This window comes from Sander lucioperca, chromosome 4 (genome assembly GCF_008315115.2).
Source record: "Sander lucioperca isolate FBNREF2018 chromosome 4, SLUC_FBN_1.2, whole genome shotgun sequence".
Classification (NCBI taxonomy): Eukaryota; Metazoa; Chordata; class Actinopteri; order Perciformes; family Percidae; genus Sander; species Sander lucioperca.
Window position 1 is genome coordinate 18,557,443 of NC_050176.1, and position 60,948 is coordinate 18,618,390.

Genomic DNA, 60,948 nt, shown 5'->3' on the forward strand with positions numbered 1-60,948 from the left:
ACCCTGAAGTGTCCTTTATAATTGGAGCGGTCTCAGATCTGAGCTCAGCGTCTGGGATGGGAAACCTTGCTTGCTTTCCTGACTTACTGTGAAAGTTCTTGCATCAGGGAAAAAAAGCAAATCTGAATTTTCAAACCAACCATCTACCATGGTTAAATGGTTAACCATCTAAGGATCTTCTGATGTTGATGTGTAGCTAATATGTACATACCTGTATACAGTTAACCATTACATTTATATTTGTTTTAACGTCTTATAATTTCTGTGGCTTTAGTGTTTATGCTTATGTGTATGTATGGTCTTAATTATTTTATAACGATTCATACGGTTTTATACATAGAAATAAAATGGATAGAAAGGCCATTCCATTCAAATCATGGTAACTTATAAAATAGTAGTTGTTTTGCAGTAACGGACTAACGAGCAGCGGAGTAGTAACGTTACGAGGCAGAGAGCCAGCCGCTAAATGAGTCAAATTAACTTCATGCTTCATCCACAAAAAGCACATTGCTATCGCCACAAGTGACAGCTTTTGGCTTGTTTCCTGTGAACAATAGATAGATAGATAGATAGATAGATAGATAGATTTTTTATTGATCCCAAAAAAATGGGAAATAACATTGTTGCAGCAGCAAAATTTCAGACACACAGCACACGTACAGAGTAAACATTAAATAATAGGAAAAAATATACATGAAATAATAATAGAATAATACACTAGCAATATTTAAAAATATATACAATTTGGAAATAAAATGTACAACTGTTTCGATATATAGATAAACTTAATGTTCAAGTTGGGGAGTAAAAATGTACAACTGTTTCACTGGTAATGATTGTGCAAGGCTGTGCAAGGTGCATTCAGTGTAGTTGTGATGTATATGAGTCTTATCTAACACTCAGAGATGAAGTGTTAAAAAGTTGTATTGCCTGTGGTAGGAGTGATTTCCTGTAGCGGTCCATGCGACATCGAAGCTGTCGGAGCCTCTTGGAGAAGGTGCTCCGCTGGTGGACCAGTGTAGGGTGGAGAGGGTGGTCGGGGTTATCCATGATGGATAACAGTTTGTTCAGTGGCCTCCTCTCTACCACAGCTTCAAATGTCTCCTGTTTGCAGCCAATAACGGAGCCCAGCCTTCCTGATCAGTTTGTTCAGTCTGTTTGTGTCGCTGGCTCCGATGCTGCTGCCCCAGCAGATGGCGGAGGAGAGCAGAGCACTGGCCACAACAGACTGGTAGAACATCTCCAGCATCTTGCTGCACACGTTGAAGGATCTCAGCTTCCTCAGGAAATAGTCTGCTCATCCCCTTCTTGTAAACAGCAGTGCTGTTGACTTTCCAGTTCAGCCTGCTGTCGATGTTGACACCCAGGTATCTGTACTCCTCAACCATGTCCACATTTCCACCCAGAATGCAAAGGGGCTGCGGAGCCGTTCCCTTCCTCCTGAAGTCAATCACCATCTCTCTGGTCTTATCCACATTCAGCAGCAGGTGATTCTTACCAGTCCACTCCACAAAGTTGTCCACCAGCGCTCTGTACTTTCCCTCCTGTCCATCCCTTATACACCCAACAACTGCAGAGTCATCAGAGAACTTCTGTAGGTGACATGACTCTGAGTTGTACTGGAAGTCTGTGGTGTATAAGGTGAACAGAAAAGGAGACAGCACAGTCCCCTGTGGAGCCCCCGTACCACTCACCACCACATCAGACAGAACACGGTCCAGACGGACAAACTGTGGTCTGTCTGTCAGGTAGTCAGTGATCCAGGAGACTGTGGACGCACCAACACCCATCATCTGCAGCTTCTCACCTAGTAGCAGTGGCTGGATGGTGTTGAATGCACTGGAGAAATCAAAAAATGTGATTCTCACAGTGCTGCCACCGCCATCCAGGTGCAAATGAGCTTGCTGCAGAAGATAGATGACAGCATCGTCCACTCCCAGACGAGGCTGGTAGGCAAACTGTAGAGGGTCCAGAGAAGATCTCACCTGTGGCCTCAGGCGGGTCAAGACCAGCCTCTCCAGCACCTTCATCACATGGGATGTGAGAGCCACTGGGCGGTAGTCCTTGAGGCCAGATGGAGTCGACTTCTTGGGGACCGGGACCAGGCAGGACATCTTCCACAGCAGCGGCACCCTCTGCATGCTCAGGCTCAGGTTGAAGACATACTGGAGAACACCAGACAGCTGACTGGCGCAGGTCTTCAGGACCCTGGGGCTGATGCCATCTGGCCTCCAGCTTCCTCCTGTAGGAGTTTTTACATTCCCTCAGTTTATCCCGTAAATGTGGTGAGGGGTTAACGTTAAGGCGGAGTTAGCAAGCTAACGTTAGCCAACTAACACCGGCTGGCTAGCTTGCTGGTTCCGCCGTGCTTTTATGCTGCATCGGTTACAGACAATGAGCTGAACAGCGGGCTGGGTCTAACGTTAGCGTTCCGCTGACCCACTGCCGCTGGGTCTAAGGGCTCCTGCACACTGCCTGCGTGGCGTGTCAGCTGCGTGACGTGTCCGTTTATATTTCGGCTCCCATGTTAACAGGTTAGAGCTTGCACATTGCCTGCATGACATGCACGTCTCAGTGGCTCGAGCCGCGCCAAGAACGCGTGCATGCTAGAAATAGGACCAATGCCTATTTTTCACATGACACGCAAGCGTGTTGGAAGCGTTTCCAGGCAAAATAGAATACAAAAAGATGTTTATATGTCTTTTTGACACAAGTACATTTAATAAATGACATTTTGATGTTTGAAAGTCTCTAGGTTTTGACATAAATGCAAATATAAATGTAATTTAAAAAAAAAAATAAACAATTATCGATTTTCAAATATTGCACCTGTCAATACAGAACAAAATATTCTGTAGCCTATTTTACCATCAATACTGCAGACGTTGTCTTCACTGTAATCAAATCAGTATATATTTATGTTTAACATGAAGTATGCTACTGCTTGAGTGCAGTTTATCAATGGGAAACATGCATGTGTACAGACAAGGCTAGCAGCAGCAGCGCCACGTCAGACACGTTTCTGGTATGCGAAGACAGAAAACGCCACGCAGCCGCCACGCAACTGACACGCAACAGAAACGCCACACAGGCAGTGTGCAGGAGGCCTAACTGTCCCTCCCGAGCTGCATCGGGCGGCTCTCCTCCCAGCGACCAACAATCGCCATTTTGTTGTGCACCAATCAAATGACCACGGGAAACAGTTCAATGGCCTTTATATCCATTTTATTTCCATGGTTTAATGTTATGATTGATGTTGTTTTAAACATTTCACTGTTTTTTACAATATATTTTATTCATTTTTATTCATCTATTGTGCATTGGTCTCTAAATCAATTTTTATTTTCATGTCTTATTATCCCTTTTTCTTGTCTGATATTTTACAATCACTGTTCAGCATTTTGTTATGTTTAAAGGTGCTTTATAAATAAAGATTGATTGATTGATTGATTGATTGATTGATTGATTGATTGATTGATTGATTGATTGTCTGTGTCATTGTGAAATAAATATAATACATACTTTACGGCCTCTGCCATTATTGTATGGAAGCCTGAGTGAACTTGTGTACCTCAGTGCTCATCTATTTGCTCCATTTAATCCGGCTTTAGAGCTTTGTTATTGTTGTTACACATTCTTCCATTGTTAAAATTGCTGTTCTGCTTTTGTCATGCTGCTCGCAGCACCCTACCAGCCTTGGAAGTAAGTCCCCTTTCGTTGTATTTCTTGCTTTATTACAGTTTTTTTTAATATTATATTGTTCCATTACTACCTACAATATTTTAAAAAAATCACCCGCTTTCACAAAGTGTAGAAAATTACCTTGTTATTGTTTTGTAGATGCATTTTTTTTAATTTGCTGTCAGCACTACACTTAGTGACAAATACTTTCGCGTTTCCTGCGTCTGCTTTATAATGTGTAGCAGCAGTAGCAGGAAATGTTCAATTCATAAGCGATAACTTAATACAGCTCTGATACTGATGAGAGAAAGTAAGCACTGGATTACATACATGCTCATCTCTGGAAAATCCCTTCTACATAGCTGGGGACCTTTAGTAATTTTTTATAATTGTAGAGGAATCGTCTGTGATCTTAATTCCATGCAAATCTGCAATGTCTGTTATTTGTCAAGTAAAAATTCCACAGCAAATGACCTACCATGTTTCACCAAACACAGAGGTTGTGTGATAATATTAGCCACGTGCGAATCGGCATATCTGTGATTCGACGTAGTATTGGCTGCGTTGACAATTATAAATGAAAGTTTTGACAAAGCCTTGACATCATATGTGGAGGATAATGTCAGTAAATCTAAGTTAAAAACTGACTTTGCTTATCCTGTGCGAACACGAAACAGAGATGTGGGGGGGGGGGGGTAATTTCTAAATCGTGAGGTCCCCTGGTAATAGTTGCATCATCACAGCCTACACATTCTTAAGATCATGGAGTAACTGATGTAATTTAGTCCGAGCCAATGATACTGTACATCAAGTTTCAAAAGTTTAACTGTTATTGGGAGGTCCCTCTGTTTACATACTTACATGATCAAAGTTGCGTAAATTATTCATTAAAATCATTTTGTTTGAGAAGTTGTTTGTTTTAATTGGCTCTATTACCTGAACATTTACGGATACCATGTGGAATCAGCAAATTTGTAGCATATGAACTGACAGCCTAACTGGAACGACTCCAATCAAAAATGTGTTTCAGTACTGAGAATTAATATTCTCTTACCAACCCTGCAATTACTTGCAAGAAATCACTTAATCCACTTAACCACTGTTTAGAAAACTAAACTATAATACAGGACTGTACTGTCCTAATACAGTGGAATACGTCACTGTACTAAAAACAGATTTCAAACCAGTGCACTCAAAGTTATAATTAATAAGTTCTTGTTCACCAGCATCCTTCACCTGCACACTGTCAGCTCCTTTCTGTTGTTGTTTCTAAATCCTTTTAGCATTGTGTTTTCAGCTCAGAGTGCCACATTCTATAAAACAAGAGTGTATTCAGTCAAATGAACTTTTGCAAAAGTTGAGTAGCAAAGAGCAGACCCATGAGGACAATAATGATGTGATGTTTTTACTGCAGTAGTCTCGCTTTGCCACACCATTCTATGTGGATGAGCCAGACCCTCCACCGCTGCGGAGGAGGGTCTGGCTCATCCACATAGAATTCCAGGATGGGAGAAAAACATGTTCTGGTTTATTGGCATTTCTTTAAACCAATCACAATCGTCATGGATGGCGCTAAGATGGCGCTAAGATCCGCACGGAGCCACTGCAAAATAGCCTCGGGAAGGAACTTGTTTTGGTGGAACGTGTACGTTCAAAAGTTGTTTTAGTCGTGCAACAGAAAACTCAGATTGGACAGATAGTCTAGCTAGCTGTCTCGATTTACCCAGCAGAGATCTGAGGAGCAGTTAACCATAATCCTCATAAATCCACTGGAGTTTAAAATTCCAACACAAAGAAAGCGGAAGGAAACGGACATCGGCGAAAAGACGTGCATCCGGCGGAATTTCCTGCGGCACCGGAGCAATCCCAGAAGTGGAACGTCGAGGATATAGACTACTACTGCAGTAAATCAATTGAACAACAGTTCACACAATAATTAAACGAAAACTATAAAACAGTTAAGGTGATATCAAGCAAGACTGAATTGGAGCTGCCACTAAGTCAGACTTGTGGTTGTATTAACTTTATGAATGTGAAACCATGTTTCTGGAAAAGATCTGTTGGTATCAGAAATGCTTATTGTGTTGAAATTGTACAAACCTTTCAATAAAGATATAGTCAGGACTCCAATGTTTCCAATACTAAAAATATCAAATCAGATAATGTGTATATTTTGAGTTGAATCCAATTTTTAAGTGTTGTAATGCTGCAATGCATTCTTTTGAATGGGTACCGGTCACCTGACAGTTTACAGTCAGTTTAGTAATCGTTAAGGTTAAGTTAACGTAAGTTTAGCTGGCAAAAGGTGACTGTGAGTCGGGTACCGGTCACCGTCAGGTGACGGGCATGACAGTGGCCGTCTCAGTTAAGTTTAGGCACCAAAAGGTAACTGTCATGCGGGGACGTGACAGTAAAGTTTAGGCATCAAAACTAGGGTTAGGGTTAGGATAGGGTTAATAGGGTTAGGGTTATGTTTTTCTTTTAATACAACTTATATATTCTGGGTTAGGGTTAGGGTTAAAGCTATCTACAGTGATATGTTCAAGCTTTCCAAAAGGGAGATACAGAATATAAAGTATTTTTGATGTCAATATGTGGACATAATGATCTCAAAGCTAAGCTAATTAAATATTAATAATATCTAACATCCTTTGTTTACAATTAGGGACTGCTGGCAACTTCACTGGCAACAACAGTTGAAAGCTTATAGTAAGTGGAAACATTTTTACAGTCAACAAAGATAATATATATAGGCTATATATATATATAGAATATATAGTATTCTTTTTTAAATTCACAAAGATAAAGACATGTTTTCCCATCTCATGTTGAGTGAGAGCAGTTGCCAGCATTACACTGTAACTGTAGCTCTCCCAGTCGAGCACTCAGGTAGAAGCAGCCGGAGCAAATCACCAGCGGAGAGGCTAATCCTTAAAAATGCAGCAGGATGTGAGTGTTTTGTATAGACTCTCCTGCTCGTGGATTAATTTGAGCTGAAATGGAAACTGAAATTGGCTTGGTTGAATACTCTGCTGGCCTCTCAATGCTAAATGGGGCAAGGAGAGGACACATATTGTACTGTGTGAACACACACACACAATCACAGCTTCACCCGTCTTCTCCAGTTGTTTTCTATAAGAGAGAGGCCAGATTGGCATGACATGTAAACAGTAATTGTAGGAAAGAAACAGACACCTACTCTGAAATTGAAGATACTTGAAACCAATTTGGACAAACAAGATGGTTGGAGGGCTGAGATGGTAGAAAGTCCTTTATTTTTTTGTCTTGTATTTCTGTGTTCATATCTTTCTGTTTTGTCTATGTACTGTCTTTCTCTCCTTTCTCTTTGCTCACATCATGTTTTCATCTTTTTCCACCCTTTGCTCTTTTCCTGCCTCCCTCTTTACCTCTGTTTCCAGCCTTATGATTTTTTACCCTTGTGTTAATTTTCCCATTTTTCTGCATGACTCTGTTTCTGTCACTCTTCACCTTGTTGTCTCCCCTCCCTGCCCTCATTTTCCACCAGAGCCGCTGGCGAAACCTCTAGAAAGCCACTGCTTCCATTTCCAAGCCGTCACTCGTGATCAGTTTCTGAATCTATCCAATCCATGTATCACACAGAAACCCACCGTGAATGCTTGGTAATGCAGATGAGGCCATACCACTCCCATCTACATTCCCTGTGCCTCTGATTCAAGCTGTTCCATTCATTAGTGGGTGTTTGTTGGCAGGCTGCTGCCTCTTGGTGGCTGCTGGGGGTACGCTTGGTGCCGTTTACACCTGGAGTTTCCAGCTTTGTGGTGTTTTCATAATGGGTGGGATAATTCTCCCTGCGCCCCTCGCCATCTGTCTCAGGGACTCCATTTCCCAACTGAACCCTCCTTCCCTGCTTCCACCTTCACCCCCCCCATCTTTTCCTTCTCTCTTTTCAACCTTCTTACAGGTGTTGCTTGCCATCTTATCAATAATTACTGCATTGTGAAAGGCCTCAAAAAGCTGTTCCATTTGCAAGCCAAGGCACAGCACCAAGGTTTTACTTCATATCCCTGTTAATTAGCGGTTAACACTGCTTGTGTCGTCCAAGGCAAATGAAGGCTGCATTTCTTGGCCGCATTTATTGGATCCTTTCAAATAGGACAAGCCTTGTTGACCCATTATGACATATCTGATCTAGAAATTTCTTCAAAGGATCCAGGGAAGGGACACAGCAACTATCTGCCTTTTGATCTCTCTCCTCCTTCATCACTCCATATTCCCTTTTTTGTTCTTGCCAAAGCAGCATCTTCATGTATTGATCATTCCAACTGAGAACTGAGTTTTTATTTGGTCCTTGTTACATTGTGCAGAGTGGTGGGCTGTAGGCTGCTGTTTTTTCTGCCTGCTGCATCTATTCTTCAATTCAGTTGTACTGGGAGATTTCCATGTCCATCCTTTTTACACTTATCTAAAATTCAACAGAATTGAAAGAATTGAACAGAAATCTCTTTTACTTTTAAATCTCCCAAATAGACAGTGTTGCGCAAGTTTACACTTAACAAAACAAGCTCAAAGTTCAGTTGGTTCACACAGATTAAAATGAACTAGTTTACGTTCATAGTTCACAGTCCCAAAAAAGAGAATTAGTTCACAAATAAGCTGCTTCGAGATTGGTCGGATGCTTCAACTCGATGTGTCGTTTCAAATTTGTTGCCGATGTGGAGGACGTTTGGTCCAGTTCAGCCGGTCAATGCTATAGTGCATAGTTTCTGTCGCCCCGCCATGAGGAATTCTAAGTAATGACTGACAACACCACTGTTGTGGCATCCACATGACACAAACGTTCCATCGTGCACCGCGCCCACACCCCTCCTCCACACAGTTGCTTGTAACCAAGGTGGCCACGGAGGATTAAAAAAACACAATGGACTCTTCAGAAGAGGTAATAATCTTCACACGAGTTTCTGCACGCGAAAGTCGTTGGACGACACCATGTTCTAAACAAAGCCATGGTGAGAAATACAGAGAGAGTTGTGTGGAGCTGATAGTCTTAATTAGCTTTGTATCAACTCATTTGGCAATGGCTTGAATGTAAAAGGAGTTCATTAATATAAAAAAGTTACACACTAAAGCTTTAACTGACACAAGAGTGAACAACGCTCACGTTCCCATTCCTATTCATTAGTTGCAAACTGATACGCTCAGTTTACCTTTCATCAAAAAACATGAGCTAGGTGTTATTAGCTAATTAAGCTAAGTTTAAGCTGCAACCGTCATAACTCATGGCCCAGACTACAGGAGAGTTCAAATCTCGACCGATTCCAAAAATCATATCGCATCACAAAGATAGCTGAGAATGCTGACACTCGCTAGACATACGTTTTAAATTAATTTTATATTTTTTTTAATGTTTTTTGTCATATATTTGTCAATGTTATGTTACTTATTTTGTGTTGCTTTGCATTAATAAAAAATAAATGCAGACAAACAAAAATTAAAGTGTGACATTTTTTGAAGCATTGTTGTTTTCAAGGTGGTTATGTGCCTGGCAACCTCACTGTGATGACCAGAACCTCCATTATCAAACTGGGTCGACTTTTGCTGTGTATATAAGCAGTAACTTTGGTCATTATTTTATTCAATTGAATCCATAACATGTAGACCTAAAGATGTTACCAGTTGGAAAGTGACAACGTGAGGGCGTTTTCACACCGACAGCCTTTAGTTCGGTTGAATCGAACTAGAGTTTGTTTGTCCCACTGGTGCGGTTCGTTTGGGCAGGTGAGAATGCGACTATCGAACTCTGGTGCGCACTAAAAGCGGACCAAACAAGCGTACCGAGACCTGCTTGAAGAGGTGGTCTCGGTACGCTTTCAATTGAACTCTGGAGCGGTTTGTTTGTGGTGAGAACGTGATCCGTACTCGAACCGCACCAACTGTACTCCGCAAGTCTGAGCTAATGTCTCCTTTAGTCAGGTGTGTTTAGCAATCTGCGATGCATTAGAGCAGCAAACTGTAGCAGCTTGCAGTGTTTCTATCACAGAAATAGACTGCGGTCAAGCTTGCCGTCCGTCACTCGTATCTCCGTGGTCAAATTGGAGACAGACGCCGGGCAGAGCAAAGCGAAGTCTCGGTGACCAGAGCAGACATAGTAACGTCTCTTGCGAAACAATGTCTGATCATTTTAATGAAATGAGCTGGTTTGACCACTAGACCAGAACACAGGACCTCCCCCTGTATTTACTTTCTTGCTCCCGCCCCCAGACATATCCGACAAATAAGAGGGCTGGACGTTCTTGCCTGATTTGTAATGATGCATTTTGGTACGCTTGGATTTTTCCAGGTGTGAAACCAAACCAAACCAAACCGACCGAGGGCAAATCGCTCCAAGTTTACAAACTCGCCAACTGATTCGGACCAAAGAAAACGAACTACAGGTGTGAAAACACCCTGAGTGTAGCAGTAAGCGCATTTTCACTTCTCTTCCTACATCTACACATCTGCCCTTTCTCACAGACACATCACACACACACAGACACACACACACAGACACACACACACACACACACACACACACACACACACACACACACACACACACACACACACAAACACACAAGAAATCATGGCTGGCAGCCCTGACGTCTTTCTAATACGTTCAGCACATGCAGAAGAGGAGAAATACTTAAGCAGAGATGTGGAGAGAAAGAGGCAGCAATGGTGAGTGATGAAACATCTGAGGTTGAAAACAAAAGATGAAAATAAGAAACTAAACTTGAAGGAGTAGAAATGATGGGATAAGAGTGGGGGAGAGATATTGCGAAATAAAGAGACTGATGTTGAGAAATCACAAGACAATTTAATAGCAGAAGGCTGAGATTAGAAGATGGAAATAAACAAAAGAGAAATTAGATAGGCAGAGACAGACGTGCAGGCAGTAGAAAGGCAGATACAGTACACAAACAAAACATTTATTTGCAATATTGCTCGTATTTGACATTCCTGTCAATCAAGCTTCTTTAAATAAGATGGCAAGCAGAACTGACTGACTGAATAAAACAGCAGGGCAGATGAAGAGCATCTCTCTTTGAGAATCTTTAAATATTTGATGCTTTTGGAAGTTTTGTTTTCAGCTGTCATGTCAAGAAATGACATTAAATTTAGATTTTCTCCATCATCACACATAGGCCTATACTATTATCACAGATATTACTACAGTACATGGTTCAGGCAAAGAGGTCCTGGTGATTTAAGACTATTAATGATTATGTTCTGAACATATTTCATACCGATTTTGTCAGATGTACACAAAACAACCAGGGCCCCCCCCCTTCGATGAACAGTCTTAGACGAGTATTTACCATTAACCCCTTAAACACCATCCAACTATATTACTGTAAAACAAATTGACTATTTTTTTGATTTTCTATCAGTTTGGACACAACATTCTCAAAAATGTATTACATTGTTTGACTGCCAGATGGCTTTGAAGTAGAGCTGGGCGATATGGAGAAAATCAAATATCACAATATGTTTTATCAAATAAATCAATGTCGATATTGTGGCGATATTGTAGGGTTGACTATTGGTGATTTCACAAAATATTAACACCATGAGAGTTTTCATAAATAATCACCAATATCGTTGATACAATGACAAAGTGGGTAAAGGCAAATAAACATCATATTTTTAAGGTTTCAGCTATATGGGCGGAGTTACGAAAAAGCTGCTCTCGTGTATCCTCGCTCATAGCTCCTCGGAGATCCTCGCTCATAGCTCCTCGGAGATCCCTCCTCAATGCTCGCTCCTCGGGGCAGAAAATAAGAGCTTTGAGACGGCCTCTACGAAGGAGGGACAGAGCAACTTCCAGTTCAACCGAGGACCGAGAAGCGAAGAGCTATCAGATATGAGAAGTGAGATGCAACTAATGGCTTCAAAATTTAGCAGATGAACTAGAGATGTTTTCCGATACCGATAACAGTTTCGGAAAAGCCTCCAATACTGCCTAAAATTCTAGTATCTGTATTGGCAAGTACTCAATTCTATGCACCACTCCGAAACCACGTAATTTAGCCTCAGAGGAAATCTACTTTAAAGTTGTTTATTTATGTTATTTTTCTGTTATGACTGATTGTCAAACTGAATAACAAAAGAAAGTTCTGTGGCGTTCATTGTTTGTGTTTGTTCATGTTTCACAAAGAGTTTAACAATGACAGCAATCATATCACATCCATACAGAGATAGTAGGATACAGCTGTTAAAACATAATAAAATATATGTATTTTTAACACACTGGTATCGGATCGGTACTCGATATCGGCCGATACACAAGTTCAGGTATCGGCATCGGTATCGGGAAGGAAGAAATGGTATCGGAACATCTCTAAGATAAACTGACCAATTCACCAATCTATTAAATCGTGGGATATTTCTTTAAAGCTACATTGTGTAAGAATTTCTCCCATCTAGCGGTGAAATTGTATATGACAACCAACTGAATATTACTTTCTAGCCCCCTTTTTTAACTTCCTTGGCGACTCTGTTACATGTCCTAGAGAATAGGTGTGATCTTCCATTTTCAACAGGCTTTCAAATCTGCCGGCAGTCGCGAGTAATCTTCTCCCCCTCCCTGGCATTCGTCATGGTGCCACTGAGTGTAAAAGCGCGAAAGGTGGAGGTATGTCCCTCTTTGGCTAATGTATTTTAAAGATGGAGGTGCAACATAATGACAACAACAGTAATTACACATGAAGGAGCACATATTTATAATAATAATTAATAATTTATACTGTTTATTGATCCCCAGTGGGGAAATTACAATTTACACTCTGTTTGTTAGAAATCACTACACACAGGCCTGAAATACACACACATGCTCAGGACCTATTCATGCACAAATGGAGAGATGTCAGAGTGAGTGGGCTGCCAGTGCTGGACCAGCGCCCTGAGCGGTTGGGGGGGTACGGTGCCTTGCTCAAGAGCACCTGGCAGTGCCCAGGAGTTGAACTGGCATCTCTCCATCTAGCAATCCACACTCTGTACTTTGGTCCGTACTGGGACTTGAACCAGCGACCCTCCCTACGGACTGAGCTACTGCCACCCCCAAATTTTGTTTTTTTTGTGAAAGAACAAAGGGGTTTTTGCTAAGAATTAACTCAAAAAATTACACAAAGTAGGTTTAACAAGTAATTCAGTAAAATTAAATCAGTCGGTCAATCTTATTGCTTGAATTAATGGGAAGTTTCTGCATTCTATACATTTCATTCTTCATTCTGGACTGAAACCTACCTTCCGCTCACTCCTTTGCTCTCCTTGTAGCCTCCCCCATCGTTTTATTCCTCCCTTGCACTCTGGTGCCCGGCCGTCCTTTACAAGGCCCTGTCGATTTAATGTGATGGACAGAGGAGATGAGGGAGAGCGTTCCTCTGACAGCTGTAACACTCTGCCTCCAATTGACCTAGGTCTTCTGCTACCACAGTTAGTCCCGTTTATGGACAGCTGAGGTCATAAATCTACTGTAAAACGGACAAAGACCAACACAGGGGAGGAGGATGTTGGAATATAAATTCCACACACCTGGATAAGACGAGCTCCCTGCCTGTGCACAGGAATATGCGAGATGTACATATGCAGTGTATATCAAAAGGTTCTTCATCATTCTCATCGTCATTAAAAGGTGCAATTTGGAAGATTGCACCTTTTGCTAGATTAATATCCATAAATCATGACCAGGTTCATTATGAGATGTTACCATAGTCGCTGTAAACAGATAAGAGTAGTGCCAAGAACTCTTTTAGCCTATGTCAGCCGTTTACTGTTTTTGCCATTATGTTGACCTTTCAGAAGAAGGTCCAATATGGAATACTGACAGCTAGCATTTAGGATGGTTACTGCAGTTCAAATTCAAAGTACAAGTCGTCTCCCCCAGCCCCTCCTCCCGTGACTAGATTTTTGGTACTACTGCTTTCCAGTACCCGTTATACAGCTTGACTAAACACTGTATTACAAAATTGGTGTCAAAATAGGCAGTTGACAACAACACACAGGCCAAAATAAAAACAGACATTCCGTCCCGGAATGGAAATTTAAGATACTGGCTTTAGCATTGTTGTCAGAGAAAACAGTAGTTCAATTTAGTATGATTTTTTTTTTATTTTCTTAATAGCAGATGAAATATCGTAATGTTTTGATTATATACAGTAAATATATCACATATTGGACCTTTAAGGTTTTTTTACTTTGAAAGAAGCATCCATAATTGTCCCGTTTTCATTGATATTACTAACAGACAGTCAGACAAAAAGCTGAAGGTACAACCTTATTATGCAGAGGTGGTAACAGCCAATATGCTTCACTTCAAGACGCCTGTTTTCCAGCTGCAACACATTTTCCACCAGTCTTCTTACATATTTCACAAGGGCCAACAAATATTAAGTTGGCACATCACATTACAGACAAATAAAATGCAGAAAACAATCAAACAAAGCAAACAAACAAAACAATCTGTTATCTCAGGAAAATAATTTAATTAAGTGCAGATCAGAGGAAATTGGTTTGTTGTCTCAAAATAATGAGCTAATTAACTTGTGATGTCAAGATAAGAGGCCTAAAAAATGATTAGCTACCATGCTTCCCAGAGCCAACATACTTTTATCAGACTTTAAAAACTTTGATATTGATTTCCAAGTCAACCAGCCATAGAAATAAAATGTTGGAGGCTCATAACGCTAATTTTAAGATGTTGATGTTTTAAAGACTATGGTAAATTGCTCCATTGGAATTGACTGTTTTTGTATTGTTTTGTAGGCAACTTGTCTTTTTTCAAGAGGACCCCAACCTTTAAAACACTTGCTTAGATTAAAAAGGGGTTAAACAAAAATGTAATTAAAATTATATCAACCAGCAAAGTCAAAGTAACAGCAAAGAGCCAGTGTTCTGTGAGAGTGTATTAAATGTGGAGAACTAAACCACGTTGGTGCACATATGGGTTCCCTGCTCATTACAGGGAGTTGTAATTGTGTTAACACTCAACTAATTCCATTCCAACACATACACAGATTTAATTGCCATTCAAGTGTATCAACTAAAGTGATTGTAATCAAATCAATTAGAAACAAGACCTCACTTAAAGTTGCAGTGTTCAAAAAGAGGTGAATTGCTTCCACAAGATTCCTTTTTGAAGAGCTCAAACGTTATTAAAAAATAAGAACCATAAACAACCTTCATACATGTTAACTCCAGCCATATGTTTACAAAAACAATTTCACATGTGTGAGTTGCACATTGTGACTTCAGTACACATGGAGGCTTTGATTTGGCAATCAGCCAGAAATACATGCTCTGATAAACTCACAGCACGCTATCTGCCCATCAAAAAAAAGGGCAAACGACAAAGTTTACGACAAGCTGTTGAAGAAAGAACCATCATTTATTAGCAACATTTCTTAAAGATATTTTTCTCAGGAGTTGGAGACCAAAACAAAGCTAAAAAGAGACCTCATATTGAACTTATATTCATTTGGTAGCCAGAAATACTCAAGATTATTGATGATGTCACTTATCTTTTACAGTGGTGCCGCCCTCTAGTGGCTTCTCATAATTATTATCGGGGCAGAGCAGGAAGTAAGGTGATGAAGTGTAAAGGCGGAAGTATTAAGCGTACCTCGTATGGGGAGATTCTGAGGCTAACAAGCCATCACCTTCTGCTAGCATTCTATTGACTCCCATTCATTTTGGCGTCACTTTGACAGCGAATAACTTTACATCTTAAGTGTTTATAGACTGTATTTGTCCATTGTATATTTCTAAAGAAACACGACAATGTATAAAAGGCTCCCTTGCATCTCACGTTGTGGCCCTGTAGCAGACGTTTTTGTAAAAACAGGCTAACGATTGTGTCATCACCACGCAACTTTCTGTCGCACAGTAGAGAAATTACAGAAGCCCATAGAGAGTCCATGAAGGCATCAGGCAACAAAATATTTCAGCAATGTTTTGATGGATTGGAAATACTTCGGTATGTGGCTTGTGAATTCATATGAAGTATGAAGTATAACAATACAGGACTTTCACCCAGGAGACAAACGGAACAAACAGAACTACGTTTTGCGTTACGTGAATAACCAGAAGTTAAGTAACAAAACCAATTATTTTAACCCAAACCACAATCTTTTTCTAACGTAACTAATTGGTTTTGGTGCCTAAACATACCCAAACTGGGAAATTTTGTGGTTTAGATATGAGGATGGACAATGCTCCTATGTGTCATATTAGACAACACATTCTCACTCCTATCGCGTCAAATACGGACGCTTGGTCATGTGCTTTTGGCATTCGTTCTTGTCGCTAAAAGTCTCATTTAGCGTCATATGTAAACACGCTTGGTTGGGACTCTTGGCATCACTTTTGACGCTCTGGGTCGGGACGTACATTTAACTGACACGCGGCACAAGAACGGAACAGTTAGGTTTAGGAAAATATCGTGGGGTTACAAAATGTACGTTTCAGTGACACGCGGGACGAGAACAGGACACAAACCCTGGTCTCCTGTGTGAAAGTGTTGTTTGACCCATCCACCACTCCAGCCAACCTCCCTACGTGGCATTTTGGTCTTTCATACTACTCGCTACTCGTCGTTCTTAATACTACGTCATCTTACAGCGGCGCGGTCGAGCTACTGCTATGCCCGGTGCGTTCCATACAGAAGGGTGATTTTTGCATCATATCTGACGCTGAGAGCCACTCCCAAGCGTCAGTATTTGACGAGTTAGGAGTGAGAACGGGCTGTATCAGAGGGTAGGAATAAATTAACTATATCTTCCTATGGTTCCAACTTTGTCTCTCTTTTTTCAAAAGTCTTATTATATCATTTGGGAATTTATCCATGACACTGGGACTATGGAAACACATCCTCCAAATGTTTTATACAGCATGTGCAACACCACGGTCACACATCTTTAAACACTATCATTAATACTCTCCTCTTTGAAAAGTGTGAATACATAAAAGTCCATTCTGTAACCACTGCAGTAAATTATCAGCTCTCATTCAAGCACTCATGTTACTCTACATGATGGGTCTCAGTATTCCCATGGTGGAGATGTGTCAGGGCCACACAGTCATTCCTGCACATTCTCAACCACTTTCCACCCACTCACATACAACGACAGCCCCAGTAGCATTCAGCAGCGTATCTGTATTCATCACATCTCCATTCACAGCAAACGAGCTATACCAGCGTTCCCGCCGGCAGCGCAGTGTCATCTCTTTGCACATGGCCTCTGCCTCCTATTCCAACACTAACATTTGATTGTGAGCATGTCACTGTGAGATTTGTATTCCTGCGCCAGACCTGCTCTGTCAAGCTCGATGAGATTTTGCCTGCAAATGTGAGCTAGGTAGTTTTTCTCGCCATGGTGAGGAACAGGTTTACAAGTTTTGTGATCTCACAAATATGATACTATGGTACTGATATGTCCCATGTTTGCTTCAAGTTCCACGAGCTCACTCTAAACTGGGAAAAACTGCTTTTAACTTTAGTGCCCCTGACTACAGCACTTTCTTAAAATCAACTCACGTGTGCCTTTTGGACAATTTAGAAATCTGGTTTTAAACATGCAAACTTCTACTTGTACTTGCTTTATATAATTGTACTTTTTTCATATCTGTATTATCCCAATTTATTAATCAAAATTGTATTCATCCATTTTTTTTGTTTTAAAGTTTTAGTGTCTTTTTTCCTTCTTATGATGGTGTATTCTTTTCTGTGTTGCTGTTCTGTTTTTGTCTTTGTAATTACTCGTTATTCCAAATGAGGGCCGCCCCTCAATGATCTCTCGAGTTTAAATAAAGGTTGAATGAAAAAAAATAAAAATAAATTCTCCAAAAAGAAGATCAGGCTCACTCAATGGGTTTCATTTTGTTGTGATCTTCTTCGTGCTGTCAGTGGTTTGTCGTCGTTGTTTGTTTAGTTTCAGGTGAGAAATGAATGAAACTGAGGCGAACAGGATGACGAGGTTGATTTTGCTTTCAGCCATTGCCTTGGAGGAGCCAACGCAGCGACTGTGGACAAGACTGAGTAAACAGAGAGACAGATGGAGGGGTGGAGGAAAGAAGGGAGGAAGAAAAAGGAAGGAGGGAGGGAGGACATGTTTTGAATAAGGAGGGAGATGTGGGTCAGAATGGTCCATTGTGTGCAGACTTCATAGGCACAAGGACACCATCCCCTTCATAACAATACACACACACACACACACACACACACACACACACACATACACAACAGACACACCAACGCTGCTACAGAGCTTCGTGACGCCGGCTACAGACCTCTGTCACAGCTTGTCGTATCAGCGGCAGTTAGTAGATGTGTTTAGCCACTACAGAGCTCTGCGACAGAGCCAGACTGATCTCAATAAGTGGTGTATGTATGACACGCCAATTGGTATGCCATTTTGGCGTGTTATCGAGATGCATAATCGCTTTTTAGCGTGTTTATCAATGCCATTTGGCCTCCATTGACTTGCGATTGCGTGTCAATTTACACCAAGTTCTCCTGAGAAAAGAACTTCTGTTTGGTTTTTTGTCCAGCAAAATTTTGTTGTTTTTTAAACTAATGTATTTCAATGGGAAGCATGTTTCGTGATCACAGCACGATTCTCAATAAGAAGATGACGTAGCATTAAGAACGAGTACAGTAGCGAGTAGTATGAAAGGCCGAAAATCCGCATAGGGAGGTTGGATGGGTCAAACACAGGACTTTCACCCGGGAGCCCGGGGTTCGTGTCCCGCGTGTCACGTTTCCTAAACCCAACCGTCGCTTTCTTCTTTTACTAAACCCAACCATCCCGTTCTTCTTTTACTAAACCCAACCCGTCCGCTGTATACGGCGTAGACATACACGAGGATAGCTCAAAATGCGTACAGATAACACGCCACTTGGCTTTGGAAAGCGGCGTGTATGTTTACACGAAGTCACGATGTCACGTTGACAGAGCTCTGCTCCGCCAGGTCAGCAGTAGTTGGTGGTTCAGTTACCCGAGAATAGGTGACTGTAAGCCAGGTACAGAGCACCACGTGCTGCTGGCCATGGTGCTCAGTCAGGTCAGCGGTAGTTGTTTGTTCAGTTACCCAAGAATAGGTGACTGTGAGCTGGGTACAGAGCACCGCGAGCTGCCGGGTTCATGGTTTGTGTTAAAACACTACCAAGGAACACCTGGGTGAAAGTCTTTTATTTTTCCCGGGAAGCGAACTTCACTCCCTGGCTTGAAAGTCCTGTGTGTTAAAGCCCACCCATCACCCCGACCACCTCCCTACCCGCCCAGACGCGTTCTTATGCAGCAGCAGTCAATAAAAAGAAAACATGGAAATCATACGAATTACAGTGCTTATCTTTTCGTAGATTTTCGAACGTATGGTTCATGAGAACAGGCTGCACACACACACACACACACACAAGAAATCAATACAAATGTCAGCAACTTCAACCTTCTCCTGGTCGCACAACCTGAAGGTAATTCGGTGCAGACTGTGTGTAGTTCAAACCAACTTAAAATGTTGGCAAGTTTGATTGAAATTTAAAATATTAATCAAATCATTATCCATATAAATGTGTGTACATTTTAGAAATATGTACAATTTCATGTTTATTTTTGTAAACAAAACAACTTGATGAAATTCAAGTGAAAAACACAAGTGCTGCTTTGTCCTGAGTGCTTCACACCCATGGATAAAATCCTCCAAACAAACAAAAACATCCATTAGTGAAGACGCAAAAAGTCCCCAATTTTTTGCATGAAACCATCTGTTTGTAGCACACAGGTGAAGAAGAGAAAACCTTTCTCAGTTTGTAGTTAGGATCCTGTTAATATCCTCTTTTCTAAATCCACGAGTGTCCATCTGATCTGTTTTATAAGCAGGTACAGGGAAACCTGTTGAGTTATCTGTCCTCCGAGACTTCACTTCAGCTTTGTGATTCTCCAGTTCTGGTGTCTGCAAATTGTTCCATCAAATTACATCCATCGGTTTTCTCAGCATTTAGCCAATACCCAGGAAAAGTACTTCATCTAGTAGGATTACCAGCCTTATCCCATGTGTGTTTGGAAGTTGTAGTTTTCTATGAAGTGTTCAAGGACACCAGCTGGTGAAAGGATACAGCATGCAGTGGACAGTCTTAAACCTGTAGAGGACAGAAGTGATTAATAGGCATGTTTGATTTTAAAAGCTTCATCACTGTTGATGTTTGAAATACTTTGATCTCCTTTACTTTGATGTTTTATGCCGTTTAACTGTTAATATATTTGTTTGCATATTTCTTTAAAGGAACATGCCAACTTATTGGGACTTATTCACCGTATCCCCCAGAGTTAGATGTCTTCTCATCTCCGTGCGTGTCGTAACTCTGTCTGACGCACCCACCGCTAGCCTCGCTTAGCACAGATCCTGGAGGTAACTGGCTCCATCTAGCCTACTGCTCCCAATAAGTGACAAAATAACGCCAACATGTTCCTATTTACATGTTGTGATTTGTATAGTCACAGCATGTACAAATAACAAGGTCACATGAGACACAGCCATCTTCTAACCGTATACATACTCAGATGTACTGAGAACTATATTCTCAGTCGGTTTTCCGTCATCTTCCGCTTTCTTTGTGTTGGCATTTTAAACTCTCGGTGGATTTGTGAGGACTATGGTTAACTACTCCTCAGATCTCTGCAGGGTAAATCCAGACAGCTAGCTAGACTATCTGTCCAATCTGGGTTTTCTGTTGCACGAATAAAACAACTTTTGAACATGCACATGTTCCACCAAAACAAGTTCCTTCACGAGACTATTTTGAAGAGGCGCCGTTGTTGTGTCCGACGCTTAGCACCGCCCAAGACGGTGATTGGTTTAAAGAAATACCAATAAACTAGAGCACATTTTTCTCCCATCACCATTAAATAATATTATAATGTCAGGGAGGTGTTGTGCAAAGGTTTGCAAGTTTTGGGTTAGTTTTTTAAAGAGTTTTCCTGACATTTTTGCATTGTATTTGGTGACAATGTAGAGGTGACAAGCAATGAGGGGATGAGATGCAACAAAGGTCTCCGGTCTAGGACTAAGGACATTACAGTTACATAGTCAGTGCCTTTAAACCCACTAAACCACCAGGATGTTCTCAAGTGTTTTGTTACACAAATAAGTATGACTTTATTTAAACAGGAAAGTGCCTTACTTAGATACAGTATAAAGGCCAAGATACTGTATGTGTAATAACAAAAACGGAACCCCACAGAAACCTATTTATACACATTGACAGAGCAGCTTTTTAAGTCAGAGTCAGCACTGACCCTCACTGACATACAAAGGTGAAACTAGTTGAATCAGATCCTCAGTAGCCTTGACAACAGGCATTCCAGCAAAACTACTGTTGAGGGTAGATGTAGATGAGAAGTCGTGAGCAGGTGTAAACACTCAGAAGTCGAAGATGAGATTGAAATGATGGGCTTTTTATTGTTTAACCCAATTAAGGCCAATGAGGCAAGATAATAATATAAAAATTAACAAAATTAAGGAAAGCAGAACAAGTACTTTCAAGTAAATAAAATAAATTGACTTGAGAGTCAAAATGATCACATTATACAAACATACAACTGTTTCCTAATTGACCTTTAAACAAGTCACTACTCTGAGGGCATCCAACAGTGGGTAGACAGTAAAGGCTTAAAACAGCCAAAATTCATATAGCTATAAAGCTAGAAATTCACAGAATATCATTTATATGATTCACACTAACATTTCACAAAGCCACAACATACATTGACGGCTAATAAAATAATTACTCAAAATTCCAAGTCACTTCCTGTTACCCCGGAAGTCATAGCGTCATTTAAACCCGCTGATCGTGGCGAACTTTCCTTTATACACAAAGAGAACAGACGCCGGTAAGACACCATGATAATATGTTACCCTCTGTTACCTTTAAAACTCAATAAACAGACACTTAGGGATATAGCTAACAAAGATATATGTGTTGCGTTATTATAAGCTGTCATGTTTGTGAAGTAAATGGAATGGTTTTAAACAATAAGAGATTTATATGCTATAGATGGTTGTAGCTATAGCATATAAATCACCGCAGTATTGGATGTTAAATATGTGCACAAGAAAGCTACGGGATTACTGTGGGTGATTTGATGAATGGCTAGGTTAACAGATGATTTGAAAACAGTGTGATAATTAACAGAACTTATTCTACTTCGTTTAAGAATGCTTGATTCTGATTGGCTGGGAGGAGGGCATTAACCCGGCAGGTTGCCCGCTGACTGAGCACAGCGTCATCAAATAGTAGATCAATACGCCGCTTGTATTTTTTTTCTATCACAGAAATTTCAAACATGAGGTCCACTGTAAAAATGAACCTTGTTTAAAAAAGTTTCTAAAAAATGACCGGAGGGTCAGTCGATACATAGTTTCGCAAGCGAGATACAATGTAGCAACTATGTTATTAAACTAAGGTTAGTGATCAGATGCAGCCTTGTGTGGTTGCTATAGAAACTAATTAACGTTAGCTACAGTTGAGCTAACGTTATTCGCCGTAGTTCTAAACATTACTGTGTTTTAAAAATGGACAAATTCATTGTCAGTTTTAATATATTTGGAGTAGGGAAGACATTTGAGGACTGGTTAAAGAGGACGACGGAATGACAGAAGAAAAAGACAAGGCCCAGGGTACCCGTTTCCGAGATCTGACAGATGAGGAGCTGCGTACAATTGAAGACGAGGCCCTTGAATCAAACATGAAAAAGGCAACTGCCTTTGCTATCAAGGTTTTCACCGAGTGGAAGAGCCACCAGGAGGATAGACTGACAGTGACAACTGACCTGGACACCTGCAGCGCAGAAGAACCTTGTGTGGTTGCTATAGAAACTAATTAGCTACAGCTGAGCTAACGTTATTCACCGTAGTTCTAAAAGGGACTACTTTTTGAGGGAGATGAACTCAAACAGAGTATACATTTAATAAGCATGCAATACGAATAAGAAAAAGCATAATTATTAAAGTATTTGAATTGTTTTATTATGTTGGCAAGCAAGAAGTAGAATAAACAGGATAATCCCCTCAAGGCAGGGCATTAAACAGTTTGATATGCCCGGCTGGTGGACGGCTTACCGCCCTGCCTCTCAGTGATTATCCCTTACATATTGACACGCTAAACAAACATATACAGACAACCTCTTTACTCAGTCTTTGAGATATAAAATAGGTAGCGCATCGCTACCGTGACGGCAGCCACGCGCCCCGTCACAACTACAATTAAAGTAACGGGAAAGAATAGCACTGTTGTTCATTTTTAGCCCATAGTATATTATGGGCTGTAGTATGCACAGTGAACTGTAGGGTCTGTCGGTTTGCAGTGAGTCTGTTAAAAGGGGAAATAAAGTTATCTGTGACTTTGTATTGTCCTCTATTAGCAGCCAGTGGAGACTGCGACAGCACTAATAAACATGATCTGCTACTAAAAGGAGAGAAAGCTTTAGCAGCTAAATATAGTCCGGCAGAAGCGTCTAATGATGATGTCATCAGTGAAATCATAATACTAAAATGTTTATGCTTCTTTGTGATTTTTACCTCCGGCAAGGAGATAGTGTTCCCTCTATTTGGTCTCTGAAATTTTAAAAACTTGTTCAAAGTTTTTAGATGAAAATTGGTGGAAAGTAAGGCATGGACCAGAGAATCATCAGGATTTTTTTTTTAAAGATATAAATAAAACAGAGATTGAGATTTCCTTTTTTTACATCAATTGTTTTGGGCTACACTTGCGTATATTGTTTCAGTCACTGTTTTGATTGGGTTTTACCGGATTTGAGATATATTTTTTCTGATATTATTCTCATATTATATATAATCTAAGGGAAGACACTACAGGCAAAAACATCCTTTTTCAAATTTGAGTTTTCAGACTATTTTGCTTCCACAACATGTCTTCTTTCAGACTAGTCGGAAAAAACATCCAACATACACATTTAGGCGTTTATTTTACTACTCTTTGTCTATTTGTAATTACATTGCTGCTAAATTGACCAACAGTTAACAGAAGATAGTACCTAATTTGCATATTTAAACATAACATTTCAAAAAACTTGTAGTACAAAAAATGAATGTCTTAATAGTAGTCAACTGGGGAAGCTTCATGGTGATATCTATTGGGTAAAGTATTTTTCCTATTCACCTGCAGTGTCTCCCTTTAATATTGCGCTTGAATGTGAAACATCTGGCACATCTGCCATTATTGTGTATCCCTAAGGAACATTTCTAAACATTTTGTATTATCATTTCTATCATTCTTAGTTTTATGGGAAACATTTGCTCACCACTGTGTAGGCCAGACACTTTCATTAACCCCACTTTACACATCTAACATTTTGTCCCTCAAGAATTGCTATATACGTGGTGTCAGTGCACCAGAGTAACAACTGACAATTGGTGATTGAAGTGAACAAGTTTGTCCAAAGAGCCTTATAGAGCCTCAGCCCTGAGGGTGTACCAGACTGTCCACAGAACTTTGTTTGATCTTTTCTTATAATTTATTATTCATTGCATTTTCATATTACAAGATGTGTATTCTTTCTCTGAACACGTTTAGTGATGCTGTTTGCTAATCGTATTTCTCATTCTGCTACATTCTCGACTTGATTTCTTTGGAAAAACAAACTTTATTTCCACAGATATACTTGGCAGTGTTATAGTCATAGAAATCAAATGGATAGAAAGGCCATTTCCATTCAAATCAACGTCAAATCAAATTTGTTACCATAAACCCCCCTCTCCCTGGCCCCTTTATACACACTCCCAGGAAAGTAAAAGCGGGAGACAGGAGAAGAAGCTCTGGCTGTCAAACACAAATCTGGTCTTGGTCTTGACTCGGTCTCGATACACTCTGGTCTTGGTAATGACTTGGTCTCGGTTTAGGTTGTCTTGAGTACAACACTGATACTTTAAAAAAGGATTGTAAGATCTGAAGAAAAAGTTCTGTTTAGAAACCTGACCAACTTTTTTTGTACTGGCAGTCAAATTTTTGACCTGCCCTGTAACTCTGTGTGACACCCGTGGATGGAAACAAAAAGAAAGAGCTCACTGCGGAATGCTTGTGGTGATGTGTTCTTACAGCTGGCAGAGGCGAGGACTGGGAAAGACAAACCCATCTGTTGTGTTACATCAAATTGCTTTTATCTCTGACTGGTACAGAGAACATGATGAACTGGAGCAACAGGGGTGTCACGTCTTCAGGTCGGATCATCTGAGCAGCAAAACAGAGTGCTGGGGATTTCTAAAAGCAAAGTAGCTTGTAGTTAACAAGCATCTTGCCATAAAGATGAACTATTGATGTAATGCACAGGGAAATCAGCCCTAAATATTAATTAATAATATGCACTTGTGCTTTACATTTGATTTCTTGATTACAGGTTTTAAAGGTCCCATATTAAAAAAAAAAATAAGGAATTAGACTTCCATGTCTTTTTTATTATAAAGCAAGTCGAGGTGCTACAGTATATAAATATTGTAAAAGTATCACAGCGGTCAATCGTCAGAGAAATGCACACAGCCGATAAACTGTGCTTTTAAACGAGCTGTCATGGGCCAGTTGTGATGTCACAACTATACAATATATATGTAGAAAGTGTCACTACAGTGTCATTACAGTCATTCCCCGGCTGCAATTAAGGTGAAAAGATGTCACGAGCGCAAATGCGGATGACCTGGAAATGCTGACCAATCAGAGCAGACTGGGCTTTTTTGGGAGCGTTTCAGACGGACAGTATGAGGAAAATAATGTGTTTTTGTAACATTAAAGCATGTAAACATGTTCTAGTAGAAACTCAAAATACAAGTATGAACCTGACATTTAGCACAATATGTCCCCTTTAAGTGTTAATTTCCATATTAGACATTCAAGATTCGGAACATCTATTTTCAGTCCACACAAAAGCTTATGTTTCTTGTCCCACTCCTCATCTATGTGATATGAAATAGAGTATAATCATTGACATATTTTTCGTGAGTCCTGAGGATTTGTGTTGTGCCACCATCACATCAAATGAATCATATAATGTCAAGTTTGTTAATGTTACATTTGTTGTGAATATTCACAGTCCCAACCTTTTTGATTTTGACGATTTTTGATGATATTTACTCTTGCAAACCTCCACAGATGCAGTCACACTAATAGCAGAGGTGTCAAGTAACGAAGTACAAATACTTCGTTACCTTATTTAAGTAGAAATTTTGGGTATCTATACTTTACTGGAGTAATTATTTTACAGCAGACTTTTTACTTCTACTCCTTACATTTTCACGCAATTATCTGTACTTTCTACTTCTTGCATTTTAAAAATAGCCTTGTTACTCCTATTTCAGTTCGGCTTGTTTTCATTCCGGTTTGTCATTGTTCAAAAAAACACAAAAACCCATCCATCAATCACGCCATCCGGATAAAGTGAATTTGATTGTGGTTGGATGAGAAGTATAAACATATACCATTCAATGGGCATAAATGCGGCTGAAACAAGTGCATCCCAAATTGGTCAACATTAACATTTTAATATAACATTATAGTCATTATGGCCTTTAAAAAAATGTTTTTTGTGGAGGTGGGGTAGTGCACTATAGCCCCCTGTGACACAGCCTAAGCTTTTGTCCTTAATGGCATTTTTTTCCCCTTACATTACTTTTACTTTTATACTTTAAGTAGTTTTGAATCTAGTACTTTTACTTGAGTAAAAAGCTTGAGTTGACAGAAGTCTTTTTAAACCCTAGTATCTATACTTCTACCTGAGTAATGAACATGAATACTTTTGACATCTCTGACTAATAGCAAGACTCTAAGTTTCTGTTTTGCAAAGGCCAACAGTTTCGTATTGTGGGGTAGGGTGTACATTGCAGCCTCGAGGGGGAGCAATGTAGGCATTAGACCTTGATTTATTCATTATAAAGTTGGGTAGCTAATTTTAAGTGATGTGACTTTGGCTGAACAGTGGCCACAAGTGGTATTTGCAGGAGAATGGTAAATCTCTGTGGGCAGATATGTTGCTTATATATCCTGATTCATTGGTTTATAGAGTGACAGACAAACCTGGAGGGGTCTTCCTCCTTAGAGAAGCGTCCTTTCACCTCGATGCTGTTCATCTTGTTCTCAAACATCCCATAGCTCAGAGTCACCTGTAGTGGAGAGAAAACACACAGACACACACAGTTGTAAGAAGAAGTCTTACAGCATCTGCATGTGTTTCTCTCTGTGTGTTTGCGTGTGTGTGTGTGTGTGTGTGTGTGTGTGTGTTGGGGGGCGGGGGGGGTACCTGGTGTGGAATGCTTCTGTGGCTGATGAGCAGCAGGTTTTCCAGGTGGGAGTGGAACAAAGGACAGTGGACCATGGAGATGCCCAGCCTCTTCTCCACGATGAAGCCCACCGTACAGTCGTCAGGGAGACGAATCGTAGCCGACGTCTGCTCAAACCTTGAGCCACTAAAGGACACACATACAAACACCCACACAAATATAAATTAATTAAGTTTGACAAAATACCAATGACTAAACACATGCTTTTTTTGTATTTTCACATATGATGCCTTCAAATTATATTATTTTCCTCAGTGGTGGCATGTTACTAAGTACATTTAGTACTGTACGTAAGTACAAATTTGAGGTACTTGTACTTTACTTGAGTCTTTTCATGTCATTTTCTACTTCTACTCCACTACATTTCAGAGAGAAATATTGTACTTTTTACGCCACTACATTAATCTGACATCTTTAGTTACTTTACAAATTAAGAGATTTGCACACAAAACACACACATATATATATATATATAAAATATTATGTTTTGTTATAAATGAAACTACCCAACAATATGACGGCCTACAAGTCCAGCTGAAATGATTAGACGATTAAACCAGTTTCAAGTTTCTAAACTGTCAGGCTTTTTCTGCATTTGATACTTTTACTTTGAATACTTTAAGTACATTTTCCTGATGATACTTACATACTTTTACTTTAGTAACATTTTTAATGCAGGACTTTTACTTCTAACAGTATTAAGTAAGTAAGTAAGAGTATTTTTAGTGTGGTATTAGTACTTTTCCTTAAGTAAAGGATCTGAATACTTCTTCCACCACTGATTTTTCTGGTTATGAGGGCAGACATTTTCCTAAATAAAAGCTATAAAATAAAATAAAAAAACTCTAAAACTGCCTAACTTTAAACCTAAAAGGAAATTGTTGCAGAGCTTGCATGTTTTGGCCCATTAACTATATTGCATGTACTTTACTGCTGACCTTTTCCAAAGAACACCTTAAATTCTTAGATTGATTTCCTACCTTCTGGCCCTGGGCAGCCATTAGTCTCAGCTCTTTGAGAGCAGGATAAATACAAACTTGCAGAGACTTGAAAGTTACTTTAGATTGGTGATTCATCACTCTGAACATTTGGTCATGCTTTACTTTTTTTGGTCAAAGTTATGCTGCTCGGTAATGCAGTTGGGTTAAAGACGCTGTTTTGAAAATGGTGGTGCATTCAAGTGTTTGCAGGAAACTGTGACTTTGACCACAGAAAACCTGCAAGGGGCCATCAAAATCACATTATGTATTGTATGTCTTGTGTATTTTTTTGTCTCTTAAAAGCGCTCAAATCTAAAACAAAAATAATGGAGTCTCACCATCATTACTGAGCATCTATAACATCATTTTGACAAACATAAATACAAATAAGGGCAAAGTTCACTGTGATGAATTACCTCTTGCAAGCAAGCTTCAAGTTGATTTCCATTGTCAACTTGAAGTAAATTAGTTTTGCATTTAATGGACTAATAAGAGCAAACATTAAAATGATCACTAAAATCATTTCTGATAAAACCTGGCTTGAGGGAAATGCTAGAACATGCACCTTTCAAATGAAAAGAATGTGTACACTTGTTTTTTAATTGTGTAGACTCTTGATGTTGACTGATCCGTACATCTGGTCCCAATAGAGACAATGTACACACACATGTACAGGGAGCATCAGTTGGTAAATACCTGGCCCATGGAGCCATCTTCTCCGCCAGCTGCCGACTCAGACAGAATCCTGCTCCTCCTGTAGCGAACCAGAACCGCACTTCCCTCTGAGTGACAAAACACACACACACACAGATTTTTAGTTGCATTATTATGCAGCCACTGTCACAGAAACAGAAATATATATTGTTGTTTTTACACAAAATTCCCATCCCTAGTTTCAACGACCGAATGAGCAAATGGGGAGAAAGAGAAAGCGATCACGCCTGACGCAAAACTCCAAAAATTGCAGACAAGCACACTGAACCATGAAACACAGTTTTCTCTTCATTTTATGGAAAGCTCTGTGTTGCCATAGTGGGGATGCCAACACAAAGGCCAGTGGCCAGCAACACACTATGTAGGTCAATCAAATACAGTATAAGCCAACAGCTTGCGAACAATGACAAAATTATTGCTGCTGTGACAACTTCTCAGAGTTGTAAAACGGCGTTGGGTATAAATGTTATTCAGTATCCTGGCATCTGATAAGCCGCCAAAGTCCTCTTGGATCATATTTCATTTTACCCCCTGAAGCACTTCTCCTACACCAACACAGCCTTAAACCTTTTGATCCAGTGCTATTGTCAGCCTGTACTGCTCTTAAAGACTGAATACTGTAATGCCATTAAGGTGTAAATCACATTCTGCAAATGGAATGACAGTTCTTAGTGTGTGTGAGGCACAAAGGCTGCCTGACATTCAAGTGTAGAGCTTTTTCCTATACTTCTTATGCTTGACAAGAGCTTTGTACCTGCTTATCTTCTTGTGAGTCTTGTTACCTCTCACACACACACATATAGTAACACACATCCGCAGTTACATACACATTTCAATTTCAAAGTTTTATTGTCATATGCGCAGGAAACATGTTTCCCTGTACAATGAAATTCTTCCTTTGCTGTCCATACAATGCCAAGCAATGTAAAATCTACATATACTACAAATATACAAATCATCTGCAGTATCATGAGTAACCACTAGGGCTGGGCAATATATCGATATCGTGATATGAGACTAGATATCGTCTTAGATTTTGGATGCAGGCTGCATTGGAGTAAAGTGATGTAATTTTCTGAACTCAACAGACTGTTCTAGCCGTTCTATTATTTGCCTTTACACACTTTGTCATTAAATCGACATTCCTGATGATTATTTATCAAAAATCTCATTGTGTAAATAATATTTTGTTAAAGCACCAACTGTCAATCCTACAATATCGTCCCATTATCGACATCGAGGTATTTGGTCAAGAATATCGTGATATTTGATTTTCTGCATATCACCCAGCCCTTGTAACCACTTTATTTGGGAATAAAGACACCAATCCTAAGCACGCAATATGAACACAAAATCTGTATGCACAAAAATATTGAGAAAAAAAATACACACAGGAATCTTAGAAATATTTGACAACCTAGAGAGCTTTCACTCTCAGAGAGCTCATCTACAAGATGGCGCCTGTGTTTGGCTATGCGTCGGTCACCTCTCTGCTCTCTCATACATTTGTAATCTTCCTTGTGATTTTCCTTGTGTCAACCCTATCAACTACCAGTTATGTCTCCGCAATCATACAGTATGATCGGGCCGCGTTGCTCCGCATTAAGGCACATATGCAGGACTTTTATATTACCCGGGACAGATTTTCTGAGTTTTTCCCTCCAAAACTGGAATGCCACGCGTCATCGCCGGAATACCTGTTGCTTACCTGGCGCCGCGGCAGGAGAAGGAAGCGGGGATTCAGGGCTGGGGTCCAAGTTTGGAGGAGAAAGTGGCGATTCCGTGGATTTTCATCTGTGCCGAACGGATCCAGAGCTCCTGGGAGTGAGCGGTGCCTGAGGCCGGTTCCGGTCTGCGAGTCAGATCGGGACGCGGTCTGTGCGTCATCGCCTGTGTGGAGCACCTCCGACCGGATCTTCCCCACCCGGCCTGTTTGCCACCGTGCACCCCGCCAGCGTGTCCTGTGCCCGGTTACCTGTCGGACGGATCATGTCATCCAGCATGTCCCAGGCCAGCCCTCGTCACGCACACGCTCTGCTAGGATTGCACTTCTCAATGCGCGCTCCATTGCGAGCAAGGCTTTTACCCTGAACGACCATTTCACTAATGAGAACTTGGACTTTCTGTTCATTACGGAGACGTGGCAGCGGGAGAATGAGCACTTTCATCTTAAAGAACTATGCCCCCCGGACTGCTTTGTGTTTGGGACTCCTCGGCTCGCGCGCCGTGGAGGCGGACTTGCGCTGGTCTTTCGGGATTCTTTCTGCTGCAGTTTGATGGACACCGCTTCGTTCAACTCCTTTGAGCTGCAGATGTGTAAGGTTGGGAAAATACACCCCTTTTACTGTGTTTTAGTTTACCGACCTCCTGGTCCAGCACGTATATTTCTTGATGATTTCTCTGAGTTTTTAACGTCTATCATCAAACTAGATCGCGTTTTAGTCCTTGGGGACTTTAATCTGCATATTGACGATCCCTCTTGTTCGACTGCAGCTGAACTGTTGACTATTATGGATTCTTTCAATTTTGTACAGCATGTTTCTGGCCCCACGCATAAAAAAGGCCATACGTTAGATTTGGTTTTCTCTTGTGGCCTAAACATTGATAAACTGAGTGTTGAAGAATTTCAAATTAGTGACCACTGTTGTATTTCTTTTAATTTGTCACTTACCATGATGCCTACTGTCTGTAATGTTGCAACACAAAAACGCATCATTAGTGAGTCAACACCTAGTGATTTCTCTGCCTCTTTTGACTCTCGCTCCTTTGTTGAATGTGATGATGTTGATTCATTTGTGCAAAGTTTCAACAACCACTGTCTGTCGGTTTTGGATATGGTAGCGCCTGTTAAAATGATTTCAGGGTCACAGAAAAAGGCCCTCCCATGGATAAATGATAACATTTGTAGTCTTAGGAGAAAATGTCGGAAGACAGAGCGTCTGTGGAAAGCCACTAAATTAGAGGTACACAGACTCCATTTAAAAGACATGATGCTGGATCTGAATGAATTGATAAAGCAGGCTCGCTCAGCTTATTTTTCTAATCTTGTGTCAGGAAATAAGAAAAATCCAAAAGTCTTGTTTGACACTACTGAAAATCTTACTACACCTTCGGCTCCTCTTGTGCCTGTGTACACGCATGAGGACTGTAACAACTTTTTGTCGTTTTTTTTGAACAAAGTACATGACATTAGGGCCAGTGTAAATTCTCCATTCATTAGTGTTTGTTCTACTGAGTTTTCACCGGTGTCGTCTTGGTCGTCCTTCACTCCTGTCAGCCTACAGGATGTGAAGACCATAACAGGAAATATGAAACCGTCTTCGAGCCCCACTGACATCGTCCCAACAACTCTATTGTTGAAAATGTTTGATATTGTCGGCCCCTGTGTGGAAAAAATAATTAACCTGTCACTTACATCTGGCTCAGTCCCCAGCTACTTCAAACACGCTGTGGTAAACCCGATCCTTAAAAAGCCCAATCTTGACCCTTCAGAACCTAAAAACTACAGGCCCATATCTAAACTTCCATTTATCTCCAAAATTTTGGAAAAAGTAGTGGCATGCCAGCTGACCACCTTCATGGAGCAGCACAACTTGTTTGATACTTTTCAGTCTGGTTTTCGAAAATTACACTCCACTGAAACAGCCCTTATCAAAGTCTCTAGTGATGTGATGATGGCAGCAGACTCTGGCCGTTACACTGTACTTGTACTTCTTGATTTGACTTCTGCTTTTGACACTGTGGATCACAGTATACTGATCAATCGGCTTCAGAATGAGATGGGACTATCAGGATCTGTCCTTCAGTGGTTCTCTTCCTATATTCATGACCGAACCTTTAATGTTGCTGTAAACAATGTACAGTCTGATGTGACCAATTTGTTCTGCGGAGTGGCACAAGGGTCAGTTTTAGGTCCTATTTTGTTTTTACTGTATATTTTGCCACTTGGTCAAATTATTGGTTGTTTCAAGGATGTATCATATCATTTCTATGCCGACGATGTCCAGTTGTATTGTTCTTTTAATGATGCTGAGTTCCATCGTTTGTCTCTGTTCCTAGAGTGTGTGTCCTCTATCAAAGACTGGCTGGCCACTAACTACCTGCAGATAAATTCAAACAAGACTGAAACGCTGATCTTTGCTCCAGACCATAAGATCCCGCTGATCAAACAGCACCTTGGCTCTCTGGGCCCCTCTGTCAAATCCAGCCTCAGAAACCTGGGGGTTGTGTTTGACCAGGCCATGTCTTTGGAGACACACTCAAAACAGCTTGTCCGAAATTGCTTTTATCATCTTCGGAACATCTCTAAAATTCGCAAAATGTTGTCAAAGAAGGATCTGGAAATGATAATTAACGCTTTCATATCAACAAGACTTGACTACTGCAACTCTGTTTTTACCTGTCTGAATAAGTCTGCACTGAACAAACTGCAAATTGTTCAAAATTGTGCTGCTAGACTTTTAACAGGTGCCCCTCGAAGGTCTCATATCACTCCAGTCTTGTCGGCTCTCCATTGGCTCCCTGTAAAATTCAGGATTGATTTTAAGATTTTAGTGCTGACTTTCAGAGCCTTAAACGGTCAGGCCCCACAGTACATCCTGGACCTTTTGAAGCCGTATTTCTCTGGCCGGACTCTTCGGTCCTCTGGCCAGAACTTGCTTGTAGTCCCTAAGACTCGTTATAAGACCCGAGGGGACCTCTCTTTTCAGTCTGTTGCTCCCAGACTGTGGAACGCCCTGCCCCTGTCCATGCGTCTGGCAGACTCTGTTGTCTCTTTTAAAAAGGATCTGAAAACATGTTTATTTAGGAAAGCCTTTGGTTGATGGGTTTTCACTAGTGTCACTTTAATTTTACATATGTATATACATTTTATATTGTTTGTTTTACCTATTCTTTTGTACAGCACTTTGTGATTTTATCTGTGAAAAGCGCTTTATAAATAAATTTTACTTACTTACTTACTCTGATAAACAAACTATGTCTGTAATAGGTAAGAAATACAGAAGAGTGCTTTTCTCACTGACCCTAAAATAATAAAGTGTAATTATTTTCTTTGCCTCTCCTATCTGGTTTCCCTTCAGACTTGTATTGATTGTTTGTTCTTTTCCAAACCACCTGATATGAATTGCACGTCTTTATCTGCTAACTCTCTGCCATTTCACAAGCTAACGGTTGTTTTATTATCTGCAGTAAAAGTGTTTAGGTGTGTTAAGATGCGGCAGCCAGATTAGGAGTTTAGGGGAGGGCACAAATTACTAGACTGTGCGTGTTTTCTTTCCTTTCCTTTCCTTTTGCTCTGCTGTACGTCTTCTGTCTTAATTTCCTTCCCTTTTATTTTTCCTTATTCTGTTAAAACATTTCCTTCAAATTTAAAGTCTTTCTTTCAACTATGTATCTGTGTTTTTTTCTGTTTTGACTCTTTAATCTACGCCGTCGCTTTGTCCATTCATTTTAATGTCTATGAGTTTAAACATGTTACTGTAGTAATGTGACCGTTCTATTTAATGTGACGGGCACAGTTTCACGGGCACAGTTTTCACAGTTTTCACAGTAGCAAACAGTTGTGAAATAGAATTAGTTAAGTTTAGGCAACAAAAATAGTTAGGGTTGGGAAAACATAAGGGATCGGCTTTAGATAAGTCCCGTAAAACTACTAAAAGGAGGCTGTAACGTGACGTCACGGACATTACTGCGTCACATACTAAGGTTTGTAAAACTTCCGTAGGCTACGTTTTAAAAGTCTTCTGACTGAAAGTCTTGTGTTTTGTTTTTTTTTACCCATCCATTACAGAAAAATACTTCGCACATCTACAAAGTGAGGCAGGTGTGTCAACACATTCTCACTCCCATCACGTAAAACACGGACGCTCGGTCAGGTGCCTTTGGCGTTTTTATTGACGTTAAAGGTCTCCTTTAGCCTCATATCTAAACACACTTGGTCGGGACTATTGGCGTCACTTTTGACTAAGTTAGGTTAAGGAAAAGATCGTGGGTGGGCTTATAAAAGGTACATTTCCATGACAAGTGGGACAAGTTGGGTTTAGGAAAAGAAGAATGGGACAGTTGGGTTTAGGAAAAATGCCAGGCAGGACACGAACCCCGGACTGCGGGGTGAAAGTCGTGTGTTGTTTTTTGTCAGTTATGAGCTGGTTGCATAACCGACCCATATGGTCATTTTCTGGACGAGGACGGGCTGTTTTTATGCCTTACTTACATTTCTTTCCTTTCCAATCTTTTTCTTTCCCTTTCCACATTTCCTGCCTTGTTGTTTGCGCCTCTCTGTCTCCCTTCCCATTCATCCTTTTCCTTTTGATTTCTTTCTGATCCTTTTCCTGCCTGTGGATCTTTATCTTCTACTTCCTTCCTTTTCGGGTTAAAGGCCATTCCTTTCCTTTAATTTCCTTTAATTTCCTTTCCTGCCTGTCTTCCCTCTCTTTTCTTTCCTACCATTTATTATTCTAAAGTTCATTCCTTTCCTACCATTTCCATTTATTCCCTTCCTTTCCTTTCTTTGCCTTCTTCCTTCTCCCATCCACCTCTCCAACCTCACAATAGTGGCAGGAAAATCAGCGAGACATAACAAACTGAGAGGAAGAGACAGAGAGGGAGCTTGATAATTGTTTTTTTGTTTTCTCCATCACCCATCCAACCCCGGCGAAGGATGGAGATGAGGAAAAATAGGAAGGAAAGAGAAAAGTGGAAGAGAGCAGTGGGAACAAAAGGAAGGAGGAAGGGAAGGGAGAGAGAGAGAGAGAGAGAGAGAGACACAGAAAGAGATACTACGGAAGCAAAGATAAATAAAGATCTATTCTTCCAGTGTAAGTGGGTGCAATCGGAGAGGAGAATGTGACACAAGGGAGATGGAGAGTAATTCCAAGAAATGAGTGAGATAGATTGAAAAGAGCAGGGAGAATGCTATTCAGAGAGCTTGCTAGAACCAGGATGCACTTTAACTCAATAGCACAGCATTAATTCTACTGTAAAGCATGTGAACTCAGTGATACACACCTATAAATAGGTCCAAAAACAAACTATTGTTGACCTCCTGCAGTTTGACAGTCTACCTTGTGTGTGTGTGTGCGTGCGTGCGTGCGTGCGTGCGTGCGTGCGTGCGTGCGTTTCACCACCAGTCAATATCTCAAACGAGACACTTATCACTCATTGATCCACTTGGGTCCGAAAACCCTTCCCATGTGAACAAAAGACACGGAGCTACATGTACTTCCATCCATCCGTACATTCATTATCCCCCATTTCATGGCAGCACTGATAAGAGTGAAAATAGAAAGTGTAAGTATGGATTAGGAAAGTATGGATTTTGAATGGCAGTGGTTAACCTGGCTGGGTTGCATTTGGGCACAAGACCAATAAAAAGTGGAACACAGCTTTGTTTTACAGTTCATTAGCATCCTCGGTGGAGCCAAAGAGCATCTAAAGAGAGGATAGAAAAAAAGGAAGGAATAATGGATGTATAGATGGATAGAACAGAGAACAAAGGGACAAAAACAAAAGAGAGACAAATGTTAACGTTTCTCAAGAGAAACAACTGACAAACGTCTAAAAATGCTTCTGGAAATGTGGACTGTAAACTGGCCAACAGGTCATGGTTAAGATTTTATATCTCAAAATGTCCATTAGCCAGGAAGGAAGAATGCAACAGAAGGATTTATGAGAATCACTGAGTGAATAACACAGCAGGTCTGTCTCGGTGGGATGGAAAAAATGAGAAATTGAAAAGTGAAAAGAAAGAAGAAGGTAGGTAATGATGGTAAAGAATCTCGGGAGGCAGGACAGCATGAAAACATAAATTAGTGGAGATACGTTAAAGAAAGTAATGTATCTCAGAGGGGTCTCCCTGTCTTACAGAGTTATCTGCCCCCATAAATTCAATTCAGCATAGGTTTCACAGGAGTTTTAGTGTGCTGTGGTGCAAATGCTGTTTCAGAGGCCTTTTTACAATCCTGGGGAATAAGCTCTGGGGAAACATAGAGGTAAATGATTTGCTATAGCTGGTCTCCTATAGGTCCTGTGACCACACCTAACTGATGAGTTCATGCAAAACACCTTCTGGTTCTTACCACCCTTCCCCTGGGCATTGCTGTTTTGTCTCTAGGCTTATGGCCTTGGGCAGCGTTAAGCACCGGGCAGACCCATGCCGCAGCTGCAAAATAGCCTCGGGAAGAAAATTGTTTTGGTGGAACATGTGTACGTTCAAAAGTTGTTTTAGTCATGCAATAGAAAACTCAGATTGGACAGATAGTCTAGCTAGCTGTCTGGATTTACCCTGCAGAGATCTGAAGAACAGTTAAACATAGTCCTAATAAAATGACCGGAGTTTAAAATTCCAACACAAAGAAAGAGGAAGGTAACGGACATCTGGCCAAAAAGAGTGAAATCCGTCAGAATTTCTAGCAGTAACGGAGCAATCCCGGAAGTGGAATGTCATGGATATAGACTAGGCTTCTGGCAATGTGTTTGTATGCGAACAGCAACATTGTTCAAAATGGATGTGATAGACAGATGGTTCATTCAATCACCTGCAAGGTATTTTTTTAAAGGGCCTGCCCTTTCCTAAACGGTAACCAATGATGGCTTCTTAGATGGTTCTGTGTTAACACACGATCAGGCACATCAGGTTACGTTTTGTCAACTTTGTCAGCACATGCCTAGTCTCGCAATGCAAGACCTTCCTCCACAGCACTGTAGAGGAGGGTCTGGCTAGTCCACACAGCATTCCGAAATGGGAGAAAACCATGCTCTGGTTTATTGGCATTTCATTAAACCAATCACAATCGTCTTGGGCGGGGCTATGTGCTAGACAGATCAACGGTGCCTCTGCAAAATAACCTCAGGAAGGAACTTGTTCTGTTGTTTTAGTCGTGCAACCGAAAACTCAGATTGGACAGATAGTCTAGCTAGCTGTCTGGATTTACCCTGCAGATATTTGAGGAACAGTTAACCACAGTCCTCATAAATCTACCGGAGTTTAAAAGTCCAACACAAAGAAAGCGGAAGATAACGGACATCCAGTCAAAATGAGGGACATTCGGCGGAATTTCCGGCAGCACCTGAACAATCCCGGAAATTAAACATCATTGATATAGACTAGCACATACCAGGCCAAAAATCACATGTAATAGTGTTTTAAGCTACAGTATAAAACCTGTTCAAAGTGTATATGTTTACTATGAGAAAAGATGTGTTCATTTGATGTCATGAAGTGATGACCTCAGCATGTACTCTGTATAGCTCTGCCCAGCTTCAGCCAGCATTATATTATTCCATTACTGTAATTGCGTTACTTTTGTAACCCGTTACTCCCAACACTGTGGGTTACATTGAATCAACACTCTGGTACGGTACCGTTGCATTGCCCTCTAGCAGTTCATGAGCAGTAATGGGCTTGTCCAGACTCGGTTTGCCCACGTAGATGTCGCCGTCCTGGGGAAAGACTGAGAGCAGGGAGAGGAGGGCCTCCGGGTGCAGGTAGTTATCATCGTCCACATGACAAAACCACCTGAGGAGCCGCAGGAGAAGAACAGAACAAAGATGCAGTTAAAATATGTAAACTGGTTTGTCAGTCTGGGTTTCTGTGCTCCTCTCCATTCCTACTGTTGATGTCTGCAGCCAGCAGATCAGATATTCAATACCAATTTTCCTCCTTGTTGGTTTCATTCTTGCATTGAATGAATCCAACTCCGGAAGACGGAGACGAGACAAGACGAGACTAAATATGTTCGTCAACGACCTTTTTTTCCATGACTAAGACGAGACGATGACGAGACTGCACCAATGTCCTAAAACGCTGACTAAGACTAAATTAACATGCATTATTGTTGACGAAAAAAGACAAGACTAAAATGTTTTGCATAAAATAAAAACTAAGATAAAATCTCTCCTCATTTTCGTCAACAATTGTCTCTACTTTTTCATCATGAGATAGAACTAGTCGATTGCCCGTTTGGAACGCGTGCCTCTTCCAAACAGGCCAATTGTTCCCAGTATTTTTTACAGCTTATCTAGAGATTCGGCGTGTCCCTTTTTTTTTGTCTTGTCATGTAGCGATGTGGCCCAGGCGGGGGAGGGAGGGAAGGACGGAGGAAGCCCAGTTCAGCCTGCTGGAGAAGCCGCTACAGCACGTAGCGATGTGCCCCGGTCCCGGGCAAGGGAAGGAGACAGGCTTAGCCTGCTGGTGAAGCCGCTCTTAAACAGCTTGCAGAACGGCCGGAGAAATGTATGCAACCGCTGGCAACAAAACAACGTGCTGTAGAGCCCAGGAGCCCTGGCGCTTATCTAACGTGTCTGTATACGATTGTATTTGCATGAAGGAAAAGGCTCAATATAAAACCAGACGTGTTTAACAAAGTTGCATTCAACAAAAGTGTATTTTGTCAGGTAATTATGACATTTAACCAATATTTGAGATGTGTGAAACACTATTTGACTGAAATGGTTATCAGAAATAATCTCTGAAATAATTTATTTAAAAATAGACTAAAATGTTTTGACTAAAACTTGACTAAGATACCTTGAGTTCTCCTTTTTTGACTAAAACTAGACTAAAATGACGAGACTTTTAGTCGACTAAAACTTGACTAACAAAAAAAGATATGTGAATGATTAAATATGACTAAAACTAACAAGGACATTTGGCACAAGACTAAGACTAAATTAAAAATAGGTGACAAAATGAACACTAGTGCATACATTGAATATGCTCACAGGAGGAAATGTAAGTCTACCACAGGAAATAATTCCTCAAAACCAAAAGTCCAATGTTTACTTACTACCAGGGGCTTGGGGGTTTGGCCAAAAAAAAATCTTGATTTCTTTTTTTTCAAACTTGGGGTAGATTCCAAAATGCAAGAAGACTAAAACATGATTGAAAACTCTAATATAGCCAGCAGCTGGCTACATTAGAGTACATGTCTTGAGTCTCTGTTCAACAAAGGGTTGGGAATACACTGAATTGCAATGCCTTAGGCCTTTCTCTTAAAACCAAGAGCGCCATCTAGTGGGCTCAGACAATAAAGAAAATGGTTCACGAAGCTTCATTTGGCCATCACTAGTAAAGGATACATTTTACACATCGTATAAAAAACATATATTCCAATTAATTTGATGTATTGCCCAGCCTTACATACTTCCTATTTCTGGAACTTTCAACTGTATCACACTGCCTTCTTCAATTAATGAAAGTTGCTACGGTGTCATCACCCAGCAGTGGACATGGAATTTAAGATTACTAATGGTTGTATGGGGACAGCATAACCCTTGGCTATATTCAAGGATCAGAAAAAGTCAGAAAAGGTTCTGACAAAGCTAGTGAGTGAACCTTAGAATAATGTATCACAGATATGTGTTATTAGTCCAAGTTGAAAGCTTTTTTCTTAAGTAAATTTCGAAGAATTCCTTCCAGGAAGAATTGGTAAGTACAGGAAAGAAATACAGGGAAAAACAACGGCACTTCTGTCTTTTTTGGTCGTCTGGATAACCTGTTATCTTCATACATGAATTTCACTGTATTCTGTGAGTAATAAAGCTTTCTTCTGCCACCTTAATGACTGGACACAATGTCAAAGCCTCATTCCAAACCAAACACACTTTTACAGCAAAATCAGAGTCCAAATGACAAAGCTTCTGGTACCAAACTGAAGTGCTGGCTTGTTTCCTTTGTCATCCTTATGGCTGCCCAACAACACGAAAGGCTTCCTTCCAAACCAAACAGCCTCACTTCCCTTTCAGTCCAAATAACAAAGTGGGCCCTGGAACCAAACTGAAACGCTCTTTCATTTTCTCTGCCACGCTAATGACGACAGCAGTCAAAGCCTCAGTCACACACCAAACGCAAGCTGTTGAGCCTCATCGTATTTTCCACAAATCAAAAATATGACCAAATATCAACAACACATTGCAGCCTAAAGCGGTGTCGTGAGTTAAAACCAAGTAAAAAAAAAAATCAAAATTACTCACAGAGTATGATCTAATACACAGTGTGGCCCTCTCCAAATACAACTTTTCTTCTACTGTCATATTATTTTCTTATTATTGCTTTGGAAATGAGTTAAGTTAAACGTGCAATAGCTGATTCCTTTGGTCACTCGGGGGCAGCAGAACCAAGTTATCGACACAACACTGACATATCATCACCATAAATTGATATTGGCAAAACTGCTAGTGAACGGCAGCCTATTCACACATCAGCAGATAAAGAGAAACACTAGCATTGAGGCTAATGTAAGTCTGATATTCACTCTCCTTTTTAAAGGTGCACTATGAGTTCCTGCAAGATGGTTGGGGGAGAGGGTGGGGGGAAGGACAGTGAGCACTAACCCCCACCCCCTCCCCCAACCATCTTGTCGGTGATTGGCTGGAACGTGGTTTGTTGTATTTTGGTGCACAGCCTGTGCCTCTAGTGTTTGTTTGACGTTTACGACCCCTGTGTTGTCTCCCGAGACCGGGCTTTTTCACAGTGTATTCAGGGGGCAGGCAGCTAGCGGATCAAGGAGAGATGCCTACGATTTGAGAAAAAAAGAAATCGCACTGAAACCATGCAGGAACTCATAGTGCACCTTTAACTCTGATATGGTCTCCACTAACTTGAGAGAGAGAAACGTCTAACTGTTTAGCTGCTAAATGCGCCTCGATGTTTATTGCTAGTCACCAACTTTGTCTGTCTGGTGTTTGGTGCAAGTAATATCTGTTTGTAAAGAGTGAGAAGGAGGACTGAAGACACAATCTATTGCCCACACTGTTTGAATTAACAAGTGACCTCTGGGAAATACTGTGCAACGAAGATGTTGGCAAGATAAAAACAAAGATGTACTCCTGTAAAGAATCTGTCTAACCCTAGATGATTAACTTGTTTGATTTCTCCTCTCACCACCTGATCCGGTTTCCCCACAGTGATTATTAACGTTTCTAATCTTAATCTGATCTTTAAATCCAGTGTAGGCAGGATGACAGACAGACCTTAATTTGTCTCACCTCTTGTCTGAGGCCATGAAGCCGTCGTACTCGGCAGACATCTTGCAGGACAGAGCCTGCTGGCTGTGATCCGACTGGCAGCCTGTTACCACCATGTTATAACCTGGACAGAGAGACAGAGGGAGTGTTTGATTTATTCAACTGGATTTTATCAGTTTCACAGGTTTTACACATAATTGTCATGTCGGCTAGATATTGATGATTAGGTACTTTTTGTATAGTGCATGTTCAAACCAAATAATTAATAAACTAATTATAATCAGTAAGTGTAAAAACGGTTTATTTGCAAATGATGGGAGTAGAGTTCATACAATCTGCTGACAAAGAACTTGGAAAGAAAGATGGAGAGAGAGAGTGGAGGCGAGATGGGAGATTGTGAGGAATAGATTAGGGAGAGCAAGAGAATGAAGGAAAGTCAGAACAAAATAAGAAATGCAATCAGGGCTGATAGCATTTCTTATTTTAACCCTTGTGTTGTCTTCCTGTCGATGCATGCACTTGTTGTCCTCCCGGGCTTTGTTGTCATTTCTTTCTACGCTTCTTAGACATTTTCAACACTTTTTTTCACTACCACCACTAGTTTTACACTTGGAATCTATTGTCAATAAACCTTTCATTCATATGAAATTATGTCTAATTTCTGAGTTAATAAAAAGCTAAAATAGTTGAGATCAAAGGAGCATATGTTGATGCATAATCTCAGACATAAAGTTTAGTCATGATACCATTCATACCATTTCATTTTCTTCTTCTTCAAATGCTATAAAATGTAATAAAACACCCCAAACTCCACCCAAAAAAAGGATCCTTCATTTTACTTGCGAACAGTATTGTAGGGAACCATCCATGTTTTGGGGCAATTTGATTGAAAGACACCCAAATTTCTGATAAAGAATATTTGAAAATGGGTCCGATTTTGACCTGAGGACAACAGGAGGGTTAAGCTTTGAATTTGAACTTAGGGAACAAGACCTAACCATGGAAAACAGCGCCAGGCTAAAAGTACACAAAAGTATGTGGCCACATCATGTTGTCACTCAATGTCATGTTGATCTAAATATAAATTTGAGACTTTGTGTGTAAATTAGATTCAAGATTGCTGCTTACCTTCTGAATGCAAGTCCACATCCTCCGTGTCTGTGAAAATGAAAGTCTAGACAAACAACAAGAAATAAAGGGATTTAAATACACCAGCTTTGATCATATCCTTCTTCTTCTGCACATCAGTAGCAGAATGTCCTAAAAGCACCTTCATTAAGGACTAAACACACAAACAAACACACTCTCTCTCTCTCACACACACACACACACACACACACACACACAGGATCAATATTTTGAATGGAGCAAATTCAAAGCAACGGAAACAAGGATCCCCAATGTGAGCTAAAAAAGTTACTGCACACCAACGCAGAACACACACACACACACACACACACACACACTTGTGATCCAAAGTGGTCTGGGAATCACTATATGGCAGAGTCAATTTGTTTTTTGGCAGATATATGACTCAAATAAGTCTCAAATCACACACATTCATAAACACCTTGCTGATACTCTCACAGACCACACACTTTGTTCTTACAGTCACTCAATCAGATAGATAGATAGATAGATAGATAGATAGATAGATAGATAGATAGATAGATAGATTTGTAGTACAACACTGACTTCTGGTGGTGTACAATAGTAAAAACATTTGACCATTGAAGCTCCCAGCAGCAGATTACATTTTATTTTACTCTTTTTAGAGGAAAAGATTTTATATAATCTAAAGTGAACAAAAATAAAATAGTAAATGTTTATAGTTCATAGTTATGCCTATGTCTATCCAAGTCCAGAAAGAAACTTAACATAACATTACTCGCAATGAAAAACTTTTACCAGACAAATAAGAAATTGTAGAAAAATGTCATATTGTAATATGTAATATATAACAGTTTTTTTTATATATATATATATATATATAATTAAGTTCAATTCCAATGTCTTTATCCATCTCTCAAGGGGCATTGCGAGGGACCTTGAGTGAGTTTACAAAGACACACACATGAAAAAATTAATTCATTAACAAAATCAAATCTAAAGATAGATATTTTTTAAGGTTAGTAAATCTTTTAAAGAATATTCAAATGTTATTGGAAAAATAGGAACATATTTGTTAACTTCCCTGGAAAGATATATCATATTATTTGGCTGTTCTTTTACTCAAATGCCAAGTCATTCACGATTCCTTTCAAATTCACCAACATTTCAAGATAGATAGATAGATAGATAGATAGATAGATAGATAGATTTGTAGTACAACACTGACTTCTGGTGATGTACAATAGTAAAAACACTTGACCATTGAAGCTCCCAGCAGCAGAATACATTTTATTTTACTCTTTTTAGAGGAAAAGTTTTTATATAATCTAAAGTGAACAAAAATAAAATAGTAAAAGTTTATAGTTCATACGTATGCCTATGTCTATCCAAGTCCAGAAAGAAACTTAACATAACATTACTTGCAATGAAAAACTTTTACCAGACAAATAAGAAATTGTAGAAAAATGTAATATTGTAATATGTAATATATAACAGGTTTTTTTATATATATATATATATAATTAAGTTCAATTCCAATGTCTTTATCCATCTCTCAAGGGGCATTGCGAGGGACCTTGAGTGAGTTTACAAAGACACACACATGAAAAAATTAATTCATTAACAAAATCAAATCTGAAGATAGATATTTTTTTAAGGTTAGTAAATCTTTTAAAGAAGATTCAAATGTTATTGGAAAAATAGGAACATATTTGCTAACTTCCCTGGAAAGATATATCATATTATTTGGCTGTTCTTTTACTCAAATGCCAAGTCATTCACGATTCCTTTCAAATTCACCAACATTTCAAAACCAGGTGGAATCCTGCACCAGTTTCATTTAGCAGACACTCCACAGACAAGATACAGATCTTTATGGTGCATGATTCACTGAGACTGAGGAGGCTTATAACAGGGGATTTAAACTGGCAACCCTTGCGTCTCACTCCATCTCTGCAGACCCTCAGGCTAAACCGTGCGGTGTGTTTGAATTCCTTTGCCAGGCAGGCACTAAATAACCTCAGAGCAGGACAAATCACCCGTTGGATAAGATAAACACAAACCATAACTCATGTTTTATTCAACATCTGCAAATGTATTAGTGTGCCTGTGAGTTTTGGCTGAAATACAATAAAACTACAAATGTTTCACCTCTCCGGGAACCATCACCTTATCGTGGTGGAGGCCCCTGTCCGACAGACTTTCAACTCACACCTCCGGCGGAGCTTTTCGTGCATCCCTGTGGAGGCTGGGGGCATTGAACCCGAGTGGACAATGTTCAAATTTTCCATTGCTGAAGCTGCGGCGGGGAGCTGTGGTCTTAGGGTCTTAGGTGCCTCAAGGGGCGGTAACCCACGAACACCGTGGTGGACACCGGTGGTCAGGGAAGCCGTCCGACTGAAGAAGGAGTCTTTCCGGGATATGTTATCCCAGAGGACTCCGGAGGCAGTTGCAAGGTACCGAAGGGCCCGAAGGGCTGCAGCCTCTGCCGTGAAAGAGGCAAAGCAGCGGGTGTGGGAAAAGTTCGGAGAAGACATGGAGAAGGACTTTCGGTCGGCACCAAGGTGCTTCTGGAAAACCGTTCGCCACCTCGGGAGGGGGAAGTGGGGAACCATCCAAGCTGTGTACAGTAAGGATGGGACGCTGTTGACCTCAACTGAGGAGGTAATAGGGCGGTGGAAGGAGCACTTTGAGGAACTCCTAAATCCGACTAATACGCCCTCTATGGTAGAGGCAGAGCTGGAGGATGATGGGGGATTGTCGTCAATTTCCCTGGTGGAAGTTGCTGAGGTAGTTAAACAACTCCACAGTGGCAAAGCCCCAGGGATTGATGAGATCCGTCCAGAAATGCTTAAAGCTCTGGGTGTGGAGGGGTTGTCTTGGTTGACACGCCTCTTCAACATTGCGTGGAAGTCTGGGACGGTGCCTAAGGAGTGGCAGACCGGGGTGGTGGTTCCCCTTTTCAAAAAGGGGGACCAGAGGGTGTGTGCCAATTACAGGGGTATCACACTTCTCAGCCTCCCCAGTAAAGTCTACTCCAAGGTGCTGGAAAGGAGGGTTCGGTCGATAGTCGAACCTCAGGTTGAAGAGGAACAATGCGGATTCCGTCCTGGTCGTGGAACAACGGACCAGATCTTTACTCTTGCAAGAATCCTGGAGGGAGCCTGGGAGTATGCCCAACCGGTCTACATGTGCTTTGTGGATCTGGAGAAGGCGTATGACCGGGTCCCCCGGGAGATACTGTGGGAGGTACTGCGGGAGTATGGGGTGAGGGGGTCCCTTCTCAGGGCCATCCAATCTCTGTACGACCAAAGCGAGAGCTGTGTCCGGGTTCTCAGCAGTAAGTCGGACTCGTTTCAGGTGAGGGTTGGCCTCCGCCAGGGCTGCGCTTTGTCACCAATCCTGTTTGTAGTATTTATGGACAGGATATCGAGGAGTAGTCGGGGTGGAGATGGGTTACAGTTTGGTGAGCTGGGGATCTCATCGCTGCTTTTTGCGGATGATGTGGTCCTGATGGCATCATCGGCCTGTGACCTTCAACACTCACTGGATCGGTTCGCAGCCGAGTGTGAAGCGGCTGGGATGAGGATCAGCACCTCTAAATCAGAGGCCATGGTTCTCAGCAGGAAACCGATGGAGTGCCTTCTCCAGGTAGGGAATGAGTCCTTACCCCAAGTGAAGGAGTTCAAGTACCTTGGGGTCTTGTTTGCGAGTGAGGGGACAATGGAGCGGGAGATTGGTCGGAGAATCGGCGCAGCGGGTGCGGTATTACATTCAATTTATCGCACCGTTGTGACGAAAAGAGAGCTGAGCCAGAAGGCAAAGCTCTCAATCTACCGGTCAGTTTTCATTCCTACCCTAACCTATGGTCATGAAGGCTGGGTCATGACCGAAAGAACAAGATCCAGGGTACAAGCGGCCGAAATGGGTTTCCTCAGGAGGGTGGCTGGCGTCTCCCTTAGAGATAGGGTGAGAAGCTCAGTCATCCGTGAGGAGCTCGAAGTAGAGCCGCTGCTCCTTCGCGTCGAAAGGAGCCAGTTGAGGTGGTTCGGGCATCTGGTAAGGATGCCCCCTGGGCGCCTCCCTAGGGAGGTGTTCCAGGCACGTCCAGCTGGGAGGAGGCCTCGGGGAAGACCCAGGACTAGGTGGAGGGATTATATCTCCAACCTGGCATGGGAACGCCTCGGGATCCCCCAGTCGGAGCTGGTTAATGTGGCTCGGGAAAGGGAAGTTTGGGGTCCCCTGCTGGAGCTGCTACCCCCGCGACCCGATACCGGATAAGCGGACGAAGATGGATGGATGGACTACAAATGTTTCAAGCATACATTTTGAAGAATTTTAAATGAGCTCCGTCAAAGTAACTACAACATACTACACACTGAGATGTAGATACAGTTAATTGCTTTTGCTATTTATTTATTTTAGTCACACCATCAGATTAACATTTAATGCTCACGAACTCATCGAGAAACAAAAAACAGATTAATGCCAACACATATTGTATGCTTGGCTGTATTGAAATTCAAAATGAGTGATCAAAGTGACCGAAAAAGTTAGAGGTGACAGAAGGTTGTCTTCCCCGACCATGTCTGAGCAGGCCCTTTTGTTTTCCAAAAGGTTGGTATTTATACTTAAATTTAAAGAAGCACATGCATAGTGTGAAGGGAAGGTCAAACAGAAAGAAAATCTGTTCATTTCGAAATGTACATAAAAATATTCAAATCTAAAGTATGAGGGAAAAGTTACAGCATTAATAGTGCATTTAAATTGGGGGCGGCAGTTTTTAGAAAGACAAAAATAAATTAAATGCAGCAAAAATATTTTAAATGTTGTTAAAACATTGTATTTATATGTAGTGAATTGCAAATGATAGAGAAGGCAAGAGATGTGACTTGTGACTGATAGGCGAGAGTGTGTGTGTGTGTGTGCGTGTGTGCGTGCGTGCTTGCATGCGTGCGTGCATGCGTGCGTGCATGCGTGTGTGTGTTTTAAAGAGACAGAGATATTAAAAGAGGTGCTAGTCAGACGAGATAGAGTGTGAAGCGATCAATGTGTGAACAAATGTTCCCACGGTACACTAAATGTATGATAAACGTGTGTGTGTGTGTGTGTGTGTGTGTGTGTGTGTGTGTGTGTGTGTGTGTGTGAGATCGGAGACGGAATGAATAAGTGAGGTGCAGTGAGAGAGAAGCTTGACAGGCAGCTCCAGCTAATGACTGTAATCCCTATATTACATAATCAGATTAGAAAATATCATCCAGTTATAACTTTTTTTTAAAAGCAAGCAGCCTGTTATTTTATATGGATGACAACAATATTTCTAATTTCATAAACTTTTGATAGGCATTATTTGAGTTCAGAAAGAGGACTTTGGAGAGAGAGGAGATTTTGAATTGTGGCTAGTAATTGTATTGCAGCCATCCAATAGAGGGTGACATAGCTACTGTTTCATCCAGATGTGTATGTGTATGTTCTTGTTCCACTACCTTGTGAGGTTTAAGACCTTGAGAGTGAGGCCAGTCCACACTTCTAGGTGTAAGAGTAGGCCTGTTATGGGGACAATAACCTGTTCACACACTCACATTGTGGGGACTTCCTGTCCATCTGGGGACAGATAAAACTTAGCCCACAAGCTTAACTAAAGACCATCTTGGAATCACACGAGTCGCTGCGCCAAATCCGGCCAGGGGTGTTAAGTGTGTGTGTGTGGAGGGGCTCCATATCCATTTTCGAACTTGGCCTTTATTTTGATGTCAACTACACACCTGTTAAGTTCTGTGACTGTATCTTCAGTGTTGGGAAGGATACTTTCAAAACGTATTCTGTTACAGAATACAGAATACATGCCCAAAAATGTTATTTGTAACGTATTCCGTTACGTTACTCAATCTGAGTAACGTATTCTGAATACTTGGATTACTTCCACATTGAATTGCATTTTATAAGTGTAGGAATGCGGCCATCACATGCAGCTTACTAAACAGGCCTATTCTGGTGTGTTCTTCTGTTCCAAGTGGCTGAATGTGTACCTGAACAAGCAGATAGATGTTTGTATTTGTAGTCCAGTCTAAGCTACCATGAGCTAATTTTAGATAACGTTAGCTAGCATGTCAAACGGGGCTAGTCAGTCTTTCAACGGCTCTGTGGCTAGTAAATCAGCACGTAGGAGAATGTAAAGTCGCACGTCAACTATAAAACAGCAAGGTGACCAGTAAAACTACAGCAGATGACTAAAAAAAAAACTTACTTTAAGATGCTTCTTCAGGTTGTAGGTGGAGTAATTTGGACGCTGAAAGGAGGTTGGTTGCTGTTAAGCAGAGGTTGCACTGCACAGTTATATTTCATTCTCCCTGTTCTTTCTTTAATGTGAAATGCTGTTTGAATTTCCAAGATAGAAACGCATTCCTGCCCTGGCTCTGTTGTGCCGGTTCCGGCTCCATCTCTACCTCTATCAGTGATCACGCAAATAGCTTATTTTTTCGTTGCATTTCAATGCATGGAGTTGCCTCAATTTATTCAGAGAGTGAATAAACTCATGAAACAGATAAATATTGTCATGTAATCCATTGATTTCAACAATGTATATGTATTCTAAATACCAACTATTTAAATTGTAACTGTAACTGAATACAGTTACTCATAATTTGTATTCTGAATACGTAACGCCGGTACATGTATTCCGTTACTCTCCAACACTGTGTATCTTGCATGGTTGTCAGGCCAGGAGCGTGAAGTGGGGGAGCCAAGGCTGTTGCTCGGACCACACACATTTTTTGAATTTGGTCTTCATTTTGATCCGAAGTACACACTTGTAAAGTTTCGTGACTGAATCTTGCATGGCTATGACATTATCACGGTTACAAAATCTAACCACAGACATATACCTGGCAAAGTAAACCGGCTCTGTAGTAGTTCCCACTACTGTAGGTGTCTCCAGCACACACACACAAACCCACAAGGTAAAAGAAATTAACAGCATCGCTGTCGCGGCTGGTAATCATTGATTGTTAATTATTGTACTTGACTTTAGGTTTCAGGTTAAAACTAGGTTTAGTTTGACAACATATTCTGGACTAAATGACCTGTTTCTCTTTCTTCCAGGAATTTCAACCACATTTAATGACCTTCGTCAGAGGATGGGTCTTTGCTTAGTTGTCATGAAAATGCATTGAAAAGTTTACAAATTAAATCAACAGAATGAAAGTGTGTGTTGTAAATGTGCAAAGCTGTGTGCTTTAACAACTATACTGCATCACAGTGTTCCTTGCTGTGTATGTTTCTATATTAAAGTAATTCATCTCCATAATATTATCTCTGCTGCACTCTAAAAGAAAGGCTGCATCATCTATTGAAGCACAGTTTTACTGTACCAACCAGTTCCTCTATCAATTCTTAACACTCTTCTACTTTACCGTTGTCCATTCCTCCCTCTCATCCCTCTAGCAGAAAGAGGAGGAAGTACAAACGTACATGGATCAATCCTCATCACCACTATCACCAAGAGAACCACCATCAACATCTACCACAGTAAAACCCCATCACAGTTTCCTCCCCTCCGGTCATAACTCAAACCAAACTACATGCACTGAAATCAGTCAACCTGGGCTGAGGAACAAAAATGGCAGACCATCAGCATGGAGCGTCTCATAAACAGAGTTTGAGAAGACGTTTCACTGAGGTCAGGAAGACATGCATAAATCTCAGCTTGTTTTTTACGCTGTTAAAGGGCCATTAAGTAAGATTTGTACTGCCACATAGCACACAAAATGACTGCAATACATCTGGATAAGGCTTGTTGATCAATACTTCAATATTTCATTGGCTGTGTGATAGCAATCTGGCTTTCAAATCTGGCATTTGGACCTTAACTATTTTCAACTGGGGCATATTAAGGTATCTCAGGGAAACTTGACTACTGAAAGTAAAGGAGAGGAAATAATTTTAATTACTTTGTGTAGATTTAGCTAGTTGCTTAGCAGATTTACGCCAATGACCCGACAGCAAGCTTTTATGTCTAACGTTATTCATTTTTACAACATTATAATATATTTAAGTGAATGAACAAAGCTGTAAAAGAATAGTTGGGAAATGAACTATGCTAACTCGCTATCCTTCTATAGATGAGAAAACTGATACTACTTTTATGTCTACATGTTAAGTGTGTGGCTGGAACCAGAGGGTGATTAGTCTAGCTTAGCATAAAAAGACAAAGAAAAAACAGCTTGTCTGCGTCTCTGTTCACCACAAACAGTAATGTAAAAATGACAATTTGCAGTTTTACAGTGAAGTTATCTGCTGTAACAGCCAAGAGCATTGACTTCCCAGAGGCTTGTCATTACAGTGACAGTCTACTCCAAGGAGCTGGAAATTAGGGATCGGCCGATAGTCGAACCTCAGAATCAGAATCAGAAAGGGCTTTATTGCCAAGTACGTTGCACATACGAGGAATTTGTTATGGTGTTATTGGTGCATGTCACACATTCAAATATAAGAAGGATAAAAGAATATAAACAATATAAGTATAATATATAAATAAATAACATATACACACAATATGTATTAATAACGATAAAATAAATGTAAATAAATAGTAAAATAAGTTAAACAGTAGCAAAAAAGGAACGCTACAGCAGAGTAGGTACAGTGGCATGAGGAGCCAGAGGTGGGGTGTCAGGGGGGGTTCCGGGCCTTGTTAATAAGGCTAGTGGCAGAGGGGAAAAAACTGTTTATGTGACGTGTGGTTTTGGTCCTGATGGACCTCAGCCTCCTGCCAGAGGGGAGTGTCTCAAAGAGTTTGTGTCTGGGGTGGGAGGGATCGGCCACAATCTTTCCAGCTCGCTTCAGAGTCCTGGTGGCGTATAGGTCCTGGAGCGGTGGCAGATTGCAGCCAATCACCTTCTCTGCTGACCGAATGACACGCTGCAGTCTGCCCTTGTCCTTGGCAGTGGCAGCAGCGTACCAGATGGTGATGGAGGATGTGAGGATGGACTCAATGATGGCTGTGTAGAAGTGCACCATCATTGTCTTTGGCAGGTTGAATTTCTTCAGCTGCTGCAGGAAGTACATCCTCTGTTGTGCTTTCTTCACGATGGAGCTGATGTTCAGCTCCCACTTGAGATCTTGGGAGATGATAGTTCCCAGGAAGCCGAAAGACTCCACAGTGTCAATTGTGGAGCCACAGAGGGTGATGGGGCAGGTGGGGCTGGGTTCTTCCTGAAGTCCACAACCATCTCCACTGTCTTTAGAGCGTTGAGCTCTAGATTGTTTTGGTTGCACCAGGTCACCAGGTGGTCAGCCTCCCACCTGTAGGCGGACTCGTCTCCATCAGAGATGAGTCCGATGAGGGAGGTGTCGTCCGCAAACTTCAGAAGCTTGACGGACTGGTGACTGGAGGTGCAGCTGTTGGTGTACAGGGAGAAGAGCAGAGGAGAAAGAACGCAGCCCTGGGGTGATCCGGTGCTGATGGTCTGTGAGTCGGAGACGTGTTTCCCCAGCTTCACATGTTGCTTCCTGTCAGACAGGAAGTCAGTGATCCACCTGCAGGTGGAGTCAGGCACACCAAGCTGGGAGAGCTTCTCCTGAAGCAGAGCCGGGATGATGGTGTTGAAGGCAGAGCTGAAGTCCACAAACAGGATCCTGGCGTAGGTTCCTGCAGAGTCCAGGTGCCAGAGGATGTAGTGGAGGGCCAAGTTGACTGCATCGTCTACAGACGAACCTCAGATTGAAGAGGAACAATGCGCATTCCATCCTGTCCGTGGAACAATGGACCAGCTCTTCACTCTCGCAAGGATCCTGGGAGTATGCCCATCCGGTCTACATGTGTTTTCTGGATCTGGAGAAGGCGTATGACCGGGTCCCCCCGGAGATACTGTGGTAGGTGCTGCGGGAGTATGGGGTGAGGGGTTCCCTTGTCAGGGCTATCCAAACCCTGTACGTCCAAAGCAAAAGCTGTGTCCGTGTTCTCGGCAGTAAGTTGGACTCGTTCCAGTTGAGGGTTGGCCTCCACCTGGGCTGTGCTTTGTCACCAATCCTGTGTGTGATATTCATGGACAGGATATTGAGGTATAGTCGTGGTGGGGAGGGGTTGTGGTTCGGTCTAACAATATTTCATTAGACAACACAACCAATAGAGAAATAACACTGTATACCAACAGCGAGAGAAATTACAATATAATATGGTTGTGGCTGATGAAAATGTCCTAAAAGTTTTTGGAAGGCAGCCACAGAGTTTCTTCAATCCACCACAGCTGATACCGAACTAAAATATTAATTTGTGTGAAGTCACTCAAATTATTAAAACTGTAAAGATTAAAAGTTTCTAATTTCTGTATTGGTGTTTGATGGTAGTTTTTACTGTCAGTGTGTTCTTTGTGATGGTGTGTGTCGTCTCGATCAGGATTGTTCATAGTGTTTGGCGTTTTTTTTAACTGTTCGCACAGATTCATAATCCATGCCTTCGGTTTTATAATCCTTGCCTTCGGTTTTATAAACGTGAGCAAAGTTAGAAAGATATTCACAGATTTGAACTTCCAGGATCAACTACTCTATAGAGAAATGTTATTAAATTACAAACGACGCATCTTTCCTAACGTAGTAAGGTTAACAAAGAGCTACAAACTCATTTTCATCAAAACAAGCCGTCCTCCAACCTGGAGAAATAACATTGGTCTCTACGAGCGGTGAGACAGCAGTGAGATGAGTGCTTAGGGATCGTCTACAAACTACAACACTGACACAAAAATATTTAATAATTTAATGATTAAATAAGGTAGTGTCTCCAAACTTATTTTTTAAAAGTAAGTGCTGTAGTACAACTAGCAGGAGACAAGTTATAATTGAGGTAAGTTCGGAGACACTACCTTATTACCACTACCTAGAGTAATTGATCCCGGAAGTTCGAATCTGTGAATATCTTTCTAACTTTGTTCACGTTTATAAAACCGCTTATATTAGATTAGATTATGAATCCGTGCGAACAGTTTATAAAACCGAGGGAACGGATTTTTATTCTGTGTGCACGGTTTAGTTTTTTTTCTCAGCTGACCCCAGGGTATGGCTGTTACCTTTCCTCTAGTCTGTATTGACGACGTTTAATTTCCGGGATTGTTTAGGTGCCGCCGGAAATTCCGCCAGATGTCCCTCATGTCGGCCAGATGTCCATCAGGGTAAATCCAGACAGCTAGCTAGACTATCTGTCCAATCTGAGTTTTCTGTTGCATGACTAAAACAACTTTTGAACGTACACATGTTCCACCAAAACAAGTTCCTTCCTGAGGCTATTTTGCAGAGGCACTGTTGCTCCGTCCAAGGCTTAGCGCCACCCAAGACAATTGTGATTGCTTTAAAGAAATGCCAAAAAACCAGATCCCTTTTTTCTCCCATCCCGGAATGCTGTGTGGACTAGCCAGACCTTCCTTTGCAGCGCTGTGGAGGAAGGTCTGGCAATGTGAGACTACCTTTCCTCAGATGATTGTACTTAGCCATTAAAACCCAAGTGTATGCAACAATGAGATCATTTCTGACGTGGGCGATGGACAGGGACCCTAGATCATTTTAAGGACCAAATAAGTCATTGTTAGGGGACAGTTTCTGTCGCAATGCTCCTGTTCAGGCTGGAAGCAGATTAGCTATTTGCCGAGCTGGCTCTTCACCCTGTAAAATGGACAAAGTGTGTGTGTGTGTGTGTGTGTGTGTGTGTGTGTGTGTGTGTGTGTTCACAGGTTCATTCTTTTTGCAGTCTGCCTCCCCACTCCACTTCCTGTTCTATGACCAGCTTCCGTTTCAGTATTGTTAACAGAGCTGCTACACAGCGGCTGCTTCCCCTCGGCCAGACAACCAGCCTGCACAGCTTCCTGTGTGTGTGTGTGTGTGTGTGTGTGTGTGTGTGTGTGTGTTTTCTTGTATTAATGCGTCTTGCATCTTTGTGTGTTCATGGGTAGGCTATATATATATATATATATATATATATATATATATATATATATATATATATATATATAGTAGGGCTGTCAATCGATTAAAAAATTGAATCTAATTAATTACATACTCTGTGATTAATTAATCGAAATTAATCGCATACATAATTAACGGTGCCTGAACCAATACTTTTTAAGAAAGTAAAAAAAGAAAAGAAAAAAGAAGGGTACTAAACAACAGCCGGTGACGTTAAAGAACGGCTTGTTTATTGCTAGGCCATATGGTCAAAATTAAATGATTTAATAATAATGTATAACAATAACAATAACTTATTTCACTAGTAAATTGCTGTTGAACGACAAAAACAACCACCAGATGGGAAAAGGACATTTACAATAACTTCAAATGCACCACGAGGCTGTAGTTTACCAGTTTCATTGAACGCACCGTCTGTGTTGTTTTTCGACGGCAGCTGCAGATTGTTACATACCGGTGTTGAATCCTCTACAGTAAAACACAGTCAAACTTTACACCGTTTAGCGTTAGCTGTCAGCATTTTAACCGTGTTTAATCCAGCTACTCGCTAGCGGTAGGCTAACGTTAGCTGCTGTCAAGTATAGTGTTAACTAGTTAGCGGTAGGCTAACGTTAGCTGCTGTCGAGTATAGTGTTAACTAGTTAGCGGTAGGCTAACGTTAGCTGCTGTCAAGTATAGTGTTAACTAGTTAGCGGTAGGCTAACGTTAGCTGCTGTCAAGTATAGTGTTAACTAGTTAGCGGTAGGCTAACGTTAGCTGCTGTCAAGTATAGTGTTAACTAGTTAGCGGTAGGCTAACGTTAGCTGCTGTCGAGTATAGTGTTAACTAGCGTCCCGTGCAGCGGTGTTTGTGTTGTCTGTTTCAGAGCATCAGAGAGAAGTGCAGACATATCAGTGGCACCAGATTTCGGTAGCCAGGGTTGGCAGGAAGAAGATTTTTACAAGTAAATGTTCCAGTTAATGATCCAGGCAGCACATTCTCGTCTTCCTCCTTCAGTTTACAGTCCAATGGTGGCTAACGGCTCCGGGTCAAACGTCAATATGGAATGGATTAATCTGCGTTATTTTTTTTAAACGCGTTATTTTTTCTCAGATTAATTAATCGAAATTAATGCGTTATTTTGACAGCCCTAATATATATATATATATATATATATATATATATATATATACACTCACCTAAAGGATTATTAGGAACACCATACTAATACCGTGTTTGACCCTATCCTGTCAGTGTGGGCCAACATTTTTAAAGAATGCTTCCAGCACCTTGTTGAATCAATGACACAAAGAATTAAGGCAGTTCTGAAGGCGAAAGGGATCCCCCACACCATTGCACCACCACCAGCCTGCACAGTGGTAACAAGGCATGCCGGGTCCATGTTCTCATTCTGTTTACGCCAAATTCTGACTCTACCATCTGAATGTCTCAACAAAAATCGAGACTCATCAGACCAGGCAACATTTTTCCAGTCTTCAACTGTCCAATTTTGGTGAGCTCGTGCAAATTGTAGCCTCATTTTCCTATTTTTAGTGGAGATGAGTGGTACCCGGTGGGGTCTTCTGCTGGTGTAGCCCATCCGCCTCAAGGTTGTGCGTGTTGTGGCTTCACAAATGCTTTGCTGCATACCTCGGTTGTAACGAGTGGTTTTTTGAGTCAAAGTTGATCTTCTCTCAGCTTGAATCAGTCGGCCCATTCTCCTCTGACTTCTAGAATCAACAAGGCATTTTCGCCCACAGGACTGCCGATTCTTGATATTTTTCCTTTTTCAGAGCATTCTTTATAAACCCTAGAAATGGTTGTGCGTGAAAATCCCAGAAACTGAGCAGATTGTGAAATACTCAGACCAGCCCGTCTGGCACCAACAACCATGCCACGCTCAAAGTTGCTTAGATCACCTTTCGTTCCCATTCTGACATTCAGTTTGGAGTTCAGGAGATTGTCTTGACAAGGACCACACCCCAAAATGCATTGAAGCAGCTGCCATGTGATTGGTTGATTAGATAATTGCATTAACGAGAAATTTAACAGGTGTTCCTAATAATCCTTTAGGTGAGTGTGTATATATATATATATATATATATATATATATATATATATATATATATATATATAAGTGGGTCTGTTTTTGTGTGGGTTAAGTATTCTCAAATCCATGAACTGGCTAAGCAAAGATAAAACAATCCTGTGTTTTGTCTTTGTAGTGAGAAAGAGGAATACACTATTAGTATGTTCCTCTTTCACTCTTAAAACCATGCCTCTTATTTATAACAGCACAAGCAACAGCAAAGACAGAAAACAAGAAGCTAAAAGTTGAACGCCTCCTTTCAAGATCACTTCTCATCTGTATTACTTTGTTCAGTGAAACACAACATTGAATCATATTTAAAGTGTATTCCTTTGAAAGACATTTACAAAGCGCTTTGTTACAAAGCGGTCTTTCACGCTGACATAAAGAAATGTTCCTGGTAAAGTATGTGTGTGTGTGTGTGTGTGTGTGTGTGTGTGTGTGTGTGTGTGTGTGTGTGTGTGTGTGTGTGTGCGTGTGTGTGTGTGTGTGTGTGTGTGTGTATGTGTGTGTGCATGTGCTTGTGCGTGTGTGTGTGTGAGAGAGAGAGAGAGCAAAAAATGGGGCACTGCTGCCTGCAATGTAGCACTCAATACCAGAACGCTTGTATGATCAAAATCTTAAGATGATCTGTATTAAATCCTTTTAAACTGGACTAATGGCAGAATAACAGATACTTCACAGACAAGGCTTTCTAATAGGTTTGTTACTTCCTGACTGAGCCTCAAAAGCTGACTCATGTCAGATATTTCACACAAAAAAATACAATACCTTTACAATAGCCTTTAAGCTAATCTAAACCCTTAAACAGTGATGAGCGTAATATTTTGAGTTTGAAAATTCCATCTACATCTCCGCGAGCCGTAAATGTTACAGGTGCAAGTAAGAAAACTGGTTGAAGTTGTGCTTTTTGCAAATTGGTATTCAGAAAGTTTTCATATGTATGTGGTTCACACTCTTTACATCACTTGGCAGTATAACTGGCCAACTATTTCGCTCGGGAACTAAACTTAACTTTAATCAGCCAAGTCAATCATTAGACCTGCAGTTTCAAAGCAGGAAGGAAGTGAAAGCTTTCATTTCATCATAAAGGCCTTATGATGAAATGAAAGCAGTCAGCACATGACTTCTTCTTCTTCTTCTTCTTCTTCTTCTTAGGCCAAATGATGGCTCAGATATTTAGATTTTTTTATTCAATAAATGTATAATATAATGACTTTAAAACATTAAACATTTAGCCAAAACAGTCTGTTCTCTTAAATGTAGTATAGCCTATATATATAATTCAAAATAAACAGAGAAAGTTGGCTTACATATGAACATAACTTTAGTGCAGGTGGCTTCGGGTGACAGCAGCAGCTGAGTGTCTTAATGCAAGACTTTTCAGAGCAGCCCACAACAGCACGGACACAACAGACACTTACATGCGCCTTGGTTCTGGAGATCCACGTCTCCAACAGGAGCGCAAGACGCGTCTTGTGGAACCTCCCGGTGGTCTTCACAGCGACGAAGATGTCCTCCAGCTTCAGTTTCGGCTGGGTGACATGTGCAACTCCGGAGGCTGGGTGTCCTCCGTTCCCGCTGCTGCTGCTGCTGTTGATAGACGGATTCTGTGCGTCCGTGGCCGGGGATGGAGCCCGATGGATGGGGCGCGGAAGCACAAATGGTGACGGTTGCTTTGAGTTGAGTTTGGGAGGGCTGCTGGTGCGTAATTGAAAGTCCACGTAGAGGATGATGAAGATGGTGAGAATCAAAACGGGCAACCTTCGACGTATCCATTTCTTCTGCATGATAGAAATAAGTTATTTACATTCCATGAAGCGTGAAAACCATGTCATTGGTCCCCTCATATAAAAACCTCATGTGCATTAGTTTTGGTCTTTTCGTGGTGGTTCCTCCATCACCTCCCCGTCTTCCTTCTTCAAACTTTTTCATCGGTGTTCCTCATTAATCAATTTGCATGACTGTAGGAGACTTGGACTGGAGAGGTTTTATCAGAATAATTTAATAATCACTTTTTAGTATTTCGCATGTTTTAAAGAGGCACTACAGCAGCATGGCAATAAGACAGATTTTCCTCTCATTTTCTATGTAAACGCCGCTGTCACTCGGATATATTTGACTTTTGTCACAGTCGCAGCTCTGCCCACCCATTGTCACCAGTGTCAACCTACACGGAATCAAATGATGAGACTTCCTGGCTCAGATTTCAAAATAAACTACAACAGTGAAAATTATAGTATACTTCCGGTTATGAGCTGCCCTTTTATTTGAGAGTACTAAATTAAAAATGCACATGGAAATATGAGTAAATAGTAGGCTATATTTGACGAAGGAATTTCTTGTTTTTCTGACTCACAGCACACATTTCAAACCACCTAAATGCAGTATATTGCACTGGCTCCAACCTCTTGTACTTCACAAGCAATACTCACAATGACTACAGAGGTTGCAAACTTCAATGAGTTGTGTTTAACCAAAGAGTGATATATTTTATATATATATATATATATATATATATATATATATATATATATATATATATATATATATATATTCTAAGAATCCTGAAGAGATGAAACTCAGAAGAACCACAAAAAGAGAAAAGTATTTGGTAACACTTGAAGGTATCTACATAAGAGTGACATGACACTGTCATGAACACATGAACCCTAACGCTAACCCTAACCCTAACCATGACCATAACCATAACTTGTCATGACAAAAACCGAATGACACTTACTGACAGAAGCGTTATGTCATAAACGTTTATGACTTGTTTATAATGTTTATGACACGTTCATGACAGTGTCATGTCACTCTTATGTAGATACCTTCAAGTAAAGTGTAACCAAGTATTTTAATATATGTGAGAAAAGTCAGAAAAAAACAACTTCTGTAAGAGAATTGAAAATGTTATTATTGGTATCATCTCGTAAACCCTTTTCTCGCGACCTCTATCAGGGGTCTTGATCCCCAGATTGGAAACCAATGATAAATATGAAGAGCTGACAAAAATTCACCAAATAAGAATTCATCACAAACTATACACCAGACAACTTATCACACCCCACTGAGCCTGGTGTCATCTGTTCACTCAACCTGAAACAGCAAACCGCAGCAAAACACTCCGCCTTCTTCCTTCCTCCTCAGCGCTCAGAGTTTCTGTTACACCGCTCGCTGAGACGTTCAGCTGTACACAGAAACACTGCAAAGCTGCTGAATAAATGAGCTTTTTGCAAATAGAGGGTTTGATTCCAAAACACAAGTATACACTTCTTTGTTTTGGGGATCATTAAAGTTTTACCCTCCTGAAATGAATCTGTTTATATTTTACACTGATATCCTCAAAAACGTAACTGTTGTTAAAGCAAAAGCCCAAGGATGACTCATAATGTTAATGGTAGGTTTAGTGGCAATAAGCATCATGTCAGCAAACAGGCTTTTTTTGTTTTTCTAAAAATGGCCATCTTATTTTGAAAGGGAACTGTGTGTCAGGATCCAAACCCACAAGGCCAGTCTTGTCCATGGTGCACTAAAGGCGAAGGTTTGAGAACAGTTCTAACACTGATGTAGAGTCGTGAGTATATTTTTGGATGTGAGTTACTGTGAATTTTGTTTTAAGTATGAATGATCAAGAAAAATCAGGATACAATAAAATAAAGCCATTTTTTTTAGATGACACAACATTAATAATGATAAAGATGCAACAAGTAAAAGGAAAAATTACTGTCTGATGGATTAGGACTGGCAACTGTTGAAGTGTCCTTGAGCGAGTCCTCATGGGGAGTAAAATCAAAGTAAAACTGAACCTCGCAACTTTGCTTGGCTGGCTGCTTCAAATTAGACAGACCAACAAAAAGTCCAAGTGATCATTAAAGCAACGGGTTGGAAGCGGAATTGTCCATTACATTACATTGTCCAGTTCACTCGAACTACGGATCCACTACCCGATCTGGCAAACTTGCATAATGTAATGTAATAGACAATTCCGCTTCCAACCTGTAGGGGGACCGAAGTGGGAAAAGTTCTCTAGTGTTGCTTTAAAAAAAAGGGTTTATCCCCTGGGAATCAAGAATGTGTTCAACAAATTCAATGTCAATATTTTGTGTTCAAATTTTG

At 40.9% G+C, this 60,948-nt stretch overlaps 1 protein-coding gene across 1 annotated transcript; it reads right to left on the reverse strand.

Moving 5' to 3' along the window:
* Nucleotides 1-19,267: 19,267 nt before the first annotated feature.
* On the reverse strand, nt 19,268-58,981 carry mfng (MFNG O-fucosylpeptide 3-beta-N-acetylglucosaminyltransferase). Its single transcript, XM_031288776.2, has 8 exons — nt 58,251-58,981; nt 42,825-42,870; nt 41,718-41,820; nt 38,094-38,247; nt 28,713-28,798; nt 26,997-27,162; nt 26,774-26,859; nt 19,268-19,834 (listed from the first exon to the last, which is right to left on the reverse strand). The coding sequence occupies exons 1-8, from the start codon at nt 58,614-58,616 to the stop codon at nt 19,783-19,785; spliced, it is 1,059 nt and encodes a 352-aa protein (XP_031144636.1). The 5' UTR covers nt 58,617-58,981; the 3' UTR covers nt 19,268-19,782.
* Nucleotides 58,982-60,948: the final 1,967 nt, after the last annotated feature.

Excerpts from the sequence above, each read along its gene's own strand:
- mfng (XM_031288776.2), bottom strand. The coding sequence starts at position 58,616 with ATGCAGAAGAAATGGATACGTCGAAGGTTGCCCGTTTTGATTCTCACC. Across the intron at positions 38,248-41,717 it reads TTCATGGCCTCAGACAAGAG|GTGGTTTTGTCATGTGGACG; the intron begins GTGAGACAAATT and ends GCGGCTCCTCAG. Across the intron at positions 19,835-26,773 it reads AAGGAGGAAGACCCCTCCAG|GTTTAAGACTGTCCACTGCA; the intron begins GTTTGTCTGTCA and ends TGTCCTCTACAG.